The sequence below is a fragment of the Nannobrachium achirus genome, assembly GCF_963921795.1.
Source record: "Nannobrachium achirus genome assembly, chromosome: 9".
NCBI classification, from domain to species: domain Eukaryota; kingdom Metazoa; phylum Chordata; class Actinopteri; order Myctophiformes; family Myctophidae; genus Nannobrachium; species Nannobrachium achirus.
This window is the reverse complement of record NC_137818.1, coordinates 29,582,133-29,636,727: the sequence shown is the minus strand read 5'-3', so window position 1 is coordinate 29,636,727 and position 54,595 is coordinate 29,582,133. Positions and strand designations below refer to the sequence as shown.

General features: G+C 39.9%; 6 protein-coding genes across 7 annotated transcripts; 3 read left to right on the top strand and 3 right to left on the bottom strand.

Moving 5' to 3' along the window:
* Positions 1-840: 840 nt before the first annotated feature.
* eps8l3b (EPS8 signaling adaptor L3b) lies at positions 841-11,072 on the bottom strand. Of its 2 annotated transcripts, XM_080733576.1 has the most exons (21): positions 10,945-11,011; positions 10,025-10,124; positions 9,852-9,945; positions 9,373-9,554; positions 9,205-9,269; positions 8,387-8,545; positions 7,830-7,979; positions 7,204-7,289; positions 6,946-7,079; positions 6,303-6,427; positions 5,929-6,052; positions 4,973-5,055; positions 4,769-4,843; positions 4,267-4,412; positions 3,687-3,903; positions 3,288-3,328; positions 3,037-3,130; positions 2,593-2,709; positions 2,146-2,234; positions 1,921-2,053; positions 841-1,678 (listed from the first exon to the last, which is right to left on the bottom strand). In XM_080733576.1, exons 3-21 carry the CDS (start codon positions 9,890-9,892, stop codon positions 1,634-1,636), a joined length of 2,106 nt encoding a protein of 701 aa, XP_080589702.1. In that variant the 5' UTR covers positions 9,893-9,945; positions 10,025-10,124; positions 10,945-11,011; the 3' UTR covers positions 841-1,633. The 2 variants fall into 2 exon arrangements, with proteins under 2 accessions (XP_080589702.1, XP_080589701.1); XM_080733575.1 differs by lacking the exon at positions 10,025-10,124 and having other exon boundaries at positions 9,852-9,974; positions 10,945-11,072.
* A 329-nt stretch (positions 11,073-11,401) lies between these two features.
* Positions 11,402-17,419, bottom strand: atp5pb (ATP synthase peripheral stalk-membrane subunit b). Its single transcript, XM_080733579.1, has 7 exons — positions 17,302-17,419; positions 16,670-16,706; positions 16,184-16,329; positions 15,702-15,865; positions 13,351-13,476; positions 12,661-12,840; positions 11,402-11,637 (listed from the first exon to the last, which is right to left on the bottom strand). Exons 1-7 carry the CDS (start codon positions 17,327-17,329, stop codon positions 11,572-11,574), a joined length of 747 nt encoding a protein of 248 aa, XP_080589705.1. The 5' UTR covers positions 17,330-17,419; the 3' UTR covers positions 11,402-11,571.
* A 1,348-nt stretch (positions 17,420-18,767) lies between these two features.
* On the top strand, positions 18,768-26,419 carry traf3ip3 (TRAF3 interacting protein 3). Its single transcript, XM_080732498.1, has 14 exons — positions 18,768-18,866; positions 19,521-19,977; positions 20,356-20,509; positions 20,606-20,729; positions 20,844-20,871; positions 21,408-21,437; positions 21,708-21,803; positions 22,506-22,577; positions 23,015-23,158; positions 23,275-23,403; positions 23,487-23,622; positions 24,321-24,436; positions 24,676-24,810; positions 26,176-26,419. Exons 1-14 carry the CDS (start codon positions 18,850-18,852, stop codon positions 26,371-26,373), a joined length of 1,836 nt encoding a protein of 611 aa, XP_080588624.1. The 5' UTR covers positions 18,768-18,849; the 3' UTR covers positions 26,374-26,419.
* A 2,245-nt stretch (positions 26,420-28,664) lies between these two features.
* Positions 28,665-30,902, top strand: dnase1l1l (deoxyribonuclease I-like 1-like; the record flags this gene model as incomplete). The annotated part of the gene is made up of 8 exons (XM_080733360.1): positions 28,665-28,808; positions 28,904-28,992; positions 29,074-29,160; positions 29,251-29,372; positions 29,465-29,577; positions 29,726-29,883; positions 30,465-30,561; positions 30,822-30,902. The coding sequence occupies 8 exons, from the start codon at positions 28,665-28,667 to the stop codon at positions 30,900-30,902; spliced, it is 891 nt and encodes a 296-aa protein (XP_080589486.1).
* A 5,531-nt stretch (positions 30,903-36,433) lies between these two features.
* On the top strand, positions 36,434-39,999 carry LOC308291690 (uncharacterized protein). Its single transcript, XM_080733799.1, has 7 exons — positions 36,434-36,628; positions 37,149-37,247; positions 37,339-37,373; positions 37,464-37,489; positions 37,584-37,634; positions 37,756-37,809; positions 38,433-39,999. Exons 1-7 carry the CDS (start codon positions 36,547-36,549, stop codon positions 38,659-38,661), a joined length of 576 nt encoding a protein of 191 aa, XP_080589925.1. The 5' UTR covers positions 36,434-36,546; the 3' UTR covers positions 38,662-39,999.
* Positions 40,000-40,138: 139 nt separating this feature from the next.
* On the bottom strand, positions 40,139-46,434 carry LOC308290591 (uncharacterized protein). Its single transcript, XM_080732495.1, has 8 exons — positions 46,065-46,434; positions 45,593-45,628; positions 45,163-45,477; positions 44,568-44,876; positions 43,821-44,135; positions 41,962-42,111; positions 41,706-41,784; positions 40,139-41,584 (listed from the first exon to the last, which is right to left on the bottom strand). The coding sequence occupies exons 1-7, from the start codon at positions 46,096-46,098 to the stop codon at positions 41,741-41,743; spliced, it is 1,203 nt and encodes a 400-aa protein (XP_080588621.1). The 5' UTR covers positions 46,099-46,434; the 3' UTR covers positions 40,139-41,584; positions 41,706-41,740.
* Positions 46,435-54,595: the final 8,161 nt, after the last annotated feature.

Below are 54,595 nucleotides of genomic sequence, written 5' to 3'. Positions count from 1 at the left end.
TTTATGGAGAGACTTCACAAATTGAAAGAGATCGTGGGAAAATCATGGGATGGAATCAGGGAATGGAATGGGGCCATCTCTGAGATTCCCAACCTGGATGATGACGCTTGGGTCAGTGAACCTTTCTAGTTTCTATGGCTCAAGTGTTCTTTCAGACCACAACTACAGCCAAGAGGAACAGGCCATGAATAGATGGCCTGCCGTGCCTACCTACCTTCTGTGAACATGGGGGAATACAAGAAGTTGAAAAAGAGAACGGTAATTGGAAAAGCAGATCGACTGATCATTCTCAGTCAGGGACGATGAATAGTGTATAATACTATAATCATACTGTACATACTCTATTCTCAAAACCTCTATATGTTGTGATAAAATAATATATTGATATAAATGTTATTTTCAATAAAAAAAATGCGAAAATGGCAGATCTACAAACGGTGTGACATACGTTAACACATTGTGAAAAATAGCATAAGTGACGAAAACCAGGAAAATACAACACTTTTGTCATATCACATTACAATATGCAAAATCCCAGATGATGTGTAGTCTAATATCATCACAATGTATAGATATATTTATATCCAGCCCTATCACAAATACTAGCTTCTATAGTGTATAATCAAACATATCACACTTTGAGAGGTTTCATAGCATCCCCAGGTCGATTCTGAGTTGGGGACCTGTGTTGCATGTTATTCCTCTTTCTGCCCTTGGTTAATTCATTTCTCTTTAGTTAGTAACCTCACTCAATGCAACATACGTGTGTGTGTGTGTGTGTGTGTGTGTGTGTGTGTGTGTGTGTGTGTGTGTGTAAAAGAAGACATACAATTATAAGACAAAGTAATGTACAACTTTATTGAACCCCCAGAGGGGAAATTAAATGTACAATACAGCAGCATTGTATTAATAATAGCCTAATAATACAAAAAGGATTTACAGTAGTATAGAATTGATAATCATAATTTCTTGCTCATATATCATTGGTTGTGTCAGTGTGTAACTTTCACAACAAACTGCTAATACTTGTATGATCCGACTACTCTAAATATACCAGTGTGATAACTAGATTTTTGGTATAGCCCCACCTAAATGCACCAGACGCCACTGCATACTATCCATCAAAACTTGTCGTGAACATATCTCAAAAACAGCCATAAGTCATCAGAAAATGCCATAATATGTTGTCAAAAAGTCACACTTCACTATGCTGTTTAAAATAAATCAAAAATATCTTGTCTTAAAACATATGTCCTTTAAATCCAATCCATGTCACCACAGTATAATATTTTGTGTTGTGTTCTTCATTTGATAATGTGTTACAGAAAATATTACAAGGAATAACTTTATTACAGAAAATATCGAAAACATACAGTCCACGTTCATTGAACAGATTTGTTTTTACATAAATTGTATAGGACCGTTTTCAGAGTTCTAGCAACTTTAAAACTTTAAGCAGGAAAAAAAAGTCAAGGCAGGTTGTCATAAAAATATTACTGTAGATTCTTCATATTCTTTTAATTTTACTTTTTTAATGAATATATTAATTTGTTATAGAATCCCTTCATGCTGTTTACCGTACAGTTCAGTGCCTTATATGGTTAAAGTGATATGGGCATCTCAGTTTGGGGTTTTAGTACTGGCCATTGTATGGGCTGTATGCTGATTCACTGGCAAGCTGTGGGAAAGGGAAAATAAATATTCCTATTACTAAAGTGACAATTGCAGAGTGTAAAAACTGGACCCATATTATAATGTATATAATATGTACTCTGCATTAAGCTCTCAGACATATGTACACTTCAAGACTTAAGTGTAAAATGTTAAACAAATTAGAGTGTAATGGAAACAAATTGACCCATTCAGAGTTAAATCTAACACTCACAGGATTTTACAATGTACTTATGGTAGATTACTCACTGCAATGGCTGACTTGACAGCCTGAAGCTGGAAAAAGACTTTGGCTCCCTCTTCTGGACACACAGTCTTCATGTCATTTCTGGACATTCCCAGCAGCAGTTGTCCATTTAACACGCCCAGGCTCCGCACCGTTCTGTGAAACAACACAGCTTCTTTATGTGCTATACTACTTAAACAAGACAGTTGTTGACATTTATTTTGATCAACAAACCTCATTTGACTTACATTTTTGAAAAGCCTTTGTACTCTAACCAGGCTTTTACATTTGCAGGCGTGGACATTGCATCCAGATGAGGTGGTCCACGACGTGACTCCTGATGTTAGGCAACCCAAGAGAAAAGATAATGACCTATTAAGTCACATTTATGCATTCCCTTCTGCATTTGTTGTTGGGCGTTTATGCCTTTATTGATAGGACAGTAGACTTATGACAGGAAATGGGGAGAGAGAGGGGGAATGACACGCAGTAAAGGTTGTCGGGATCGGGACTCGAACCCGCAACATGCTGTCAGGCATCAGAGCTTATGTGATATGCGCCTGGACGATACCCCTTGGAGGGGCTTTCTGTATCGTCTGTGTCCAAGTTGTTCGTTCTGAGCTGGTATAGAATTCCATACTACTCAATAAATGTAGGTTGCTACACTTCCTCAGTAGAGTGTTGTGCAATCTCACCCGTGTATTTTCTATTGGCTCGCCTCCATCCATAGGCTCCAGAACATTCTGAGGGACATGACCTTCCTCCTCACGAGCGTTTCGAACAAGCCACCATTGCCCGGACTTATCCACCACCTGTGAAAAGACAAATAAAAACCCAGTGTAAGAATAAACCAATGTACTCTTGCAAATGTATAGTGATGTTTATATATGGTCCAATTCCTGGACCATATACACCATTTTCACAACTATTAAACAGGAATGATACCAATCTGTGAATATTTAAATGGAACAAAGCTGATAATAACAATATATTCAGTCTAGAGTACAAAATACATGACGATTTAAATACAACACTAAATTATTATTTTCAATAAGAAGTAAATTACAAAGAAAACTGTAAAGTGAATTTATTTCATGATATTTTAGCGCTAATGAAAGGTATCAAATGTCTTACAGTACCTGAACCACATCCCCTTTCATAATGCTCAGCTCCTTGTTGTTCCTGGCCATGAAGTCATAAATGACTCGCATGTACAGGGGTGGCTCACTGCGGCTGCAAAGGATATAGCAAAGATGTCACAGCAATGACAGCGGAAACAAACACAGATTGCGGGAAATATAGAGCTATAAGTGAACTAACGAAGGAATACAACCATAACTGTTAGCTGAAACTACAGTACGCGTACTGTAGTCTTAGGTTCACTGCATACCGTGTCGGTGGTGGGGGACCCCAAGGGCTGGTCACTCTGGGCTGTAAAGGGCAATGAGACACAACTGAATGAATACCTTGTTGCTTTATGTACATCATTGTCTCCTGCACTCCCACTTTGTAAACCTGCTGTAATATTTGTGAATCATTTGAGGAGTTTATGGTGCCTGAATTCAAGTATGGCCATTTTGGACTCTAAACTAAGCATTTCTTTTTCCACAATGTTAATAGAACAGGACAGACTATGTCAGGGTCATCAGTGGGACAATTGATGGATTATCTATCAATAGTCAATTACCGGTATGTCAATTGAACTATGCTGACGCACAGATAACTTATGGATCATATACAGTGCTATACACTGGGTTATGGTTATCTGATTGTGTCAGTAGTGTTATACCTCTTCAGGTGGCGGCTGCGGTATATCTCTGAGAGGGTAGCCCTGGCTGTCACCCATCCGTCCATTCTGAGGGGCAGATGAGAAGCGCTGGCTGTTGCCCCTGCTCAATGGTCCATTCTGAGAAGGAGGCGGGGCAGGTACCGGTGGTGGCAGCTGCCAACCATCATAGAATTCTGGGATGTAGGGTGGGATCATATCACCATCTGGCCACCTTGACCTATATGGCATGACAAGAATGAAGTAAGCATTCAAATAAAATAAATATCCAACTTGCATCGTACCGATTTACATCGTTCCTGACTTGCATGTTCCAGAGTAGGTCAGTACAATAATAACATTTATAATAACAACAACAACAATAATGTCTTTACTTGAACCATAGCATCCTCATTCTGGGGGGACATTCACCATACAATCTCATAACACATTGCCAAAGAGCAGGTCCAGTTTACTATAGAGTGTTTAAGTGAGGCTGGTACTGTATACAGTAGTAGATCAGAGGGAAGAATGCACACCAAGGCAAAGTTATTTACTACCTGGTAAAGCATAATGTAGCATAAGCACAGATGAGGCCGCCTACCGTGGGATGTTCCAGGTGTCTCCCAGAGACGTCCAGAGCTGGTCCTCCTCTGGGCTAACTTGCTGGCTGAGCATCGCCAGGGCAGCCTCAGTAAGCAATGGAGTGAGGACTGATGGGGGCAAGTCTGGGGGGTACTTTGGCACCATCTGTGGAAAGATACAGGAATTAAACCCACATGGGCTTCAACAGAATACAACATAATACATTGGCTGACTCTGGTCAGAAAATTGCCCAATTACATCAAATAATGAGATAATTAAACAATCACAATCATCACTTTGTAGAGAAGACTGAAGCACACTAGGAACAAATGACCTTTTGTACACATTTTATTTGGCTAATGGCTTTTCCTTTTCCAAGTGACAGCCAGAAGGGAGAAGGTGGTCAGTATTGTTAACGACTGTACCCTGGGCCATCCTGTGTGTAGCCTACAGCTAAATGATGCAGGTTGCTTACTGCAGACTAAAGTGCTAGTGCAGACTTTTAAAGAAGAGGCACTCACCACTTGTAAATAAGAGAATAGGAAATGGACATATTCAGGAGCAGAGGGGCTGCTCAGTTCTCCATTCAGTTTACCCTGAAACATCACATAATGCAGAGTGACACAAACACGCAACAAAGTACAAATCACCCTAAAGATAAGTAAGGTACAGCAGCAAGTAACCAAAATCATTGTAAGAGGAAACGCATTAGCTTCAAGACATACCAAAAGATTTAACCCATATTTGAATTTCTGAAGACAGGAAACATATTCCTCCCAAGATGGCAGATTGACCTGATCTGGAGCAGCTGGGGAGGTTAGAGAAAGAGGTCATCAAATACATCTTGATATTATAGTGGCATCTCACCCATTCTCAACCTTATCTTCATAGTGCCATCTTATGAGCATTATTGAAGATCAATTTTATATAATTGGTCTTTACTAATGCTATTTCTAAGCTAATAGTATGCACTAATATGCTGAAATAGAAGCCATTTTTCTTGCATTAATAATAATATAAAATAAAACATTTTAAATCTTGTTTGAAATGACCAAACCTGCCTACTGATGATGTCATTGGTAGGCAGGTTTCTGAAATGACAGAGTAAGTCGACAGAAATGGTGTCTTCTAATCATCTTCTAATGAGTATTAGTGAGGACTTAAATTAAGATTGGTTCACCCCCAAATGACTTTTTTTCTATTGATTAGTCATGCCATGGAGACTTGAGTTCAATAACATTTGTTGTAAAAATTAGATTATAGTAAATGTACCCCCATTGATTCTGGATGGAGGCCCAAATGAAAGGCCCTAAATGGGGACCAAAATGCATTTGGGTCAGAATCAATGGGGGTAAATTTAGGGTCACGGGCCAAGTCAATTTGACCCCCATTGATTGACTCTGAGCTTGTATCCAGATCCAGGGACTTGCATTTTGGTCCCCATCCAGAGCCATGCATTTGGGTCCCCAAACTCCCCATCCAGAATCAATGGGGGTAAATTTACTATAAATCAAAATGTTGTCTTAGGAATGCGACAAATACAAAGAAATATTATTGAACTCAAGTCTCCATGGCGTGACTAATCAATAGAATAAAAAGTCATTTTGGGGGTGAAAAAAATATTATATATTATAATACTGTATATAGGCCAGTGGAATAACAAATCAATAAAGTAAATCACCATTTTTCTTTGAGTTTTTCTTCTTCTTCTTAGATTTTCCCTCTTTGGGTGCAGGTTCATCTGCAGCAGCAGATACTTTTCCCACAAAGACCTCCACATCATTTAAGACATGGTTAAAAATGTCCTGAGGGGAAGGAAACAACATGTCATATAACTAAACATCTTAGTCACATCTTAGTCGCATTAAGTGGTGTGTAGGTTGTCTTCAAATGATAATGACAATAATCTTTTATATATCCATACATAAGCCACCTGCCAAGGACCAAGGACGAAATATCCTTATAGAACATAATAATATTTCGTCCTTGGTCCTTGGCAGGTGGCTTATGTATGGATGGATGGATGAGATGGATATTGCTATAAACAGTACTTACTATGTTTCTATCTGTCTCTGTATATTGGGGTTGCTGAGGCAACTCTTGTTGATTGTGTGGTACATTCATTTCAGGATTGTAAAGCATTTCATCTTGGTTGTAAACCGGTGGAGGAAACATATTGTCTAAGAGGCACAAACATAAGTTAGTATACATAAATGAATCATACATTTTCTTTCAAATTAAAGCATAGACTGGGTCTGTTAACCTACAGTACATGTTCTCCATCAGAAAGAATCAAAAATCTAATCAAAATCAAAACCTACTACATTCTTCAGATATGAACCTAAACTCAATATTAAGTCATTTAATTAAACAAGCACTATTTCTCAACCAACTGCCGTATAAGATCAACAGGATCCCTACAAATGACCAAACTGCATCATGTTCTCACCTAGATTTTGCTATAGACTTTTGTAAAAGGCACTGTTTCTCAATGTTGGGTCCAGGGACCGAACAGGTCCCTGGTTACAGGTTATTACAGGTTATTACAAGTCTGAGAGTGTACAAATAGAACAAAATGGACCCTCACGGTCCCTCATATTGGTATCATGTATCACTGAGGGAACCGTGGGTCCGTGGCCTAATGCATATCAAATCGAGGGTCCTTGAACAAACAGTATGCAATGAGATCAAGCTGCACCTGAGCTTCTCCTGGTCCACTGAGGGGGTGGATATTCTGGTGGAGGCGGGGTACTTTCAGGAAGCACAGCACGAGGCCCAGGCTGCCGGACACCTCCTGGAACATGTTGGCTTATAATGTTCTCTAGATTGCTCCTGAGAACGGCCCAGACAGAAAATAACTCATATGGTTTACACATTCAATAAAGAAAACCGGACCATTGTCATCCACAAAAGGGTGACAAGTGCTTTGCTACGTTTGAGGGAAAAGCCTCTGTACCTGATGTCATACGGCTCTCTGGGGGGTTCCGTGATAGAGCCTCTGTTTTGCATTATCTTGTCCAGATCGCCGCTGATATGCTCTGCCTGATGAACCAGGTGTGGTGCTTTAGGCGTATGTCAATGTAAACACAAATACTACCAGCAAAGCAGTCCAAAGGTTGTATAAAACAGTTCTATAGTTTACTACATTAACATGAGTATTCCTCTAATCTAGATTGTACATTTTATTGATACTTAGGATGGAACAACCCAAAACAAGCTGACGTGATGAAAAGGATAAATATCATAGACCAAAAAATACTGTGGTAATTTAGCCATGGATATGAGTTACTTTATGAACTCCTCTATCCATAGCCACCACAATTAACCTGCAATTTTGGGCATCACTAGTACACACATATTGTCACTGTCCAGCAGAAACCTTTTATCTCCAAGTTTCAAATGTGTATCTTTTTTGGTAAATTAAAGCCCTATGTTTCGCACAAAAGTAGTAGTGAAACTATTTTAAATCGTTTATAAAATAACAAAAAAGGAAGGTTTTGGACATACAAGGTTTCCACCCGACAACGACGATGTGCATCTTGGTGAAAAGTGTGAGAATGTCATGGTTGAAGTTTGACTCACCCCAACCTCCTCACATTGGAACATGTAGACCTGGCGAAGGCCCCTGTTTCGTTGCTGCACAGTAATGGTCAGGAGTGAGTTGTAAGCACAGCTGTCCAACACAGCCTTTGTTTCCAGGATGCAGCCCAATGGCAGTGATTCTAGCTCCAACTGTGGAACCGCAAAAAACAACAAAAACAAAAGGCTATAGCCTATAGAAGAAAGCACACAGTTTTCTATTACATTTCATTCAAATTAATTGAACCCTTTGGAGGAAGATTTGTCTAAGTTTTCAGATGAGTAGTATTTGTAAATAAATGTGTATGACAAAATTCTTTTGTGACCATACAATTCAATTCAATTCGTTTATGGTGCATCGTCACTCCAAGGGGTCTAAAAAAACACAGTATCATGAAATAGCACACATAAACAGGAATAAAAAATACAAAACACAAGCATAAAAACTGTCAAAACATTTGGTTCAGTGTAAATATAGGGAACTATACAACTGCCAAGTCCGCTGGTTGTGCATTCCACATCTGCTATGTAAAAGCATTCTTCTGAAAATCACGACAAACCTTTGTCTCAATGTCACTAAGCAGTAAATCCCCTCCTTGGAGCTCCATGATCATATCTTGAGGCCACAGACTGCCTTTGGTGTCCAGTCTCTTCAGCTTGGCAACACAGTCATTTATGTTCTTCACCTCCTGGCCATCTAACTCACAGGTAAACAGGTGCTGCATGCAGAGTCATTGTGGAGACAATTAATAATTAATAATTATAGTAAATACACACATGCACCTCCTTGCACATCCTGGATGTTTTACAAAGGAGTGGAGTGGTCTTTCCAACAATTCACAAAAATATGTCAATGGTAGATGTGTAAACGTAGAAAACTTTACCCACGTTGTAAACGTAGAAAACTTTACCCACGTTTTAATTGCAGCCGTAGGTCGCATTTACTATGAAAACCTGCAGCTCATGTGTGTCAGTCAGTCACGCCTCATCTCACACTCCATACTGTATATGGCCAAGACAGAATTCATTTGCAAGTGTGACCTGTGTCATGGCAACCACACTTGCAAATGTTCTGTCCTTGTCCCTTTTATGCCCATATATGGAGATCCCTAATGTCATCAATATTATAAGCCTATATCTGGGAATGCCCATATATGGACATATTGGGTCAGTCTCATGAAAACCATGGTTGTCGCGACACAAGTCACACTTGCAAATGAATTCTGTCCTGCATTTATATAGTGCCTTTATCCAAGGTGCTTTACAGAGATTGTGCATTACATTCTCCCATTCACACACACATTCATACACCGATGGCAGAGGAAACCCATGCAGGGCACCAACCTGTGTCTACATAGAGTATTTATTTTGCTCTTACCTCCACCCTGAAGTGAAAGTTGTCTGATTGTTTGTTCAGCGTTTCTGAGTACTCCTTTCTTTGCACTGAAATAGCAGGGCAACATCTGGTTATAAGAACAATTTTATCTGAAGTATTTTAGATGTCATTTCTATAGGATGGCTAGTTTTGAGGTTGTTAAGAACATACTGTATACAGATTTGCCACTGGGCCTGGATGAGCTGTTTCTCTGTAAATGGGAACTCCTTGTGTCTTCATGTTGGTGACCTTGAAAACCTTTTCTCTGAAATTGGGAAATCTTTGTTTCATCTTCATGATGACCCTGAAGACCCCTTCTGTGTTGGAGAAAATCTTCTGTTGGAAATGCTCCCCTAAAACACAACACCCAAATCAAACAGAGTTAATTGCATATTCATGCTCAGCTGCCTAGGGCAGTATAACATGTCAATAAAACATTCCACTATCCATGACACAATGACATTAAGATAAAGCAGTGTAGGTTGTCATTACAGGGTATTATCATTGTGTGAACATGAAAGGGTAGGGTTAGGGAACAGCACAGTGTAAGGAATAATAATGCAACTTCGCCCATCTTTCTTTTTTTACCTTTCTTTTTTTTACATTACAGCCTCAATCCAACTGGAGATGACAAGGTTAATAATACTGACCTTGGGGAATAAGAGAACGGTCCTCCTGGTTTTGCATACATTTTCAACCAGCAACGTCAAAGACCTGCAGACCTCTGGTATAGTGTGGAATGGACTGTTTGGATTGAAGAAATCACTGGAAAACTAATAATCAAGAATATATTGATATAAATGTTGTACTGTATGTAGCCTACCTTTATGGACCTGATTGTTGTGTGGTTAGGTAATATGAGGCAAACCGAAACCTATTGCACACTTGACACAATGACCGTAGTCCACTGAATCACACAATCACTAAAAGAGTAAAGTGCAGGAAAATAACCATAGATACATAATAGTACATACATTTTTAGTATTTCTTTGTAACGCACTGAGATATCTTATATATTTTATATTATATATAATATATTTTTGTTAATATATTTTAATGTCTTGGACCCCATAAAGACTAGCTGATGTTAAGTTTTCTGTCTGTTTTGCATAGTATTATTGTTATATTTGTCTGTCATTTAATGTTTCAATGAATTGAGTACAAAGAACCCCAGTGGAAACAAGCCACAGTGCTTTCTTGGTTAAAATCCTCTTAGCAGACCTTGTATTGAACTGTACTTTCCAGTTTTTTTCCCCCTACAAACTGCTAATAAAGTATTCTATGAATCAAAGGCATCAGCTAGTGGGGAATCTGGGGATCCGTTTTAATAAACAAATAAACATAAACATACATGAAATACTTAATGATAGTTATTTAAATAAGATTGAAATACAAAAGTCCCCTTCCAAATGCCTGAATGACCCTATAACTGAAACAAGCAACTCACTAGACTGATGCCAGAATGTTATTCTATAAATGCTTTACCCACATCTGTGTAACAATCAATCACAATATTGACTCAATGTTAGAATTCTACTTAGAACAGTCGCTACATAAACATTTAAGAGCATGTTCTTCATCAACAGCCTTTTCTTTAGCAGTTCCATTTTCCAGCTGGATATGATGCTACAGAATGTGCCATTTAACCTTCAGCAGTCAGTACAGCACATACAAAGTCACATATGAATTTGGTTCATCTAAACTCCATGCTGCACAATTATGAACACTTAATTTGGTCTTTACCTTAATGTTGCCTCTACACTGATCTCATGGTTCCATGGTTTCTTACAGATTCCATCAGTACCATTCCTGGCAGACAAACATTCCCTCCATGCAGGACAAAGATTCTTAACTTCCTGCATGAAGGCAGAAGGATCAAAGTGCAAATGGCTGGAATGACTCCTCAGGAGGGTTGGGCTAGCGTGGTTGCAAAATATATGATCAGGGCACGATTTAATGTGGCAAGTCTCTGGGTGATTATGAGTCCAAAGGTTTAGAAATGCCTAGCGATATCTTATTTTCCGGGTGGTCAAGGCCCTGACACACCAAGTTTTAAGTGCCCTTATGCAATTGTATATACACACGTCATATGTTTTTGTAGTTCGATGACGATGATGATACACTTATATATGATGTATAATCCAAATAAGAGAGCTTGATCAGCTCAGTTCACACACATACAAAAAATACAAACTGAGAGTTAGTGGAGAACCATTTATTTTACTATGGACTGACGTGTATATTATGTACACACTCATAATATTGACAGAGACCATCTTTATGAGGAAATAGTTTATTTTATAAAGAAAAAAGGGGGAAGTCTTGTCACAGTACGAGTCAGGAAGGTCTTCTCTGAAGACTGTTGACAGTTTAGGCTGCCTTGGCCTTAGCCAGCACCTTCAGGTCTGTGATGCACTTGGCAATGCTCTCCTTTTCCTGAAAGAGCACAAGAGGACACAAAACACTAAGTCAATGCTCTCTTTCTCCTGCAAGAACACAGAGGACAAAAAAAAAAAAAAAAACACTAAGTCATAGGTGTGACATCTTGAAGTCCAGTTCCCCATACAGCTGCAAAAGCGCTCTCATGATTAGTTGAGATGAGTTGCTGCTACAATACCCCACCTACTCTGCCCTCCATGGCACAGCATTGGGAGCCTTCGCTTTAGATTCTGATCACCCAGAGCATCTACTAAGACTCAGTGGCTACATCTAGTGGTGAGTCAAATGTTCATTTAACATAAAATATAACAGCAGAAAGCTAAACCACACCTGAATTATGAAAATATAATTAATACATTTCATTTGACACTGTTAAAGTGAACTGATGATGTGTTTTTCTGTATTTTCCAGCCAAATTGAGGCTTGTGAATATTGTGATAACAAGAGACCAGGGGTATTCCATACAAGTTACTGATTAAATCTGCATCTGCTGAATTAATGTCAAATACTACTAATGGTGTCCTCCTCCTCCGCAGAACAAACTCAAACCAGCTGATGTTTCGTTTTTGTCAGACCAAATAAGTAACATATGAATTTGGTTCATCTAAACTCCATGCTCCACAAAGGAGATTGGATCCAATAGTAATGGTACTTGTGGACTGCAAAATATATATAATGCCAATTTGCCAACAAATCTTTTATGTGCTAGTATTTTTATGCAAACAAGGTGATTTTAAGTCAATTCATGAATGCCCAGAACTACTCTAAGTGTAATGCATTAAATAGTTTATGGAGAGGAATCCCCTGCTGAATGTGACGAACGCCACTGACAGCAGTCTGATGCATTTGAAGATCCAAGTGTCCCACTTCGAGTAAATTGGAAGAGATATGCTGACATTCACTATTATAACTCTGAATAACTAGGCGTTCTTTCCCCCTTTATCTGCCTTGATGGAACACCCCCCAGTACTGACCTACTGGGAGGTGACAACATGACAACAGAAGGCCGGTACTACTGACCTGCTGGGGGGTGAGGCTGCCAACAACGTTCTTCTCTACCCAGTTAACCATGTGATCCTGCTCCATCTGGCGGTGAAGCTGCTGAAGGGCGATCTGGTAGTCCAAGCGCTTCTTCACCTCATTGTTCACCATATGTATCCTCTCTCTGCGGTTTGTCTCCAGCAGCATTGCCACGTTGTTCTGGGAGGGAGAAATAGAGGACGCAAGTCAACTTCACCACAGACATATGAGCACAACATAAAACCTGAGTGATCCTTCTGGCAAGGAAATCACTGGATAAAGCTTCTCAGTGACTAGCTGCAGTAGTACTGAATAATGCCCTGATCTGAAGTGGAATTCTAGAAATAAGATCATGTACAGTATATAGACCAATTATTTGTACACAAACAGTGAGACTGTGAGCCCTGCATTTGAAGCGCAATGCTCTCTCCACACGTTTCAACAAATCACAATTGGGGTGGGGCTTTGAAAACAACTGGTTTGGGAATCACTTACAGACGAAAGAAACCAAGGAGTACATATTTTCACCAAATACGTTCTAAGCCTTCTTCCTCTGCACTGGGAGGCAAACTGCAGCTGGCAGCAGGTACTTTTGCAACCTGCCTGCGAATGCATGTCTGCGTGATGTCAGTGTAACAGTGGTCTGATAAAGGGTCTATACAACAAGCCGCTCATAGAAAATCGGCTTACCCTCTTGGCATCAAAGAGCATTGATCTTCCCTCTATTCTCCACTGCTCCTTCTTCTCGTCCTCAATGGCCTGAGCCAGGCTGGCCATGGCCAAGCCCTTCACTTCCTGAGCCTTGGCTACTTTCTCCTGCAAAGCCACACACACAAACACACACCATGAGACGGCCGATCACGTGTACTCAGATTGTATACACACTATATACTGTAGAAGGGAACATAATCATTTGCCAGAAGGGTTAAAAACAGTAATATACTTGGACACAGTTTATAATCAAATTCAAATTAGTCAAAGATTCTGATGGTAATTAGTTAGGTCTAATAAAGTAATAGAGAAGGTGAATATTAGCACAAAAGGTTTGAGCCACCGGAAAGCAACCAAATAAAATACACCACTTAGGTGTAAGTCTATAGACATAGGGCTTAAAAAAACTAGGGCAGCTTCACAAATTCACATCTATAGTTCAGTAGACTGTGCGATTCGGGGCGAAGTTGTTACATTTTCCATTTGGTGCAGTTTGCGTTCACATTGCATTTTTGTAAAGAGTTGAAACGATTGATAGTATATTGGACAAAGTTTCTAGGGAAACGTTAGGAATCAGTGTTTTTTTTATTTATTTCTTTGTAAAATTAATTCATTTCATTGTGGTATTTTTTATTTTATTTATTTTCTTTGAAACAATGTTATTTTCTTACAGTGAATTTATAGGCTACTTTGTCGTATGACAGGGTTGCGCACCGAAAATGGCTGATTTACAAGCTCACAACGGGACAACCTTGTGAGCTTGTAAATCAGCAATTTTCTACATGCAACCCGTTGTAGCTTCGCCCCGGTTCTCGAGCTTTAACGTTCAAGGCATTGTAGTAGCCTCTACCTACTGTAAAGGTACCAATCAATTATTGTTCAATTAAGCTACTGTGGATCACGGCAAAACCGTTTGGTTTTCTAATTGTTATGAGAGCTACTAGCCTATAGAATAGGAGGGAGGAAGTAATCTCTGTCAGCTTCTTAAGCTGTTCAGCCTATCAAAACCATAATTGTGTTTTTGTATACTCATATCATCCTATATAAGTCAGGGGTCTTCAACGTTTTCAGGCCAAGGACCCCTTAGTTGAGAGAGAGATGAAGCAGGGACCCCCACAACCTTTTCATAGATTCCAGATAGTTTCATCGTTTGACAGCACAATCATCATAAGTGTATTTTGGATTCATGTCAATTTGTGTTTCTAGATATTTAACCACTAACCGTCATTAATTAATAAACTTGACCTTTCACTCTGTACTTAGTCTGCTCTTTTTCCCCTCTACACCAAACCTCTTTGCCAAAAACAGCAGATCTACAAGCTCACTGTGAGCTTGTAGATCTGCTATTTTTGGCAAAAGTTCTCAGAATATGGACGCCTGGGTTCAAGTGGTTAATATAAAAAAGGAGAAAAAAAAGGTTTCTATCACAAAAAGATTTGGAGGACCCCCTGTAGTAACTCTGAGGACCCCCTGTTGAAGACCCCTGCTATAAGTGATTACAAGCAGAGTGAATGAAGGCAAGCACTAACAACGTAAGCCTTTTTAAGGTATTAAATGAATTATAGTAACGGTAGGCTGATCTCACTCTTTGTCTGTTCGTCAACAGCACACATACAACACTCATTCATCTATTAAGTTTCATTTCATATATTAGATTCATAAGGAAAAATTATTTTAGCAAACGCAGCCAACAGCCTATGTTGCGCTGAGCAAATAAGCCGTCTCAAACATATCCTGCTGATTTCCACAACAGAATATAACGCACATCGGTGCCAAGATGAAGTGACTGAGGGGCGTTTGAAAATAGCGTGGGAGCAAAAAATTAATTATTGGGGACTTAGAAAAAATCATCATTAATTTGACACTAGCCTGCACTTTACTAGAACAGTAGAGGTAGGATATATAACACAAGTAGGCTAGTGAACTACACATCAGCTGTCTCACTGTACAAAATCCATTGTTTGTTCAACAAACGACAACCGATTAATAAATGTGACAACATACTGCAAAAAATCCTAAAATTACAAGTCCAAGCTAGATTTTGTCAGAAGTTGTCATCTGTTAAATAATAATAATGTAATTAACATAGCACTATAATCATCATTATCCAATGTTCTTTGGTTCACTTCTTATTTTTGGTTAGATTACATTCACACCTACAGTGAATCGAACATCTGGTGCACTTGGAAGTGAACAGAGAACCCTGTTTTTGGCGGACCAGAATTTGTTTGGTCCGCAGTCCGCATCAGAGTCAAAAATAAAAAGCCACAACTGTTGAATATTAATTTCTAGTGGACATACAGCTGTAATAGTCTTAGTGAGAAGCCCACCTCATTCAGTTTGTCAGCAAAAGCTGCAACGCTGGGGCCAAATTTCTTGACTCCATAGATAACACAAGCACCTATGGAAGCAGCAGCGAAGGTCTCGTGGTTGATGACGTAGATCTCCTTGGAAAGGATGTATGTGAGGAGACCGGCACCCAGCATGTAACCGCCTGGTAAATAGGGATGAGAGTACGTTTTGACAAAAGTCAATGTCACTGTTCAAACATCAAAGAGTTAATCTGTGAAATCTAGAAACATGGAGGGGATATATTGACATAATATAGCATAATAATATAACCTACATGCATCTTGTCCCAACTTGAGAAAGTGAGAGAATTATCATGCAATATTAAATGTGTTATGATTTACCATGTTCATTCCATAGATGTAGTTCTACCTTAGTTTACAGAAGTTGCAAGGACGAATCAATATCCTGACATGACATTATTGAAAATGCCTATGGCTATATTTGGCCTAAGCCAGCTAACCTGTGACTCCAGTCTTGGGGTATAAAAGCTGGAACAGCTCTTCGGGGAAGATTCCATGGCGGACTTTGCCTCCCTTCTCTGGAAGAGGGGGTACGGGTGCCAGACTCTGGGAAGTTGTGTGGAGGGAACGGGATGCCTGGACCAGGCTACGATGGACAAAGAAAAAAAAAAGAAACATGAAACAGTAAGTACGGTAAGTTATATCTTTAAAGAGGATGTAAACACACAAATACTGCAAGGGGAGGGACAAGTCACTGCAGAGTTGTGAAGTGTGTGGTATAGCTGCAATACTGTCAATAGGTAAAGATGATTAGAATAACTTAGAAATGGGGACATCTTGTGTTTAATAATAATAATCATAATAACAACAACAACTACTACTACTACTACTACTACTACTACTGATTTGTCTATTGTTCATTGTTGTTCAAGTAGATCATATTAACTAGCAATAATTGATTACAGAAAATGATAATAAATACGTACCCAGCTCCAAAGTGACCACTGCCTTTCAAGCCATTGGCTGAAAACAAAACATTGACAATTCAATGTCAAGAAGTCAACTAAAGCCAAAGTGGTCAAGAGACAGAACATTATGTACCATCGATTACAAAAAATGTGTTGACAGCTTGGCACATTGTAATGTGCTATGTGAATATAAGTAATAAGAAACGTTGCATAATTAAAACAATATATCTCAGCTTAACCTTCGATAACATGTCGGCAAATATGCAATGATACTTTCAGACAACCAAGCTGTGACATCTACAGGCATGCATAGTAGCTAGCTAGCTGCTAGTGTTAGCTATTAGCCAGTCTCCAAATTAAGGAGAGCAGACAGCTCCTCGTCATTATAAACATACAGAGATAAATATCAACCACTATTATCCAAACCTGCATGCAATAATTTAATATTACAGCATACATGCTAGCTACATGTATCCTAGTTTAGCAGGTATAGTTCCAGTAGCTAACATAAGTTACCCATTCAATGTGCAGCGGCCTTCACTTTACCCTTCATACACATTCGGTACAACAGTATGGCTTACTCCATTGCAATTACGTTATATTAAAAACTAGATGTTAGATGCAATCCTAGGCGCTGTGTTAAATCATACCTGACACGAAAACAACCCTTGACAGCATGTCTGAAGGATGAAACGCCAAGTTCTTGCTACAGCTTCAACGGGCACCCTTGTGTCGGCCTTTTCGTGCCCTTCTGCAAAGAGGTTGGCGAACACACAGGACATCCCTGTCAAATAACGCGAGATGACAGCATGTTGACCGTATACATTTCTTTTCCACTAGATGGCAGTGTATCATTATCTTACAGCATTATTCTCATGCAATTAAATGCAAATATCAAGTTCAAGGTGTTTATTGCTTCTACAGTCTATGGTTTATTGTCAGCAGCAGTTGCGTTGCTAGGGAACAGCTTGGGTTTATTTCCTGTCAGCAACTGATACAAAAAACACTGTAACTGGAAATAAACATTGGACCCATTTATGGTTAAGTGTGTTGTGTCAAGTATGAAAAGTTCTAGAATTCTGGAGTCGTTTTCCAGGCCTCTGACCCCTTAGCTGAGAGAGATGAAGCAGGGACCCCGTATACTGTATACAATTGTGTTGCAGTTTAAACTTGACAGCACTATCATCAGTGTAGCAGTGGTTTTATCGTTTGTTTGTTTACATGTGATCTTTTCTATTAATATGTTGCATTCATGGTAATGTGTATTTTCAGACATGTAACCACTTAAAACCCTCAATACTTGAGTAAACTGTTTTTGGTCTGCTCTTTTTTCCATCTACACCGAACCATATATGGGCATTGCCAAATATGGTATTAATATGTGCATTCTGCATCCCCAGATATGGTCTTATTATTGATGACATCAGGGATATCCATATATGGGCATAAAAGGGACAAGGACGGAATTCATTTGCCATAACCATATATGGGCATTCCCAGATATGGGCTTAATATTGGTGGGCACAAAAGGGATTATATTAGTGTGGTTGCCCTGACCTGACAGGCCATCATCTGGGAATCAGATGTAGAGGTCAGCTCCATATATGGAGATCTAGGTGATGATCCAGTCGTCTCCATGTATGGATATCCAATATCCAGGGTTTGATGACGACAATAACTAATATCACACACATGAGAGAAGGGAGGTAATCTCTCTCTCTCTCTCACACACACGCACGCACGCACGCACGCACGCACGCACGCACGCACGCACGCACGCACACACACACACACACACACACACACACACACACACACAATGAACCCACCAAAACACATACTGAGTAATGTGCTGACAACTATGCTTTACTTGAGCCAGTTTTAATGCGAAACAAATGGTTCTAACTTAAATGAGACTTTGAACACTATCCCAAGTGGCACTTTCTTGTCCCAAATTGAGATGGAATTGGCAGGGTTTGTCTGTAATCTTGGGGCCCACCCGTGTATGGCATCAGTGTAAGACACATGGCCGCTGAGATAGAGGAACATATGACGTTCCCTTCACTTCCTGAAATGCTTGACAGAAACAGTTATATGAGAAACAGAGAAGCTGTTACCGCACACTATTTTTGCAGAGGATTTTGTTGATGTTGTGTATTTATTTTTTAAAACAGTTGTTAGAGCCTTTCCCCCAATGAATGAAATGGCTTAGCAGGTAAGTGAAGTTACTTAACGTCTCCTCAATTACATTGCATTGTTCTTGGGATCTTATCTTATGCTCTTTCCCTCTACAGCAAGTATTAGAGCAGGCCTGTTGTGTATTTGTGAAGGTTTTCTTGATTGCACTGTAGGCTACTTTGATCTGTGTATTGGTATTTCTAGATTGTTTAAATGTCAATGGGAGTTCCTATTTCTACTAAACCATTATTAATATAACAGAGCCACATTGCTTGAGCGATACTCAGATTTGAACATCGCAGATATTTTCTACATACTGTACCTGTTACTTGCCTATACTCATGTGCTCTGGAGCCTGCGGGTAATAGAAGCTGATCATTAACACTTCTATGCTTTGAAAATACACATTTATACAGCTAAAATATTAAGGAATATTTCATAAATTGTTTCTAGAATCTTAATATGTTCACTATTAAATATGATTCTTAACAAGTATATACAACATGTTCCATGCATGTATGCTGAGTCTGCTAATCATACTGCATGGCATAATACATTTTATATTTAAACTATACCTATGACTGTAATTTACAGCAAGTAGATTATGTGTTTCTGACTAATTTGTGTGCATAATGTATATTCAGTCCATATAAATAATGGTAATACCTTTTCTGAAATATTACCATTGTAGGTTGGAGGCACTAGTGCGGGGGAGAGCTACTATGGACACACAGGATGTCAGCATGGTAAGGTCCTCTCTTGTGAAAGACTTTGATGAAACAATCGCAAAAAGAGCTGAGAAACATGAATACCTTCGAGGACGCAATAATGTGACCTCATGTCGGAGCCCTACAAGAGGGTTTGACAGAAATCTGATCAAGAGTGAGCTCCAATATAAGAGACAACTGGAGTTTCAAAAGAGGAGATCGGTGAGCCCAGACCCTCAGGGTATGAAGGCACACTACCGTACTCCAAAGACAAAATCCTCTGCAAAGAAATTTTCAATGAAACCTCACAGTCCAGAGACTCAGTCAAAAACATTCCATTCGAATATTCAATCGACCCCCAGCTCTAATGGACGGCCATTAGTGGTGAAGCTGACGCAAAGCGATGGAAAAGTGTACAACGACCCAAGCAACAGTACATGGGTAAGAACCTGACTATTTAAAATACCATATTCTTTGAGTGTGGTATTTTGAGGCCTAGGATTGTCACAGACTAGTTGGGAAGATGTTTGGTTTGTAGAACATGCCGCCATGTTGGAAGACAGTAAAATAAATTACACTTTTACAGCCTTAATGTTTAACTATACTAACATCTGAAAATACTAAAAGGCTAAATAGAATCTCAAGGGCGCAATTTTTTATTCACAGAATATTATAAAATCACTAGTGATTTTAGTCATTTTACAACGTAATGCTGCACATAAAATAGGCATTTAATTAATTCCACTCATATATCTCTGTAAGTGAAGCTATTGTTACTATTGTGTTGACCATTTCCTCTTTCTGTCTTTCATTCATCAGGCCTTGTTGTGGTCAGAGCCAGTAACACCAGTAAGACAAGATAAAAGCTTAACAAGAAAACCAGAAACAGCTCCAATTATTGCCATATCGTCAATAAAGAAACCAACCCAGCAAAGGGTAAAAGGACCTGAAAAAAGACAGAACATCATTAATGGTAAAAGTCTCAACAGTTGCCATTGCTCTCCACCATATCTCTTTATCAGAATAATGATATTTAATAGATACTAACATTTATTTTTCTCACATGAAGCCCAAAAGACAAGCATCAGAACATCAATGCAAACTGAAAACATTCTTCACACTCAACAATTCTCGCTCCAAACTAAAATTACTCTAAAGAAAAAGACAAGGCAAGATTCCAGTGCACAGACAGAGTGAGTTTGACTTCAATCAACCCCCCTAACCCTTAGTCATTAGATATCTGATTGTGTGTTCATTGCTCCACATCTTTACAAAAAGCTACAAAGAATTGTATTTCTCTTTTACAGGTCTGGCTTTATCACTGTCAAGGAAGCGGTGAGTTGCCACTTAAGTAATATCATTGAATTATATGTACTTGACATGATTCACATTGATGAAGCTGAGCATTTTAACATCCAGAATGACAGCATGGCTTGGCTTGTATAATCAAATAGCATAACTTGACATTCATTTCTTTTGGCATCAATTTAACACACTTGGTTCTGAGCCAAACAAAATCAATCAGTTTATGGAAAGGAAGGCCCACAGCTCACTTTTGATAAATTACACATTTTTATTGCACCATTATCCAAAGCACTTTACAATGTGCTTCAAATTCACATTGGAGGAAACCATGCAAGATACCAACCTGTTAATCGGGAGCAGATAGGCAGATGGCTCCCCCTGGCCCTATCAGGGGGAGCAGGGAATCGAACACTGAACATTCGGTTTCCCAAACTGTCACTCTACACCCTGAGCCACTGTCATCCCATTGGGCTTTTCCATCCTTATAGAGCTTCTTCAGGTTTTGAACCATAAGAATATATGAGTTGTGTGCCTCTTAAACTTGTCCGTCATCTCTCCCATAACAGGATGTTCTACAACTAACTGATTACTTGCAGGTAAGCCACTTATTTCAAATGTATTCTTGTTTCTGCTGCTTTCTTATTGGTGAACCTATGGTAAGGCTTGCACCATTTGCCTATATAATACTGTAGTCAAATGTCTGCTCCTTTTGTTGAAGGAATGGATTTATTTATAAAATAATTCCATGCGCATGTGTTCCATCACTGATTGATATAACATATTTACTGAAATCTTGAATTCATGTGACTTAAAATTAGCTTTCTTGCATCTTAATCTGTTCTTATGTCTTTTCCTGTTTCTATCAGGAGGCTTTATGGAGGGAAGAGGCCCTAAAGAAGAAGCTAGCTGTCCTCAAGGACAGAGCTTCCATCTTCTTGAACTCCTCTAACAACATATGGACAGTAAGACTCTCTTCCTGTATCCATTACTCTTGCTGGTTTTCCTCATAAATAGCATCACTGTATTAATAAGATTGTATTTTGACTGTGCTGCACAAAACAATAGTGTCTTGTTAAGTAGTTAAGTACTGTAGTTGTATGTCTACTTGAGCGTTAAGAAGACAACTGAAGCATGTGGTTTAGAGCTTCCTGCCCCTCTCTATGCTGGAAGAGTGCAAGCTCTCTCACTCTCACACACGAACACACAGGAAGCTGACAGTGGCAGATGTTATAGGTGTTACAGTATGCTACTTCACAAGTCCCACTGTCCTCGATAGCTTCTCTTTTGTGTCCATTATTCTGAACGTGCTGGTGGAATGTGGAAATGTGGAAAAGGTACTTTTTGCAGGAAATTACATTGCGTGTTGATCCAAGAGTAAATTAAATTCAATGAATGCTTTCTCATCTGTGAAAACTGATTCCTGTCCAGGTATGTAACCAATAGCCAACGTATATTACTGTAAGCTATCCAGCCATTTACTGTTTGGAAGAGTATAGTGTTACATTAAACATGGCCTGTCGTCAGAGTTACTGATGCTGCAAGTTTCCTTGGCGCCCAAGTGGGTGCAGAGAGTGGAGGCACTTGCAGATTGTGGTTTATCAAGCGTTACGTTTTCCTCTGCAGGTTTTTCAGTGTGACAGTCATTTCCTTTCTAACCCACACAGGCCCGCTGCAATGAGGACCTGCTGAGAAGCAAGATCAAGGCTCTGGAAGCACAGCTGCAAGTCTGTCTACAGGTAAAGTAAAGCAAGAATAGCCGCAATGTACAGCTACTGGGCCGTCAGAATGTGAGGCTCAGCTCCTTTTTAGACTATATTTATGTTTCTTTGGGGTAACAGTGTTGTTGTCACAGGAACAAGTGAGAGCTTTTTAATTAGATTCTAGAAGCAGCGTCTCCACACCTGCCTCACAGCATCATTGAAACCTTTTTGTATGACTGTGTTGCTTGCAAAAAACAACAACAACGTAATTACCTCTTCTTCAAACTCCAAACTTTTTGTTCCCTGGGTGAAAAGCTGTTATATTTGGCAAGCGACACGGTCATATGATGAGGTATACATTTGCATTTACTTTGCTTCTTTGCTACAACCACAACCGGACCTCAGCTCAAAACAACCAACCATACTCCTCTGTGTTGTGGTTAACAAGATGTTGTTCGGTTCTTCTCCTCCAGGAGACGTTTCCCAAGGATGGAATGAAGAAGCTTACGCTGCAGATGGAGAAGCAGAAGCTGGTATATGAAGAGAAGGCTTTATCTGCCTTGCAAAAGGCAATGCAAGAGAAGTCGGAGGCCCTCACCCATGCTGACATTCTCCAGGTCAGGACTCTGTCACTTTCACATCAATGTATGCTGATCAATGAATCAACAAAGTGAACTCGATAGTGACCCAAGTGACTCATTGGGGTTTGCGTACTGTCCTATGTGTCCACCAGGAGGCGCTGCAGGCAGCCAAGGCTGAGTCAGTGAGGTGGCAGAGCCTGTATGAGGAGTTGAAACAGAGCTCTACTCATTTGAAGAAGAGTCAAGAGGTCAGCACTGGACAGCTGCACGGCCAACTGGAGGTACAGTAATACAACAGCATATGACTCTGTCAAAAGGGTACATTCTAAGGCGAGTTATTAAAGTGCACACATGTCCTGCACAGTTGTCCAGGGGGCAAGAGGCAGGACTGCGAGATGAGGTGGGGTCCCTGCAGCAAGAGAACGAGGAGCTACGGTACAACTTGTCCCTGCTAGAGGACGACAACCGCACTCTGAGAGAGGAGACGGAGAGCCTTAGAGGTCAGAGTTCCTCCTACTGTCGGTCAACTCATCAATGATCTCTTTGATGACCTTAATAGCAACTTGACCTTCTAAGAAACAGATAACAGATGTTCTGGGGCTGATCTCTCAGATGTCTTTAATATCCACTCCTACATCTGGCTTTGTCCGTTTGTCCCACATCTGTCCGGGTGCCCAGGGTCACATCGGCCAAGCTTCACGGGACGCTTAATGAAATTAACTCATAACTATAGAACTGCACTCTGTTGAGGTGACAACTTGCCCCTTGTGCACAAGTAGGCCACGTATGGCCTACTTGTGCACCAGCAGAGCACGCCATGAGGTGCGCTCACCACTGACATCACCACTGGCATCACCAGGAATACTGGTCCCTCATTGGCTGTTAATGATGACATTGCAGGAAATGCTGGTCCCTGATTGGGCTACGGGCTTAAACACACATACACACCTACATACTGTACATTACATACGCAGCTGAACGCAGTACTTGTGCGCTCTGCTGGCGCAAGTAAATAGCACGCTCACTTCACACTAAATATGATGTAGTAGTTTTTGCTATTTAATCATCATAGTATTAAAACAGATTTGATAAGGTAAATAAAACGTGCTTGATATTAAAATAAATCAAACAAAAAAGAAGTACAAATAGATACTGTATACAAAATATAGACTGTAACTGTCCCCCACCCTTCTCCTAGACTGCAGCACCGAGAGCCAGGATTCAATGGAGGAACAGCTTGGGCTGACAGAGGCCTCTCAGGTGGAGGAACAGCTCAGGCATACCCAAGACAGACTCCAGCAGAAGGAGAAAGAGGTCAGACTCGGGAGGAGGATGTCACTCAACCCCCAAATCCAACTGCTAATGACATACAATGTCCAATACCATACAGATTATGTTTCCTTACGGACAGCAATGTCTAATACCATACAGATTATGTTTTCGTACATGTATATATTGTACATTCAAGTAGTTCCAAAATAATGTCGGCAATCGTAATTATAGTGCAGCGACTAATGCAGTGTGTTTGTGCGTGTGCGTGTGTGTGCGTGAAGTGTGCAGAGCTGCAGACAGAGTTGGAGGCCATGGAACAGGAGTGTCAGTCCACCCAGGCCCGGCTGACGCAGTGCAGAGAGGAGCTTCGTCTCCTCAGCCACCACCGCAGCAGCAGCAGCAGCAGCAGTAGCAGGGTGTGTGTGTGTGTGTGTGTGTGTGCAGGGGCGTCAATTGGGTATGGCAGGGGTATGCAGCTGCCATACCCTGGGTCCAGGGGGGAAGACAAAAGTTAGTTCTGAATATGAATCCATGAATGTCTCTTTATCTATCTGTGTGGGTCATTATGTTGGTAAATTACAGTAAAATAACTACAAATGCAAAATTTAACAAAATGGTAGAAGAATAGAATAGAATAGATTTTTATTTGTCATTATTACACAGAACAAGTTCAGTGAACAACGAAATTTGAGCCCAATCCCACAAGGTGCATACAGTGCAAAAAACAAAGTAGAATAAAAAGATAAATAAAAAGATAAAAATCACATAGTGATCGTAATAATAAACTAGCAGCAGAAAATTGGTAACAATACTCAGTCTCTTTATCAGCCCGGCTGACACGATTCCACAGTTTGTCACAGTCAGTGTCCACCGATTTCACAGTTTGTCACTTTGACAGCGTATTATAATTATATTTAAGGTATATAGAATTATATATTATATGTACTTCTTCTTAAAATAAATATATCATGCCTGTTGCTAAGGTATGGCAACATGACACCAGTCATGTTGCCATACCTTAGCTTTTTCTGAACTGACGCCACTGTGTGTGTGAGAGAGAGAGAGACAGAGAGAGAGAGAGAGAGAGAGAGAGAGAGAGATCTCCTTACACATACTGAAAAATTGTCTATTCTCATACATTGTCTACCACTATGACTACTGATTACATGTTTTTCTGTTCCACTTCGACAAGGTGTGTTTTGCACTTTGCACACATTCACAGTCATAAACTCTATGCTGCAGCATAAACCACAACATGAATCCTATACCGTCCCTATTCTGGGGACGAACATTAGGTAAACATAGCCAATCTACAAGCTCACAACGCATCACGTTGTGAGAACGGCTATTTTCTGCGAAGATATTTAATGTAGAGCCAAAACAGTAGGGGGCCTAGTACTCTGAGCAACTAAGTATCGGGTATAACCCCTTGAACCCTAGCATTCCTATTCTGGGGCAAACATTTAGTGAAAATAGCTGATGTACAAACTTACAACGCAAGGTATTGTGATGCGTGAGCTTCTAGATCAGCTATTTTCTGTGATTTTAATTTGGTGTAGAACGGGGAAAAAAGGATGCCTAATAATTACCCCTGCAGGACTCTGGTCAGCTAAGTGGTTAATGAACGAGGACTGTGATACTGCTTGTGTACATTACAATGTTTAAATATAAAACATGTAACCATTTGGTTACATTTGTACACACACAGAGTTTCAAATACAGTTAACACTGTAGATTTTACTGTGTATAACATTGTTTTTTCCCCCCATTTTACCATGTAGGGACTATGTGGCTCCTGGAGATGGCTATGCATGTTCCTGGTTCTGCTTCTGGGCATAGCTGTTGCCATGTTGTGGCTGTGGCATCCTCCTTTCAGGGATCAAGTTGAAGATGTGTACACAGACATACAGACACGCGTTGATAACTATCTCATGGAAATTGACTTTTCTCAAGTCTCAGGATGTTTTAGACCAATATAAGATTTGTGCTCAGGGATGTTGTTTTTCTCATTCAATGGTCATTTGTTGCTGATGTAAAAAGTAAGACAAATGTATTTATTTGTATGTTTACGTTTTAGAAAACTGGGACTGGAATTTGTTTAGAAATGTAACTTGTGTAATGTAATAAAACAGAGAAAGTGACATTGATTAAGTCTTGACAGCTCTACTTCTGTACTGTGCATACAAGTTAAAATACAAATGGATACATCCAATAATGCCATCCTAACAATATATTGATATGGCACTTATGATTGCCATTGAATTAGGGGGAGTGGTTGAAATGTTATCACTGACTTAGTACCACTACCATGCAGACGTCACTCACCAAAAACAGCAGACCTACAAGCAAAAATATAATGTCACTCTGCAACACAATCGTGTTCTTCATATATGTGTCTCGGGTGCATGTTTCTTGCAACAATTAACTTTTTGAAAAAGGAAACCAGCACTCACTTAGATAAGATTCTTCCTTATTAAAGGGTTCACGCCTAGCAGCAGATCAAACAACGGGTGTTTTGGCCTGTGGGCCTTCCTCTGTGTAAATGAGGAATTTACGCGGAGGAAGGCTCACAACCACCACTCCCCCTAATTTAATGGCAATCATAGTATAACAATAAAGTGTAACTTTAGGCTTAAGGAGGAGGAGTATGCTTATAGTTTGTGCTTTGATCCCCGGTCGGGCAGGAAAGATCTGGGCGGGGAAGTGAATGAGCTCACCTGTCCCTGGAGCAAGGCACCAAACCCTGTGCTGCTCTAGCCTAGCTCAGCCAGACACAATCCAACCATGTTAAAACAAGGTGGGCATTTATTTAGCTGCATTAGTATAGAGTTGGGCTAAGCCAGGCTAGTGCTGCTCCACTGCAGCTCAGTGGCCAACTCTGATTGTACTGGCCAGGGTTAGCCATTTGCATGTGAAGCAGGGCATTGAAGAAACAAAGCATTATTGCCCAGTGAATTTATTCTGGATAAATAATGGTAAAACAAGATGTAAACAAAAGAGAAAACTCAAAATATTGGTCAATCAAAATGTTGTTTTTTAATAAACATACATACATAAATAGAACAATTAAGAGAAGAATAATAACATCAATAGAAGTTATTAATTGAATTCTTAACTGGCTGGTGAAGTCACTTGGCTTGACCTCTGCTATTTGAGAAGCAGACAAAGGAATTCCTGTGTTAGTGATAAAAGGTGCCTTAGCAGTGCACTGGTTAAATAAAAGGTTACGTCAAATGTTATCACACAAGATCACAGCACATTGCAGTCCATGCAACTTTGCATTCCATGACTGCAAAGCTGGTTCGTATTGCTGCTTCATATCGAGGGTAAATTCCACCTTTGATGCACACAAATGAATAAATAACAGTAGTGGACAAAGTACTCAATTCCAGAGCTTGGGTTCAAGTATAGATACTCCTAGTCGCATATTACTCAGCAAGTGAGTTAAGTACTGGAGTACTTGCTTAAAAAAAGAAAAAAGAGAGAATAGAAAATAGCAGGTCTATAAGCTCGCAATACATTTTGAGCTTGTAGATCAGCCATTTTCCCTATATTTGAAATGGGGCTTAAGTGGTTAATTTAATCATAATGTACTTTTCTCCTTCCTAGAACTGTAGCGAAGTAAGTATTTGTCTTGCAGTGGAAACTGAAAATTCAAAAATACAAATAGTAGGCCTACATATAGTAAATGTACTTTGTTACCATCCATGCTGATGATTAACACTATGGTAGAATCCTCCCTGGTTCTGTATGGTGAACTGACAAGAATGGGTGAATTCCATACAAAAGTCCATAAATAATTGACATAGACATGTCATACCGGCCCTTCTGTTGTTTGATCACAGATACACTTGGAGAACAATCCCTCAAGCTCTCACTGACTGAACCTTCTGAACGGGACGGATCCCATTGTTCATTGAATTCTGTGGTTTTAACTATTCTAGACAAAGCTCCATTCTCAATGAATACTGACACTGCATATTCACCACACTGATCCCTGACCCTGCCCACTGTCTTTCACCCAGGTTTACCTGTATGTTCCCCAAATAGACCACAATTTGTTCAAGAGATGGATCTTCTCTGGTCTGAGGACAGTTTACCTGGAAATCCAACAACGAAGGTAAGAGTCTTGTAAAGTGAAGGTGAACTAAATATTGTAAATATATTTTTTTGATGTTAAACAGAAATGGAAGTACAGGCGGTGATGAAAAAGATGAAAAATGGTCATTTTTACAAACTTCTCCTTTATAGTGTGATTACCTGCTGCAAGATGAGGCCTCCAGTTCTCCTGCTGTGTTTAGTGGGGCTGTGTCTGTGCAACACGGCACATTCCCTGAAAATCTGTGCTTTCAATGTTCAGAGTTTTGGAGAAGCAAAAGTTCACAATCAGAAGGTTATGGGGATTCTACTAAAGGTACTTGTTTTTGTTTGTTTGCTTTTAATTCAACTTAATTGGACCATCTAACATGACATTCACACTCAGTAAGTAATTTGCTTCTCTTGTCCAAGATCCTCGCTCGGTGTGACTTGTGTCTGATTCAGGAGGTCCGAGACTCCAAAGGAGAAGCCATACCAACACTGGTGAAGGACCTCAACAGGTAACAGTTGAATATCTCTGTCACAATATAGATAGTAGACTTCCATCATCAGCTATAATTAAATGACCTACATATCACCAGGTTTGACAAATCCAACTCCTATTCCTATGTGGAAAGCGAGAGGCTTGGGAGGAAAACCTACAAGGAGCAATATGTCTATATTTACAGGTAAATACATCAAGTGAGGCTAATGAACACTAAATATTAGCTGTACGTGACATCATTCATCTCCTCACCCACATGTCTTCTTGTCACCAGAGACAATGTGTTGAAGGTCAGAGAGCATTATCAGTACCCTAAACTAGAGGGGGAGGGGACCAACGAAACAGACGTTTTCTCCAGAGAGCCTTTCATCGTTCGTTTTCATTCTCCAACGACTTGTAAGAAAGAAGACATTCATAAAATATCCATGGTGTTTTGGGAAAGGGTTGCAGATTGTTCATGATGTGTTACACATGTCCCTCTTTTACAGTGGTCAAGGATTTTGTACTAATTGGTCAGCATACCAGTCCCAAAACAGCCATGAAAGAGATGGATGAACTCTACACTGTCTTCAAAGGAATCTACAAGAAGTGGAAAACAGACGTGAGTCGATTCACAACTTTTCGTTGGATCATTTTGGATCTATACCCTCATATCAGCACAGCTTATAACTTTATATGGTTTTGGATTCAATGTGGTGTAACACATGAGTAAAGGTTAGTTCTTCGACTTCCATCTTTCCCTTACCTAGAACGTGGTCATATTAGGGGACCTCAATGCTGGTTGCGGCTATGTCACCATCAAGGGATGGAGAGCTGTCCGCTTGAGGAGTGACCCCAAGTTCCGCTGGCTGATTGGAGATGAGCAGGATACTACTGTTCGTCAGAAAACACAATGTGCTTATGATAGGTCAGTCATGTGTGCCATTTTAGCAGAATGATTAAATGTTCTGTTCCTTGTTGTATTCACAAGATGCACAATGACATACTGTATTAAGAGTATCACAGCGTGCTATTAGTGGTGTAAAGTATATTTAATCAAGTACTGTACTTTGAGGTATTTGTACTTTACTTGAGTTTTTCCAATTTCCAATACTTTTACAAATATTGTACTTTTACTCCACTAAAATTATTTGAAAACTTTAGTTAGTTACTTTGTAGATTTTGATTATTACAAAACATACATTAACTACTTCAGCCCTATACATTTCAGCTATTTGAAGATATCCGATCTACAAGCTCTCGCATCTGCTATTTTCAAGTGAATTTATGCATTTGAATACGTGTAATGGGACATTCTGCATAATGAGTGTTGGTACTTTAAGTATATTTTGATACCAATACGTTTGTACTTTTACTCAAGTACATTTTCAATTCCGGACTATTATTGTAACAGAGTATTTCTATATTGCAGTATTGATACTTTAGAGTACTTTTTCCACCACTGGTTGCTATGCATTTAAAACATGCTTCCTTATCATCCCTTAACAGGATTGTTGTCCATGGACATGAAATCATCTCCAGTATAGTCCCAGGTTCAGCTCAACCCTTCAACTTTAAAGAGAACTTCCATTTAACTGAAGAGGAGGTAAACGTGCTCATAATATGCTCTGTTTACAGAGCAAATGTCATTTTCTGCACTGTTTTTATTTTAATTTCACAATGCACTTTTCGCACATGTTGTGTTTTTTCTTCAGTTCTTTAATTAGCTTTTTCTTTTCGTGTAAAGCACTGACTAACTTTGTTTTGATAAGTGCTCTATAAATAAAGATGATCATTAACTTAAGTTAACTCTTTTTCTCTTGAACATGAAAACTGTTTTTTTTTTTTCCTTTAACTGGATTTTAGGCTCTGGAGGTAAGCGATCACTTCCCTGTAGAAGTTGACCTGAAACCCAACCATCGTTACCTCCTCCGCCATGAGCTGTAGACCCGTCAAGGCAGTCAGCTATCAACACACCAGACATTTTATTTTAATTGGCTTTTAACTGGATTGTTAAGTGTTTTATGATAAACATCTGAATAATGTTCTTTCATAATCATGATTGCTGACTATTACACAACTCTAGTCATCTCTGTCATCTCAAGAGGCTAATAAACATCAGTTGTTTCAGCATGAAGGAAATGGGTATATGACTGCTGGAGTTTTTGTTTTGTGCATCTGAATCTAAAACCACATCAAAGATGACATAGTTTCATAATGTTCTCAGAGTTATGTTTCCACAGTGCAAAAGAAAAAAGTAAAAAAAAATAACATTTACAGTGTAACTTTTCGAGATGTTTAGGACATAATTATAAACCTAATCATAATTGCTTTATCAATCAAAAATTGATTGCTTGTATTTTTTATATTTTTTTAAACATTTTGCATTTCCATCCACGTGATCATTGATGTGCGTTTTGTGCATCTTCTTTTAGACAGGAAGCCACTATAGATAAGACAACAGATGTTGCAGTCTCTTCCTTTCTGTCAGTTTAAGCGACTACGAAGAAGTGTTTATTTGAGCTAACTCCTCCAAAGTATTATTGCTTTATTCATTAATTTGACAATTTAAAAAATGGAGCAAAGCTTTGCAGATCTTCTTGGTGATGCATTTTCAGGTAAGGAAAACATATTGTCTGTTTTCAAAGACACTCAGTTGCTCATTTTACAAAAGTAATCCATTTATTTTCTTCTTCTTCTTCTTTTTTAACTGTTTACAGATGCATCTCTTCCATCATTCTCTGATGGAGAGTTGGACTTTGAGACTTTACATTTACACGTAAATGAAAGGTTTGAGGGGGCTGAGACAAACATAACAGAGGAAGAAGAGGTTCAGCATAAGGAAGCAACCGACCAAACCAGAACTTTGTCTAATACAAACATGGATGAAAATGATGAAGAGGCAGCTGCCTCCAAAATGGATGAAGAGGTTTCTACAGGCACAGGAGTCTGTATCATGCACACGAATAACACACCAGAAGAGCAATATTACAGCTCAGATGAAGACTTTGAACAAGGATATTCTGAGTCCAGCAAAGATAACGAGGAAGAGGATACTGGACTGAAAAACAAACTGAAGGGTTGGTCTGTGGCTGTCCACTGTAGCAAAGGATCCCTCGATGACAATAACCGGGACGGGACTCTCACTGAGGGACAACCTCCAGCCCCTGACAGTACTGCAAACCCTCAAGTTAGAAATGAGAAGCAAGGTGAGAGTGACAGCGATGAGGGTCAGTTCTATATTGGGAAAGTCCCCATGCGGGGCAGTGGGCTGAAAAAAAGAGGTGACAGGACTGAAGAGGGAGAGCGACCAGAAGTAGAAGAGAAACCACAAGATGGGAGTAATTCAGAGAGTCAGGGCAAAGAAATCACAAACGATGAAGGGAAAGAAGTGAATTTACACACCCAGCGTCCTCTTGAAATATCAACCGGAACCCTTCAGGATCTCATGACTGGCGATGACAATGAAGATCTTACGGTAGACAAAATGAAGGATTTCTCAGGGGATGACCACCAAGAGGCAGGCGAGACCTTTGCAGATTACCCCTCTGACTTCTCGTGTGAATATATGGAATATGGAGGGTATAGCGAAGAAAGCAGATTGCACATACATTCTGAGAGTGGATTGAGCAAAAAAGAGAGCAGCTACTTGGAACAGTCTTTGACAGACATTACATCGGTTCAAAGTGCTGAAAGGAAAGACCAGGATCTGGATGCTGGATGGACAGGGGTAAATGCTGATTTGGCCAGAACCATGGCTCTAGGTTTGTCGGCTGGAGAAATAGACAATGTGGGAGGAATAGAGGGTGTCAAACGTGTATTAGGTGACAAAGCTTCAACAGAGAATGACACTGGAGATGGGATAACTGCACCTAAATGCCTAAAAACAAAGTATAACACCTATACTGAAGAGCAGACGGGGCCAAATCAAACAATAAAAACAACGTCTCTGATGTCAGGTGAAACTTTCGCCTGTGGTTCTCAGCATCAAAAGAACAGTGAAGATAACAGTATCATGGGGCATCAACTTCTGTCTGAGAGTGACAGCTACAGTTCCAGTGATGATGATGTCCAAGTGATGAAAGGTTACGGGGAGAACACTGAATATAATCAGCCAAAGGATGATGTTCAATTTCAGGGTGAAAGCACAGCAGCGCTCGTCAGGGTGGCCATCTCTGGGGAACTCGCTGCCACAGATGCAGCAGGTTTGGACATTTCTTTGGATACGGTCACGTCGACCCTTGAGGACTTTGAACTGCTTAGAAACAGAGGGGATGCAGACCAAGAAGAAATGTCCCCATGGTCACCTGTGATTTCTTCACACGAGGAGCTCATGGATGACACTCACTCAACCATGCACTCTCCCAACCAAAGGTCTGTGGACGATGGCTTTTTTTTCAATGGTGAATATGAGGCCTTGAGAATCACAGGGCCAGGAGAGTTTACAGATGATGAGTATGGAGAAGAGAGGAGCTGGCAGCAGGAGCAGGATAGAATTAAGGCTTTCTACAATTTCTACAATGACAGTGAAGAGGTGAATTCCACAGGTAAAGTGGAGTGAGTGTAGTAGAGAAGCACAATCATTTTCATGGGATAATTCATAAGAGATTTTTACTAATATTTTCCTATTTCTTTTTTCCAACTATGCTTTTACATAAATGTATTAAATGCTGCAGAGTGTATTTTTACGGTCATTGTTTATGGTTTTATAGGGCGGAAAATCAAAGTTCAGTTTTGCTCTGAGCCATTGTCTCAGGTCATTCACTATGACTCAGACAGGTAAGTACTGTATGTAGGAAGCCATATCCTTTATTAATTAAAGAAGAATTGCAATACATACCGTCAAATGTGTTTTCAACTCCTCAGCAGTGGTAAGGAGTCACCTGATAGTTGCACAGATGAGGAGGAAGACCTGAGCTCTGGAGAAACAGATATGGTAAGGACACGGCATGGGAATGTGAATATTGATGCATAGTTACACACAGATGTGGAGGCAAGCATGCACGCACGCACGCACGCACGCGCGCACACACACACACACACACACACACACACACACACACACACACACACACACACACACACACACACACACACACACACACAACACACCTACCTAACTGTTTTGCTTCTTTCAGCAGCTGATGGAGTCTGAAGCATTGACAAAGAACAATGCCCCTTATTCCCCACAAAACCCCTTACCGGAAAATTTGCAAAATCTCAACAGCACGATAACCAAGGTGTGTTGTCATTGGCGGATGCTACATGCAAATCATTGTTTTGCAAACTCTCTTTTTCACTGACCAAATGACAGATGCCTACCAATGTCTTCAACTTCTCTGTCATTTGTACTGCAGTGTCTTGGCATACTCAAGTTGATACTGAAGATGGGCTTGGTGGTACTGATGGGACTACTGATGTTCTGGTGGGCCAACAACCAACTGGACTGGCTTGGCTAACTTGTCTTCCTTAAAGGCTTGTGTTTATGCTTCAAGCATATAAACCATCCGTTTTTTAATACATTTTAATGTATGGTTAAATGTAATGGGGGAAAATGCTACAGGGATTTGTAAATTAAATGTCCACAATCTACTGTATGCGCTGTCCAAAAACTGTAAGTATTTTTCTTAATAAAGGTCATACTTTGATTTTCTTTTATTGTTCTGTCTTTTTTGTGTAATGTAGCATTAGAATAACAACAGTTCTAATGTGTTGCAGTCTTGCAGAGCATTGGTTCTCAAAGTGGGGTCCGGGGACCCCAGGGCCAGGGGTCCTTGAGGGAGTTCCAGGGGGTCCCCAGCTAAATTATATTAGGGTGACCATACGTCCTCTTTTGCCCGGACATGTCCTCTTTTAGGGGGCTGTCCGGCCTGTCCGGGGGGGTTTTATAAATTCCTTCAAATGTCCGGGGTTTCGCGCATATCAGCGTTAAATCATGGGCATTTACAATGCACGTTCAGTGGCTCGTTTGTAAACACACTGTGAAAGACGGATTTCCACCCCAAATCCCGGAACGTGTAATATTCATACTACTCTGTCTCCGCTGCAATCCCTCCCTCCCTCAGTCTCGTTCAGATGCGTCGCTGTTCAGATCAGACTCAGAGCAGAGCTCGGCAGCTCACGCTGCGCAGAGCCGATTGAGCCGAACGATAGCACTGCAAACGCAATTAATGCCGGTTAAGTGCCAGTGTTTTCGTCTTGGTGACCAAATGAGAAGCAGAGCGTTCACTCTGCATTAAAAGCTGGCACTTCTCTGTCCATTCCATCACAACTAAAGGTATTTAGACACTGCAGTACAAGACAGTCTGTGCGAGGTGAGAGCTCTTCTGCTAACTAAATTGACAGAATATGTTGTACAACCTTGTAAAGCTGAAGATACGGTGGTTTGAAGAAACCAATAGAGATATTTTATTTAGTTTCTTTGTAATACAAAGCTGAACGTTCATACAGGAGTCAAGAGCACTTTAAATCAGTGGATCTGTAAAGGGTCAATTTGGAACCCCCTCAAAAATAAATACATAACTAATAATATTAGTGGTATAGGGCAGTGGTTCTCAACCTGTGGGTCCCCAGATGATTAACTTAATGTGCAACATTGTTTTCTCACTCAACAGTATGAGGTATATGCACATTTCTAAAGTGATAATTTAGGGTCTTTTTGTATCTTTTAGTACCTCTAAAATGGCAAATTAAACAAATATTAGAGGCAGAAATTGTGAAAATAGCCCATCTACCAAGCATGTAGATCTGCTATTTTCTCAATAGAACCATGTTATACAAAATGTAATGCCTCAACTGTTTGTGCTCGGTGGAGGGGTCTCTTGTTTAAATATGATTATTTTGGGCTAATATATATGCGTGCGTGCGTGCGTGCGTGCGTGCGTGTGATATGCCGGGTAGAGTGTCCTCTTTTTGGGGATTCAGAATATGGTCACCCTAAATTATATAGTTAGGAACCAAATGGTTATGTAACTGAACTCTGAGAGTGAACATTTGTACACTCTCAGAGTTAAATTAACATTGATTTTACAATATAAATTGTGGTCTCAGAGATAGAAATGCCATTAAATGAGGATCTGTAGCATAGATAGACTGTAAAAAGGTCTATAGCCTAACAAACTGGGGGGTCTGAAATTAAAACAGTTGGGAATTACCGCTAGAGCCGTAAAGATCTTCTCTTCCTGGCATATGTATTCAAATGGGGGGTCCGTGGGCTAATAAGTGTCAATTTGTCCTTGACATGAAAAAGTTTGAGAACCACTGTTGCCGAGTAAGAAATTAAATTGAACACTTCTGCCTCGTTGCCAGCAGGTGACGCTGCTCCCCATCTATGCAAAATCAGTCGGTCCATCAAAGCGGAAGCGGAAATGTATATAAACCAGACGTAGGGAGCGTTTGGTTTAATCCTGATCTCTTCTCACAACCACAACAACGGTGTTCTACGAAACGAGCGCCACAGATCTGTTCTGGTGGGCGGTGTTAACGTTGTTGTTTTTACGAAGCGGCTAACGACGATTTGAAGTGAACCCAACGCACGGTAGTTGACAGTTGTCTTGTTTCATTGCTCCAAAGACAAACACAAATCTTAACCATGTCGTCGTTGAGCAGCAAGTCTGATGAAGAAATACGCTACATGCTGGACGATTATGGCATAAAACACGGTCCTGTGGTCGGTGAGTTGGTCCATTTTGAAAAGTCTTGTTCTTGAACTTAGCGCTCATTTTTTTTACATTAACGTTAACATCAGGCCAACTTGCTAAGTAGGCTACAACAGTGGTTCTCAAACAGTTTCATGTCAAGGAGTCCCTAATCTGTATTATATGTTTGTTCCCACCCGGACCCCACTTTTGAGAACCAAGTCTAGTTACTACATTATTATTACACATTATGTCAATGATTCCCAAACATTTTAATGTCAAGGTCCCCCCAGTTTGACATGCTACGGGCCCCCATTTTTGGTATATATATCTCTGAGACCCCAATTTATATTGTAAAATCAATGTTATTTTAACTCAGAGTGTACAAATAGACCGTATGGACGGGTCCGTTTGGTTCCATTTGTACACTCTCTGAGTCATATACCCGTAATAAGGGTCCATTTGGTTCCTAACTATCATTTAGCTGGGGACCCCCTGGAACTCCCTCAAGGACTCCACTTTGTCTTTGAGAACCAATGCATTGTGTTCCTTATAGGCAGTACCAGAGGTCTGTATGAAAATAAGCTGAGAGAAGCCATGACCAAAGAGAAAAAAGCCAAACCAAGCCCTGACAAAACATACTACAGAGAAGAAGGTGAGTACATGACCAGTAGAACAATATGCAATCATATAGAACATGAACATTTGATTTCACGTTTGACCTCATTTTCATGCCCTTATTTCAGAAGAGGAAGTCACCTATGTCACATATAGGTTACCGGTAAGTATCCATCCATGTAATAAATGTAGTATTAATATCACTAATGATGTCATAGTTCAATATTCATTATCAATGTTGCCAATTTTGCAGGTTAAAAATGACGGTTTGGAAAACCGGTGAGTTCTCCCGATTGAGTGGTTCACACTTTTATTATAGATATTTTAATTTGTCAAATATTTTAAAATAAATAAATCACATTAATCTACTCAGGCCCTACATGAGGTCAAGACCGGAATACACTGAGAGGGAGTTTGAGGATGAGTAAGTAATCCTTTTATCATGTCATGATGATTGGTGCAATCACATTTTCCTCACTAAATTAATCAGGGGTATAAAAAGAAAATCTTATTATTTATATATTATATATTTCTCTTCCAAACAGGAGATCCTATTCCAGGCCACGGCCTGAATACAGCGGAAGGGATTTTGTCGATGAGTAAGTTTAACAATTAAGGCAGTCCTCAATGAGATTCACACAATATGCAACACGATACAGTCCCATATATAATACATTTGCTTTGCTTCCCTATAATTAGAACATTTCCAAACAGGAATATGATAAGACAAGATAGCGCATATGAAAGCAGGGGTTAAAGTTCTCAGTCCTGGTGACTGATTTCAGTGAAGGCAGTTCAGAACTTCAGGGAAACACCCCAAATATTGGTGTGTGCTGCACACGCCATGTTTAAAAAATCACATATTGGGACATGGTCTGAAAATAAATGTCAGTCTTGGGATTCTTTTGGGCTTTAACCCCTGTGAAATAATATCGGTTTGGTCCTGGAGTCGTAGTCCCACTTGTAATGTTAAAAAATAACTCATGTTGTGTTAAATGTATCACTGCTATTGGCTGGAAACCTTTTATGTCCAAAACCGTTCCTTTTTTTTTATTATTTTAAAATAGTAGATCGCCTATTTTCACTACTTTTGTGCAACACTCTTGTATGATGAAGTAGGACATTATTATTATTATTATCTGGGGTAAAACAAGAAAAAATGTTTGATCAACTAAAACCTTGGAATAACTTAATGTATAATGTTTCTACCTCCTGTTTTTAGGCCCCACCTCTATGATACACCACCATCCACATACAGACACCTCTCCTGTTCAACACCAGTAATGAAATTTAGTGTGGATGATCATGCTACCAAGGACACGGCAGAGTCCTCCCGTCTGATCCCTCGGTGGGTGCAGTTTGTGGTCTTCCTGGCAGTGGCGGCTTTTCTCTACTTCGTCTTCTCCAACATGGAGTCATCGTATAGTGAACCTTTTAAAAGAATCGATTGATTTTTATTTTTTGAGTGTTGGGTGTTTTTGCTGTTGTATAACTTTATATGTGACATGTCCGTTTATATTTAAGATTAACGAGTGCTGTTTATTTTTGTAGCACTTCTGTTTAATAATACATGTGTAATTGCCTCTGTGTTGTAGTATACAGCAGCGATGCAATGACAGATGTTGACTTCGATGAATATGGTGTTCATATAGCAGAACTGTTGCCTGGTGGCTCAGTGAGTTACCTGCATCATTGGTTCCCAAAAATGTAGCTTGTGACCCAAAAGAGATTAGACGTTTGCCCGGGACCCAAACTAGTGAAAACAGGAGATCTACAAGCTCACAACGCGTTGCTTCACGCCACGTTGTGAGCTTGTAGATCATCTATTTTCACAACTTCTTAAACATTTGTGCTCTAATTTATGGAATTCTTAGATTTGATTCTTTCATGAAATTACTGACGATTTTTGGGAATGTTTTTTGAAAATATTTTGAATTTAAAAAACAAATGATTGGAAACACAAAATGTAGGGATGTGTCCGCGACCCACAAATGGGTCCTGACCACTGTTTGGGAACCAGGGAACTACAGTATGCTCCTCGTGAGCATGAGGATGCAGGTTGCAATCCCATATTGTCTCTTGCATGTCTCACATCTCTCTTTTTCTTGCCTCTACATTTTCCAATTTCCTGTTTGGGAAAAGCATAGAAATGCCAGAAATAAATCTTAAAAAAAATCGATATATTTGAGATTTAAACAGGTGATGCCATCAAGACAAAACTCTGAAAAGTGGGTCTCCTAGACACCAAATGATTATTTTCCAGACAATTCTTAAACTGGGTTAATGACCCTGTAAATTGTGTCTACTTCAGAATATTTATCGTTGTTACCATGACAAAATTGGGCATGTTCACTTTTCAACAGTTCAAGATCCTGGTGGCGGGAACATAATTCGAGATTGGAGATTCCTAAATGGTGTTAAAATTGTATTATTGTTTGATACTGTAAATTCTTGTTTTTCAAATGTTTTACTTTTCAGCAAACATTTCAGTCTAGAAGGATACCTTGAATAGAACAGTATTATCTTTGGCCAGTTGCAACACTACCAACTGTAGTAAAAGTGCCTTAGATTTGTTATTTGGGGAGGTTGACATTATTGTCAACAGCAGATAGGACCTATGTTTGTTTTGCTGTACGCTTGTTTGTATGCTGTGTTAGAGCCCAGTTTCGGGTAATTTTAACTTTTTGTCCAGATCACTCTTTGTAATTACTTATCTTACAGTTATTCGTCCACAATGTTTTGTTGGAATGATTACAAATATATAAAAAAATAAATACATTGAACTATTACTTACATACTGTTGGCTGATTAAAATGGGGGAAAAAAAAGAAAAACGGTCCCCACTCCTTTGGGGTATTTGTCACTGTATAAGTGCACATGAAAAGTGTCCTCTGCATTTAACCCATCCAAAGTATCAGGACTGAGCGATAACACAACTGTGGACCTTATGTTTCCCAGGCGGCCACTCTAACACTTTTAGGAATGTTTAGTGATGAGGCAAATACAAAGACTTTCAAAAACCCAAGCATCAGCATTTATTTGGTACTCCACACAAGCAGCAAATCAGCCACACCATAATGTCAATGAGAGCAGTAGCAGACCTGACATCTTTACAGTCCTTGTAGAAAGACAGTGTTTTTATACCCTGTCACCACAAGTAAAACTAGGTACCCCCCAAAGTATACCCTGTCACCGCAAGTAATACTAGGTCAGTATCACGTGTTGCAATTACCACACAACCACCATTCACAATCCTGCACCAAAAAACCTTCATGCAAGAAATACTATATACATTAGGTGAATTCAACTGCCAGGAGAAATGTTCTTAATACAGAAGAGTAATAAGAGCAATTTCAATGTTTTATTACATTTCTTGTGTAAGTTATATTGATCATGTACTCACCCTCTGTTATGTTTCATCAGGGCGTGGTTTGTAAGTAAAATCACATCGATCACTTGGTACTGTATATGAACTTGAGAATAAAAGTTTGTTTCATTCACAGGATGGGCAGCCAATTCATGTAAACCACTTGCTATGTTATCTACAAAAGCTATTCATCGGTAGGCCTAAATTGAAACTAAAATCGAAACTAATTGTACCAAAATGTAAAAGAAAAACATCAATTACAACGAACATGCCATTTTCCAAAGCTAACCAGCAGTTGGTAATGGAAAGATCTCTGTTACACTTACATTTCTTAAGAACATATTGCCAATGACCACAAAAATGCATGGAAGGGCTACTAAAAAGTACAAAACACCTAATCCTTTAAGGATCATTTATCAATGGAAGCAAGGACATAATAAGCTAGTGGCGCCTGCCATTACAGTGTTACCTGGTAATCATTTTAAAAAGTAACTGTATACAGAGTCTATACACAGAGACCTGAGTAACATGTTTCACAGTTTCACAGTCAAGCTTTTTGTACCAATCGTATATTTAGTCCCTACATCTGGGGTTCTAGTAGTAGCCAAGCCTGAGTGAATCTGAAGTCTAGCATGTCCAATGGTGACTCCAACCCAAGTCTTGTGTAGCCTCTAGGTAGAGTAATTATCTTAAAATAATACTAACAATAATCATAGTATCCAGTCTTTCCCAGTACTGAAACGTACAGTAGTATGAAGAGGCAAAGGATTAGTGTTCACGTCTTGGTTAGAGGTCAGCAAAGAGTTGTGCCTTATCTGGACTGTCCCTAAAAAGGTCTTGTTCCAACTTGTGCTGTTGCCATTTCCAAAAAGTATGGTGGGAATTTACAGACAAAGCTGTTTGGTTCTTTGGAACATGGTTATGTCTCCCTCCTAAACAATCCAAGAAGGGCTGACAGTGACCGCCGTCTTCAGAGGGTCATCCTCGCTGGCAGCTTGGTTCTTAAGCTGAAATGAACACAAGTCTACATTGCAATGAGCTACTTCTGCAGCACAATATTGAATACTCAAATAGAACACCAGTGGAACATGCATGGATACCATGTGCTACTATGAATACATGCCATACCTTTAGGTGACTCCAGTGTGGTCTGCATGTACCCATCAAATCTTATTAATGGATAAGGCAACGTAAGTGTTCTCCACACCTGTGGAATAAACCAAAGCTCAAATTCAGTCAATACTGAAGGAAAAGAGAGCTAAAATTTAACTTGTTTTGTATAGATGAAGCCTAATCTATATATCATATAAATGTATACTAAAAAACTACATATTTTCAAATGGAAACCATGACACAACAACAAATGATTAACAGTGACACTTACAGGTTCTGGTCTCCCTCTCCAGTTCAGAAGGCTTCTTCTCCTTCTTGCACAGCACTATGGCTATGATGATGATGACGATAAGAGCTAGCACAAATATCAGAGCAGACACCAACCAGCTCACCACCATGGGACTCAACACTGGGTCTGGGTCTGAGGAGAGGAAAGCCACAGACATTACACTGCTGTCCATCACTACCACCATTATTGATGGAGAAGACAGTTTGCATCCATTGATTAACATTGAACACAGACATTAATATGAAAGAACAAACAGGTAAGGAGAGAAAAAGTGTATTTTAGACAAATAGTTAATCCTTTTTTTTGCTTACTTAAAGGTAAGTGACTTTCTTTGGTTAAAATATTGATTGATTGATTGATTGATTGATTGAAGACTTTATTAGAAGTTTGCATAGGAAAAAGGTACAGTTTCATGACGGTACAGTTCACTGGTACAAGGTCTACTAAAAGGAGATCCATGAAAAGACTAAGCTTATTTCCACTGGAAACCATTGAAGTATCTCATATAACATTGAATGACAGACAAATAGAACACAGTACTATGCAGTAGATATGTAAAGAAAAACAAAAAAGAAAACAGTAAGTCTAAACAAACAGTATATACAAAGAAGGGGCAGGGGAGGGTAGGGTTGGGCTAGGTTAGTTTTTTTTTACCAGTTGCGAACGGCTGCTGCCTGTAAGTGGTTTTTCAGGGCAATTTTAAAGGATGCTAGTGATCCACACTCCTTTATGACCTTCGGTAAGGCTTTCCACATTTTGGTGGTATAACAGAAAAAATAAGTGTTAAATAGATCTATATTCTGATAGTACCCATTGCTAGTGTCCATGTCTCCCCAGCTCTTTATAAAACATAAAATATATTTTCAGGTCATGATACCAATTGTATCCATTCAAGATAGAGAACTCAATCATGATACAGATTAAACAAGTGAAATTGGAAGTGATGACACACTGATTATGTGACGGTAGTGCCGGGATTCGGACGCATGTGTAATAGGTCATTTTTAAGCCAGAGGATTGTAGTTTAGTCTACCGTATGTCAAATTGTTAGAAATGTCTAATAATAATAATATATGACTATTATCCTTATTTAATAATCCTTTATGAATAATTTACCTTTTATCTTGTCCTTTATTGTTTTTGTCGCCCGATCTTACAAAAATAGTGTATGTGTTGAACCACACTAATTTACAGTCAGAAGTGCCACGCCAGTAACCCATAGAACACAATCTGAGACAGGCGTTTCTTTCACCACATGAACCCTAGCACCCCTATTCTAGGGGAACATTCTGCGAAGATAGTGCTTATAGTGAAAATAGTGCTGCGTTGCAGTGTGTTGTGAGCTTGTAGATAGGCTATGTTCAGAGGGAGCCAAGTATAGAGCCCTTGGGAATGCGGTCAAGTAAGGTTTAAGTGGACAATTAATTTGATGATCTACCCTCTGGGAGGTAGTAATTACGGAATGCCCAGAATTACAAGAATTTGTCAATAGCTTATTGACTGTTGTTTACCATTAATTAATGACATTATCTTTTTTTCACCAGGAACTACATTTTGCACTTTTGTAAATTTCTTTTTTTGCAAGATTAGTTTTTTGGGCTTTTGTGCCTTTATTATATAGGACAGTAGACTGTAGGGGGGAGAGATGGGTGGGGAGTGACACGCGGTTATGGTTGTCCGGATCGGGAATCGAATCGGCAACACCACCAGGCATCCATGCCTATGTGGCAATGCCTAAGTGGTATGCGCCTGGACCAGTAGGCCAGCGGGCGGCCCGGCGCCCCGTTCTTTTGTAAATTTCAACTGCATTAACTATGGTAAGCTCTCTGTAAGCACCTCACCTCTGATGGATATAGGCAGGGGCTGGCTTTGTCTGGAGATGAAAGTACGTCCCCCTAACTGGACCCGGTACTGGCAGTAGTAGTAGCCCTCATTGGAGCTCTGGGCACTGGGGAAGGTGAATGTGACCGAGGGTGTGAGGGCGGGCAGGGACTGGCGAACAGTGCCATTGGAGCGAATGAGGCGGAGCTGGAAGGAGCCTCCAGGGTATTGTTGCTGGCTGGTGCAGGTGATGTTGAAGCTGTGCCCCTTGATGACAGAGCCAGCCGGGGAATCAGTGGATGTGTTGTACCAATGCTGGGGAGTCAGAAGATCCACTGCAAGCAGGAGAGTGGAGTTTGTTAAGTCTGTTATTCAGTTAAGAAAATGTAACTGCAGTTTGTGGGAAGCTTGCACAAAGTAATTTCACATACTCTTTTATACCCGACGAAAAGTTGTGATGTGACAATAAACGAAAGGTTTTGGACGTACAAGGTTTCCACCCGACAACGACGATATACAAGGTATTCTGGCACTACGCAGAGCCACTGGGAAATAAATCAAATTAAAACAGAAGTTGCACGTGTAATAGAATTAAATAATGTCGTTGAAGTTTCAGATCTGTCCAGTATTGAGCAGCACCAACCATTATTTGAGCAATGTTGAACGTCAATATTCTGCGATTAGCTGGCCCATTCTTACTCCACACGATAATTGAGCCACGCAAAATGTTCCCGCCCCTAGCATAGTGCAGTGCAGAAATGACTCACCCACAGTGATGTTGATGGAGTTGCTCGGAGGAGAGCTGAGCAACTGGGATGGCAAGCTACCCTTGATCCTGTACAGACAACTGTAGCTGCCCTGGTGGGAGGTCTCCACTTCAGATAGAGTCAGCTCCACTCTGGTTTGGCTCTGGTCCACTCTCTGAGTCACCAGTGGTGTGGACACACTGTGCTTGTACAGGTGGAAGTCACTCAGGTGCCGGCCCTGTGGGACAGAGCAGCTGAAGCGAACAGCCTCCCCTCGTTCGAACACGGTGTTGGGTGTCAGCAGCGAGAGGGAGGGTAATAAGAGAGGACCTGGAAACAGATCCAGGGTAAATACTGATAAATACAGAACATGGGCTGCATTTATTTTGATTCTGTGTTGTGTTTGTTTGCTATTAATGTGTTTGCTTCTACAACATCTCATTCTGGCAACAAATTTGCATAACTTGTGAGTAGCAAACTACCTGTCGCCACGACTCCCTTGTGTTAGTGAGCGTGTTTGATTTGCGTGGAATGATATCAATCAACAATACAATATATTAAGTCCCATATCGTGGTCATCATTCTTCTGGATATCAGAGCAATCAGGACCACTCACCCGAGCATTTGACTCCTGCATCGTTCCTGTGGGTGCAGTGGTGCTCACTGTGGAGGACGGTGGCACAGTTTGTCAGACTGGCCTCATGTCCGGAACACAGTGTGTGCCACAGCCAGATCACCCCGCTGCCCGGGCCGAATGCCGCCTGCTGAAGGGCAAACTCGGCCAGACCACAGCCCATCTCTCGGCACACCACGTCAGCATCCACCAAGTTCCATCCACGGTCACAAACTGTCCCCCACTGGTAGTGCCTGAGTACCTCCACTCTGCCCGAGCATTCGTCATCCCCGTTCACCAGTCTGACGCGCACGCCGTCTGCCGACCAGAGAGCATTGCTCAGAAGCAGGACAGTGCCAAAATGACTGGGGATATAGTACATGTTTTTTTCCCCCCTTCTTTTTTAAATACACATAGTTTTCCATTTCCTTACCACCAGAAGCATTGATTCCATCCCACAGGACAAAACCTATAGGTGGGAAGGTCAGAGAGATAGCAATGTTACTATGTGGTCACGTATAAAGACGAGATTCTTTAATAAAGATAATAATTTAAAGTCCTGGTTAACTTACAACAGCAAGTGACTGACTGTATGCTATTATTATATTATTGTGTTGATACTGAGGCTATAGCAGAGTCTGAGACAATGTACAACAGTTCAGAACCTGTCGTGTCCCAGAATGTGTTACAGAACACAGCTACATTTATAGCAGTCCCTGGACCGGAGTTGTGAGACTGTAAATAAAGTTCTGTTTCCATATGCATGTCATGTGAGTGCATGCCACTGATGCCAGTGTCATGTTAAACGACGCTGCATGTAATAGACGGGTATTGCGTAATCAGAACAGCTCAAGAGCAAACTCAGCTAACCTACCACCACCACACACACAGCCAAGCTCTCTTACCTAATACTGAAAGGATGTGGAGAATCCTCAGCATCTTTCACCCTTCCATTAGACCGCAGGATGGGTGGGATGACGATCACATTCACTGATGACTGATGATGATGCTGGTGATGATGATGACAGCTGCCCAATGCGGGTTTTCCTCAAATAACGTTATACTGCAAAACACATTAGCTTGCGTGCTAGCTGGCTAACACGGCTAACAGCTCTGCTCCAGCTAACCAGCCGATCTATCTGGCATCGTAGACAGCTTTAGCGGTAATGGATGGACTAAAACCACGCGCTATAATGCACTAAAGTAGTAGCTGCTACACAGGAATCTCATGATGGATCCATCCAGCAGCATCGCGCTGAAAAAGTAAACTATCAACATGCCTCGGTGCGTCGCAGTGACGTCATCGTGTTCGGCCCTCCCCCTGTCTTGTAACGAGGACAGGTAAAATGAGATTAAAAAGTGACTTGGGGATTGGTCTAGCCGTGTATTTACAGCAATGCTTGCTGCTAATGCCAGTGGTGGAACAAGTATTAAATGTTTTACTTAAATATAAGTATCAGTACTGCAATATAGAAATTAGGCCTGCTCTACTCCAGAATTAAAAGTCCTTAATTAAAAATGTACTTGAGTAAAAGTACAAAAGTATTGCATGGTATCAAAATGTACACATTATGCAGAATGTACCATTTCACAAGTTTTCACATGTATACAAAACTTTTGAAAATAGCAGGGCCAAAATGGAGGTTAGGCCTAATGTAACTTGTTTTGTAATAAATAACACAATTAAAAGTTTTCAAATAATTGTAGTAGGGTACAATATTTGCCTTTAATATGTAGTGGAGTAGAAGTAAAAATACTGAAATTTGGAAATTCTCCTGTAAAGTAAAGATACCTCAGAATTGTACAAGGAGAAAACCAACCACCCATTTTTTTATGTCATCAATACCTTAGGAGTAAGCCTGGTGGGCGAGGTTACCTTAGGAGAAATTAAAAAAAGGTCCCTCCCTTCTGTGTTGCCCAGAACTGGAGGATTGATTTTGGGGTTTGTATTGTAAATCACACTGGTGTAATGTCATCACAGTGTGATTTACAACACAAACCCCCAAATCAATCCTCCAGTTCTAGGCAACACAGAAGGGGCAAGGGAGGGGAACTTTTTTTTGTTTGTTTGTTTGTTTTTACACAAAATGAAAATGAAAATGGGTGGTTTTCCCCTTTAAATACAGTACTGTAAATGTACTTAGTTACTTTACACCACTGTTACAAAGTGACTTATGTGTGGGGGATTGGTCTAGCCATTACAGTAATGCTGCTAATGCACGGTCAAGGGTTACTGACAGGTCAGGGGAGGGACAAGTGCTTTGTTTGGCTTTTCTTATTTTTTCTTTCTTTTTTTCTTTATTGCAAAGAAACATTCATGTAATTGTGTCGGGTACATCATTACTAAGCTACTAATAGCAAACACATTTATTATCTCATGGTCATGGACAAATCAGAGAAAAGCATCAATAAAGGAATGGCACAAAGTGTTAGAGATACACCATGTCTATATGTCACCTTGGAGGCAAGTGTTAGACTCAAATACAACAGGTTGTTGTTGTGGAAGGCTTTCTTTCACAACAACAACCTGCTGCATTTGAGACTATCCTTTCTGAAGTTCAACCCAATTGAGGCTGGCAAAGGGAAAAGTCCATTAACAGTCTGCAATAACTGGGGTTGATGGCAGGAACACTCTCAGAAGCAAAGATTATTATTCTTCCGCCGAATGAATCGTGTTTTTGAGCCGCAAAACGTACTTCAAAAGTTGCGCAACTTTGCACTCACATCACAAGTGGCGAAAAATTTCGTATTTAAAAAATATCGAAAGGGGGCGGGGCCTAATGGCTCAATAGCGCCCCCTACAAAACTTCGTGCCTCAAGCCCCACCATACGGTTTCACCTACACGTACGAAAATCGCAACACACCTGTATCATGTCCGGACTCACAAAAAAGTCTCTTGGCGCCACTTCCGAAACCTAACAGGAAGTCAGCCATTTGACACTTCAATCAACAAAGAAGAACAATAATTACAAATGATGCCTTTTGTACAGGTGTTATTACAATTTAGGCATTTAGCAGACGCTCTTAATTCAATGGAGTTATAGAAATATAATTACTATATATAATGTAATTATACTGTACATATCTGATTTCATCAGGCCGGGTTCCTTCTCCTCCTGTGCTGACCTTTTCAAAGTGAGACTAAATACAGCTTGTAAATAAAGAAAGAAAGAAAACATGCCTGTTCTTATTTTGGATAATATGACAACAGCTGTCATCATTGTTTCAGTGTGCCCACATAAGCAATCAATAGATAAAGCAGATTATTTTCTGCTTGTTAATAATATTCTCAGTCTACTTTTCATAGTAAAGACAAAGAAGAAATTGATTGATGGTGCTAATATAAGGAAATCCCATTCCTAAAAATATAATTCCTCCATAAACCACCCTAACAATAACCCAAAAGGAAATATGTACTGTATGTTATGAATTGCTATTTTAAATGTGTTATTTATAGGTTTTCTTATCTACCTTTCAACAAAACTAGGGGTTTTTATCATTGTAAATTGTATCACTGCCTCTTATTAGTATGACTAGAAAAAAGCCCCCGGCGGGGGCCTGGTCCCTTTCCTATGTGAAAGTCCCCTGTACCCAGAGATGTCTACAGTCCTGTGGGCAGCTAAGCAATACAAATTTAGGATAGCTCAATATTACATATGCATTTTCTTTCCAAAATGCAAAATAGTGTGAAATGGGGGGGTTAAAATAAAAAATAAATAAATACATTTCTGTAACTGTAGAGAACAAACAGCATATTTGGTGTAGGCAATTTTATTTCAGTTCTAAAAAGGTGTAAGTTGTGAGTGACATGGACATGAACAGTAATTAGGCACAGGCACACACACACACACACACACACACACACACACACACACACACACACACACACACACACACACACACACACACACACACACACACACACACACACACACACACACACACACACACACACACACACACACACACACACACACACACACACACACACACACACACACACACACACACACACAAATAAATAGTGCAACGTCAAGACATAATAAGGCATATGGTGTTATTGACATTTTTTAGGTGTTTTGATTAGCAATAAATAATGTTCTGTTATTCCCCCTCCCCCTTAAATGCTTGCTTAAATGATAATGTAATTAAAGGAGTTCGGTATAAACAATGTTGTCAGTTGTTCCGTCGTCATCACTTCCAATGACAGGGTGTGGCTGTTTCCCGGCTGACTGGTCCGATCAGGGTTATCTGAGAATTATATAGCAGGATTTTAGAAAAGAAAGGTAAATTAGAATGTAGAAAAAGAAGTGTTTGGGAAAATATGTCATTTGATTTTCTCTTCCGACTTTCCATACAATGCACAACTGAAAGATTTGTATATTGTAAACAATATACTATATATGTAATATATAGAATTAAGTATTTGTGACACATTTTACTACATGACTGAAACGTGGATGCAAGCAGAGCAGGTCAGACATAATATTAGTGTTTGCATGTGATGGGAGGATGCAATGACTTGCGCTGTACTTGTGACTGTAACTGAACAATCACTGACATTGGGTACACACACACACACACACACACACACACACACACACACACACACACACACACACACACACACACACACACACACACACACACACACACACACACACAGTTATTACAACCCTTTTTTTTTATTAAATATAGAATGTAATATTCAGGCCTATTTTATACAGGCTATTTGAAAATAGGCGATATGGGACGTGTTGTGAGCTTTCAAACATTTTAGTACTTTTACTCCCCAAACGGGGTCTGGAGGTCCTCCCCCCAAAAACCTTTTGTAGATCTGTGTTCTGGTGAATGTTTTATTTTTATAATTTTATTATGCTTGCTTTACTCGCATTGGAAAAGGGTGGGTACATTATCAGCAATTAAAATGCAAAAAGTAGGTGTACAGAATTTGATTTGATAAATTAGGAATATATCTGAATATATCTGTGAGATGCATGCACTGCCCACACCCCTGCGCACATAGTAGATGTAATGTCCTGTGTTCTGGTGAATTTTCTGGAGTTTGATACAAACACTGAGTGTACAGGAGTGTTGGCAAGCCTGTACACAATGCAGGGGCAAAGAGCTGTATTATTCACTTTTGTTCCCTTTTAAGTGTATTTTGATGGTAATACTTTTGTACTTTTACTCAAGTAACACATTCGAACACACACATTTTACTTGTAACAGAGTACTTTTTTACCGAAGTAGAAATATTTCAGTACTTTTCCACTCGCAGCATCAACGGACGTTGCTGTTGGTGTTATACACCGAAGCGTGACCTATAGAAAACAGTGACTGCGATTGATTGATTGATTGATTGAAGACTTTATTAGAAGTTTGCATAGGAAAAGGTACAGTTTCATGACGGTACAGTTCACTGGTACAAGGTCTACTAAAAGGAGATCCATGAAAAGACTAAGCTTATTTCCACTGGAAACCATTGAAGTATCTCATATAACATTGAATGACAGACAAATAGAACACAGTACTATGCAGTAGATATGTAAAGAAAAACAAAAAAGAAAACAGTAAGTCTAAATAAACAGTATATACAAAGAAGGGGCAGGGGAGGGTAGGGTTGGGCTAGGTTAGTTTTTTACCAGTTGCGAATGGCTGCTGCCTGTAAGTGATTCTTCAGGGCAATTTTAAAGGATGCTAGTGATCCACACTCCTTTATGACCTTCGGTAAGGCTTTCCACATTTTGGTGGTATAGCAGAAAAAGGAGTTTGACCCTTTGTTGGTTTTGACTCTGGGTTGAAAGTGATCTGTGGCGCTGCCTCTGGTGTTGTAATTATGGACATCCTTAATGTTTATAAAGTATTTTGACAGGTACTTGGGTATCATAGTGGTGTAGTGTATCTTGTACACCAGGCCCATTGCAAGTTGCTGTACTCTGTCATCTACTCTGAGCCACCCCACTCTTAACTGGTGAGTAGCGGTGAGGTGAGTCTGATAGGGAAGGTGAAGTAGGACCCTAATTAGTTTATTTTGGGCTGTTTGGAGTTTAGTTTTTAGGGCTTGTGGGGCGTCACGATACCATACGTGTTTTGTTGTTTTAAATAATGTTTATGTAATTTCTACACAGATGTTGTTTGTTTTAGGTAATTTCTACACACGTTGTTGTTCATAGCTTATGAGGATAGGATCGAGTAGGCCATGGGAGGGAGAGTAGCCTACTTTTACCTAAGTAAAAACGTACTTTTTCAACTCTGCATCCACGCATGTTGCTGTTATACTCCGAATCGTGACCTATAGAAAACGGTGCCCACAACGTTTTGTTGTTTCTCGCACACACGTGTGGTCGGCGCGCATGTGTGCGTGCACATACAAATGAGAGTGAATAAAGCAAAAATAAACAGCACAATATGTCAGCAAGTGTTGAAAGAAAGTAAACAAAATTAAGTAAATAATCACCTGTTGTTGTTGCTGCTGCTTCTGCTGCTGCTGCTTTAACCACGCGTATAGTAGTTGCGTTTCTGACGGCCAAGGGATGTCTTTTTTTTTCGTCCCATGTTTTTACACGGGAGGTGTAAAAAAAAAGATCTGTCCCAACGATGTCGTTTCTTGAATTTGACTTGGAAAGATTGCATCGCCGACTACTGAGCAAACGTGTTTAATTTTAAATGGATTTTCAGTCCTGTTTGCTGGTGTTGTGTCTGTGTGATAACTCTGCACCAGAGCAGTACGTGCAATGAGTACGTGACGCGAAGAGTACAACAGCTGTTGGCACATGCGCAGTTGGTAATGGGTGGTCCTAGCGGGCAAAATAGCTGGCTAAAAAGCGCCTGAATAATTACGTTTTATATTAACTGTACGCCAATGTAAGTACATTGATGGTGGCAAATGTGCCTATAACGTTGGCAGAGTACTGATCAGTACATATGCCAAGTGTGGAACCTCTAGGATTAGTGGTTTGCTGGGAATAGGGAGCATACGCCATTTGGCACTCCATGGACCATTTGGGGGCACTCCATGGACCCGTTCTCCTATAATAAGATGTAAGATGTAAGATGTAAGATGTAATTATTGTGTAGTATAGAGAGGAAATACATTCTCCTCACCACAGACAGAGGTCGCTCACAAACCTCAGTAAACCAATCATCTCTATCTGAGATCTTTCATTCAGGAATAAACTAAAAGGTCAGCTATGTGTGGAAATACTCAAATAAAGCAGCAGTGCAGAATCATTGCAAAAGAAAACATTAAATCATAGATGAAACATATATGATTGCCATTTGTTTATTGTAAAAAATCTTGAATAATTTAGAAAACATTTAACAACACAAATCTTCTCTTATGGGGGTTCCTGGCACAAAATCTTTTCAGATGGGGGCCCGCAGCCAAATACATATAAATATGCAAGTCCTTGACATGAAAATGTGTATGTGGGTCAGTGACGTGACGCCCCAAAAAATGTGTTTTTAAAAAAACTTTAAATTGCAGGCATAAAAGTTATTTACTTTTGTTCTACTCACTCTCAACCTTATGGAAATACATTTTGTTTTTAGATATTTTATTGGAATCAGACTTTATTCAGCAGTTTGTTGTACTTGTGCCTAAAATCGTCATATGGTGTGACATGAAAATAATTGTTCATAAAATGAAAATGGAGTACATCTTTCTTAAGTTACTCACTTTATCAAAGTCCTTTATCATAACTAACCAGTGATCCACTATAGTTTTTTGAAAATTAATTATATCTGTATATTTTTGAGCGGTGGTAGACCGCTCCATAGCATGGCCGTGTGTGTATCCGTGTATCCGTGTATCCGTGTATGTATGTGTGTATGTAGCCTGAACTACCACTCAGTGTCCAGAGAGGGTGCTCTTGAGTCTAGTCTGAGCATCAACTGCAATATTCTCTCTCTCTCTCTCACACACACACACGCACGCACGCACGCACACACACACACACACACACACACACACACACACACACACAACCACCGCTCAGTTCACACGGGTGTGATTTTTTTCATAATCGACACTCTGTGTGAGGCCCATGTTTATGATCTTACAACATATTTTAAATGTATTCTGTCAAAACTTTCTCTAAAATTACACAAATATTTGTGACTCTTCCTGATAATATTCTCTATGTAATCCATAAACATTTGTTTGGTTTAATCATTAATAAAGGTATGATTTCTCACTATTTGGAATGTCACACCAAATGATTTAGTGTCACACCGTATGATCATATCTTCATGTGTCAAAGCAAACTGTGTTTTAACCTACCTATTAGTGAGTACTGAACTTTACTGATTGATTAAACAATTACCCAGGATAACATGGCCTTAATATTTCTGAACAGGATATTATTGTAGGGCTTTAACATGGGATAAGAAAGAATTGTAGTAGTAGATGGATGATGAGGATGTGCACAGGAATGCTACGCACACCTAAGTCTTCTGCCGGCCCACGGCAGAAGGATCCTAAAGGGACAATAAGGCGCATAGCCACACTTGGAGCCAAGGCATTGAAGGCAACATTTTATTAACACCAATTAGTGGAAACAGAACTCAGCATTCAGGTAAATTGCTTTTTTCCGAAGTCTCCTGAACTTGAACACAGCATTTTGTGTTGAACAAATGTAATTAGGAATCATGACATTACACCACATCTCCACTAGCTAAAGAGTGCTGGGTTGCGCAACTCCGAAAATAGCTGATCTACAAGCTCTCGCAGCACAACGTGTTGAGAGCTTGTAGATCAGCTATTTTCGCTAGTTTTGTCTCGGGTCCTACCTTAACACTGTCCACTGTCCAGTCCAGTGAGTGAAAGTACAAAAGTATTAGATCAGATTAGATTATACATTTAGACTGTATTGTACATCAGCCAGTCGTATTTGGTGAGGGTAGCAAACCGGCTGCCTTGTTGCGGTTCTGCTATGCCACAGACAACCTCCTGCTCTTCGTAGAAAATGCAGTCTCGCCCCTTTGGCTCCTCTCTCCTTGCTGGGTCATTGTTTAGTTTCTCCCTGTACTTTCTCGTTCTCTCAGCACTTGTCATTTTCCAGCTGACAAAAGAAAATGGAATGTATAGTTTAAGACAAAGAGAAAATATTGTTTAGATTGAAACAATATGTTAAGGTTTCTGTGAAGGGGTTTCTGCTCTGTCTGATGAATTTGAAGTATCACTGAATGAAGCTAAATTACATTTTATGAAAAAATGTTTAAAACAAATGTTTAAATGTACAAAAGAAACATGGAACTTTGTTATTTGTTGTTATATCTGTAGTTAAATACAGTATAAATCATATGGTGTGACAGTCAAGTCATATGGTGTGACAAGCAGACATGTCACACCATATGATTAAGTGTCACACCATATTACTGTTTTCTCCATTTAGGTTTACCTTGAGGCTACTATGTACACATTAGCATGCT

Excerpts from the sequence above, each read along its gene's own strand:
- eps8l3b (XM_080733575.1), bottom strand. The coding sequence starts at position 9,892 with ATGTATGCAAAACCAGGAGGACCGTTCTCTTATTCCCCAAG. Across the intron at positions 9,270-9,372 it reads CAGTGGCAAATCTGTATACA|TGCAAAGAAAGGAGTACTCA; the intron begins GTATGTTCTTAA and ends CTGCTATTTCAG. Across the intron at positions 3,904-4,266 it reads GACACCTGGAACATCCCACG|GTCAAGGTGGCCAGATGGTG; the intron begins GTAGGCGGCCTC and ends CATGCCATATAG.
- atp5pb (XM_080733579.1), bottom strand. The coding sequence starts at position 17,329 with ATGCTGTCAAGGGTTGTTTTCGTGTCAG. Across the intron at positions 15,866-16,183 it reads CCCCAAGACTGGAGTCACAG|GCGGTTACATGCTGGGTGCC; the intron begins GTTAGCTGGCTT and ends CCTATTTACCAG. Across the intron at positions 13,477-15,701 it reads TTGCTGACAAACTGAATGAG|GAGAAAGTAGCCAAGGCTCA; the intron begins GTGGGCTTCTCA and ends GTGGCTTTGCAG.
- traf3ip3 (XM_080732498.1), top strand. Across the intron at positions 20,872-21,407 it reads TTATCACTGTCAAGGAAGCG|GATGTTCTACAACTAACTGA; the intron begins GTGAGTTGCCAC and ends CTCCCATAACAG. Across the intron at positions 24,437-24,675 it reads TCCAGCAGAAGGAGAAAGAG|TGTGCAGAGCTGCAGACAGA; the intron begins GTCAGACTCGGG and ends GTGTGCGTGAAG.
- LOC308291690 (XM_080733799.1), top strand. The coding sequence starts at position 36,547 with ATGTCGTCGTTGAGCAGCAAGTCTGATGAAGAAATACGCTACATGCTG. Across the intron at positions 37,490-37,583 it reads AATGACGGTTTGGAAAACCG|GCCCTACATGAGGTCAAGAC; the intron begins GTGAGTTCTCCC and ends TAATCTACTCAG. Across the intron at positions 37,635-37,755 it reads GAGAGGGAGTTTGAGGATGA|GAGATCCTATTCCAGGCCAC; the intron begins GTAAGTAATCCT and ends TCTTCCAAACAG.
- LOC308290591 (XM_080732495.1), bottom strand. The coding sequence starts at position 46,098 with ATGCTGAGGATTCTCCACATCCTTTCAGTATTAG. Across the intron at positions 45,478-45,592 it reads TGGAATCAATGCTTCTGGTG|ACGGCGTGCGCGTCAGACTG; the intron begins GTAAGGAAATGG and ends TCTGGTCGGCAG. Across the intron at positions 44,136-44,567 it reads CTCCATCAACATCACTGTGG|TGGATCTTCTGACTCCCCAG; the intron begins GTGAGTCATTTC and ends TCCTGCTTGCAG.